This window comes from Lactuca sativa, chromosome 1 (genome assembly GCF_002870075.4).
Source record: "Lactuca sativa cultivar Salinas chromosome 1, Lsat_Salinas_v11, whole genome shotgun sequence".
Lineage (NCBI taxonomy): Eukaryota > Viridiplantae > Streptophyta > Magnoliopsida > Asterales > Asteraceae > Lactuca > Lactuca sativa.
Window position 1 is genome coordinate 19,652,651 of NC_056623.2, and position 60,948 is coordinate 19,713,598.

General features: G+C 32.9%; 5 protein-coding genes and 1 long non-coding RNA gene across 21 annotated transcripts in view; 3 read left to right on the forward strand and 3 right to left on the reverse strand.

Moving 5' to 3' along the window:
* The window catches only part of LOC111915733 (uncharacterized), a 4,666-nt gene extending 4,557 nt beyond the window's left edge, over positions 1-109 (reverse strand). Inside the window, exon 1 of the mRNA XM_023911373.3 lies at positions 1-109. This exon is cut by the window's left edge and continues 432 nt beyond it. The gene's annotated coding sequence lies outside the window, so the exon portion shown is untranslated.
* A 3,277-nt stretch (positions 110-3,386) lies between these two features.
* LOC111915734 (uncharacterized) lies at positions 3,387-4,699 on the reverse strand. 2 transcript variants are annotated; one of them, XM_023911375.3, is made up of 3 exons: positions 4,538-4,699; positions 3,903-4,073; positions 3,387-3,584 (listed from the first exon to the last, which is right to left on the reverse strand). In XM_023911375.3, exons 1-3 carry the CDS (start codon positions 4,637-4,639, stop codon positions 3,567-3,569), a joined length of 291 nt encoding a protein of 96 aa, XP_023767143.1. In that variant the 5' UTR covers positions 4,640-4,699; the 3' UTR covers positions 3,387-3,566. The 2 variants fall into 2 exon arrangements, with proteins under 2 accessions (XP_023767143.1, XP_023767142.1); XM_023911374.3 differs by having other exon boundaries at positions 3,387-3,594.
* Positions 4,700-4,867: 168 nt separating this feature from the next.
* Positions 4,868-8,203, reverse strand: LOC122195824 (uncharacterized). Of its 4 annotated transcripts, XR_006186681.2 has the most exons (4): positions 7,668-8,023; positions 7,354-7,483; positions 6,429-6,470; positions 4,868-6,332 (listed from the first exon to the last, which is right to left on the reverse strand). It is a non-coding gene; the product is annotated as an uncharacterized LOC122195824 (long non-coding RNA). The 4 variants fall into 4 exon arrangements; XR_008230124.1 differs by adding an exon at positions 8,098-8,203 and having other exon boundaries at positions 4,868-7,483; positions 7,668-7,805; XR_006186677.2 differs by having other exon boundaries at positions 4,868-6,470.
* A 16,457-nt stretch (positions 8,204-24,660) lies between these two features.
* LOC111915735 (histone H3.3) lies at positions 24,661-25,887 on the forward strand. The gene is made up of 5 exons (XM_023911377.3): positions 24,661-24,807; positions 24,905-25,000; positions 25,127-25,203; positions 25,378-25,468; positions 25,551-25,887. The coding sequence occupies exons 2-5, from the start codon at positions 24,929-24,931 to the stop codon at positions 25,719-25,721; spliced, it is 411 nt and encodes a 136-aa protein (XP_023767145.1). The 5' UTR covers positions 24,661-24,807; positions 24,905-24,928; the 3' UTR covers positions 25,722-25,887.
* Positions 25,888-30,433: 4,546 nt separating this feature from the next.
* LOC111915736 (protein MALE DISCOVERER 2) lies at positions 30,434-39,696 on the forward strand. 12 transcript variants are annotated; one of them, XM_023911384.3, is made up of 20 exons: positions 30,436-31,002; positions 31,077-31,148; positions 31,228-31,326; positions 32,280-32,345; positions 32,455-32,592; positions 32,788-32,881; positions 33,777-33,913; positions 34,099-34,243; positions 35,000-35,132; positions 35,262-35,333; positions 36,011-36,154; positions 36,381-36,524; positions 37,057-37,152; positions 37,242-37,291; positions 37,470-37,952; positions 38,054-38,244; positions 38,372-38,504; positions 38,617-38,771; positions 38,840-39,016; positions 39,109-39,696. In XM_023911384.3, exons 8-20 carry the CDS (start codon positions 34,153-34,155, stop codon positions 39,352-39,354), a joined length of 2,115 nt encoding a protein of 704 aa, XP_023767152.1. In that variant the 5' UTR covers positions 30,436-31,002; positions 31,077-31,148; positions 31,228-31,326; positions 32,280-32,345; positions 32,455-32,592; positions 32,788-32,881; positions 33,777-33,913; positions 34,099-34,152; the 3' UTR covers positions 39,355-39,696. The 12 variants fall into 12 exon arrangements, with proteins under 12 accessions (XP_023767154.1, XP_023767152.1, XP_023767153.1 ...); XM_023911385.3 differs by having other exon boundaries at positions 33,777-33,843; XM_023911386.2 differs by having other exon boundaries at positions 30,434-31,002; positions 33,777-34,243; positions 39,112-39,696.
* A 3,496-nt stretch (positions 39,697-43,192) lies between these two features.
* LOC111915737 (aldehyde oxidase GLOX1) lies at positions 43,193-45,317 on the forward strand. Its single transcript, XM_023911388.3, has one exon. It carries the CDS (start codon positions 43,384-43,386, stop codon positions 45,016-45,018), a length of 1,635 nt encoding a protein of 544 aa, XP_023767156.2. The 5' UTR covers positions 43,193-43,383; the 3' UTR covers positions 45,019-45,317.
* Positions 45,318-60,948: the final 15,631 nt, after the last annotated feature.

Genomic DNA, 60,948 nt, shown 5'->3' on the forward strand with positions numbered 1-60,948 from the left:
AACTTTCAATCCCAATTCCACAGATTTGTTACTGTTTCCAATGTCATTTCATTTTCTTTAACTTTTTTTCTCTTTCTTTTAGAGTCGTTGTCAGCAAGATTTCCCCCCCTTGTTTTAAATTAGGGTTTAAGGGTTCCGCAGGTTCTATCTTGTGCGCATTCGGGTCCTGGTGGCCCACTGCTTTCCCTCTTTTGAGATAGGTTGTTTCTTTTTGTATACATTTGATGATTTCAAATCAAGTTACATTACACTTTATTTTGGATATTTTTTCCTTCATTTGTAGATTTGTATACATTTGATGATTTCAAATCAAGTCACATTAAACTTTATTTTGGATCTTTTTTCTTCATTTGTAGGCATTACGAATCAATTTTTATCAAATTTTAGTTGTACGAATTCTTTTTTGTTTTTACATTATTTTTTATTTATTTTAAGAATGTATTAATGACTAATCTATGCAGTGGCAAGTTTACTGGGTATAGACATTTTTTGTGGTTGAATTCAAAAATATAGACATAAAAAATTGGATTTCCAGGTATAGACATGGATTTCGTGGTGGTAGCTCCGAGGGGTTCCGCAAAATCCACTGTAGTTCCGCGGAATGGCAAAATCATAAATAAATCAAGGTATTAAAAAAAAATAAAAAATAAAAAATAAAAAATAAAAAAAAACTCAATATCCATTCCGCGGAGGTAGCTCCGAGGAATAGATCTTCATATAGAAAAAAAAAATCACCTCCAATGATTCTTTTATGTAAAGATCTCCAATTAAAAAACCATTTTTTCCACCTCACTTTCAATCCAAACATTGTCAAAAAAAAATTCATATTATCATAATCTTTTATTTAAAATAATTAGTTGGGGAATTAATATAAACCCCGAATAATCGATGTGGAAAAAAAATCTGAAGATTCATTCCTCGGAGCTACCTCCGCGGAATAAGTTCATTCCTCGGAGGTAGCTCAGCGAAATGAATCTTGAGTTTTTTTTTGTAATACCCTAATTTATTTACAATTTTGCCATTCCACAGAGCCCCTCGAAGCTACCTCCGCGGAATCCAGGTCTATATTCGGAAATCCAATTTTTTTGTCTACATTTTGGAATTCAACCACAAAAAATGCTTATATCCTATATTTTCCCGAGTTTAAAACATAAAACCATATGATTCACTATTTAAATGAAACAAATAAAAAAATCAAAGACAGACTTTGAAAATCTATGCATATTTGTTTTTGCCAAAAATATTAAGATGGTTCACTTAAAATATTTAATGTAGTTCACAATTTATATTTATATATAATCCTTTATAAAAAAAAATAGATGGGTCAGTAGCCTTGCCACTAAATCTATGTATTATGTTATTTATACATTCTAATAAGGTGTACCTTGTTATAGTTTGTATGACTAATCTATGTATGATGTTATTTCTATTTGGATGTCATTACTTCTATTTTGTTTTTCTTGTATTTTTGTTAACTTTCTACTAGTCGTTTAACGATGGTAGGAGTGAGGTCGGCAACCTCGGCGGACATCGGTTGCACTGATGAGAGAGAAATTTGCAAATAACATTTTTCCTTCTTTTTTACCATTAACTCAAATTTCTTTTTTCAAAAAATACCATCTTTTTCAAAAAAAAAAATGTAACCATTTTTTTTTCAAATCTTCAACTATAAATATCATCATCCTTATTCATTTTTCACCTCATCCAGATCTTCTAAATTAAAATCTTCTAACTTTCTTATTTTTCACCTTCTTCAAAACTTTATTGTTAATGGCTCGTGTCGTTCGTTTTTTGTCCCCTGAAGAAGAGATGGTGTTGGTCCATTCATGGGTTGATGTTACAAAATACCGATCAACATTAACCTCCCTACGACAACCTTTTGGAGGAGAATCTCTGAAAAATACAATCGCGAAGCCCTGGTCCCTCAAGGTAAAGAAGAAATCTACTTCAAAATGGAGACACACAAGCGCACTTACAACTCATTTTAACAGTGTGTTTCGTACGGTAATGCATGAAGCTGGATATAATGAAGATGAAAATAATTTGCTAGAGAATACTCTTGAGGTTTACCGTATTGAAACTAACAAAGATTTTAAGCTTGTTGAGTTTTGTCAAATTATGAAGCAGTCCCCAAAATTTGCTCAAATTTAAACTCGTTGTCTTTTAATTTAAGTTTTTCTTTTAGTGTGTTATGTTTTTTAAGTTTAAGTGTGTATTAGTTTAATTTCAAGTGTGTTATGTTTTTTAAGTTTAAGTGTATTATTTTAATTTCAAGTGTGTTTTATTTTTTAAGTGCAAGTGTTTGATTTTCTTTGAAGTTAATGAAATTTTAGTTTTGAAAAAAAGTAGTATGTATGAAATGTTTATTTTTTTAATTAATTAATTTTAAAAAATACAATGGCAAATATGGCAACACATGCCATATAAATGTCAAAATTTTGAAAGAGTGTTGCAAATCTGTTGCAAATCTAATGTAGCTCCTACGTAGACCATGGTAAATATAGCATCACTCTTTCCAACCTAATATAATTGTTGTCATGCTAAAAAAATGTATAACTAATAACCTAGCCAACTTGGAGGCTTATTTGCATATCATTTTTGTTTTTTTTTTACCTTGATTTAGGAATTTGATTCTAATCAACTAATTAAACAACATTAATGATTGCTCGTTTGGTTTTCATCGAGAGTACATCATTTGTGGCAAATAATTAACAATTTTTTATAATTATTGGTTGTTGAATAATGTTTTCTGTGCGTGTGCTTGTTGCCTATTTGGTGTGTAGAGCAAATGCATTATATTCATAACATCATAAAAATATACACATTCTGAAATGGTAACTCAACGATATCATAGGTACCATTATATCCTCCGATTTCTTTTCGTTTTTCTCGTAAATAAGTTTAATTTTTCTTAAAAGATGTATTGATAATAAATAAATAAATAAATAAAAAAAAAAAAAAAAAAAGTAATAGTCATATTTGGAACATTAGAAACTTATATTGAATATATGTAATTTGTATACATGGTAAATTATATTGTATGGATGTCATCTAAATTTAACTTTAGAATCCTCTAAAGTTAGATTTAGATGATCTATAAGAAATTGAATCATAATGGTGGGAAATATGGTCGTCATTATAGATGGTATAAATGGTAAATCATAATGGAAGGACCAAACATTACATTAGTTCTTGACTTTTTAATCAACTGATGCTAGTTGGTATGTTTGTGTTGGGTCTTTTGCGTCTGTAATAAAGGGTCCAACTAGGGGTACTTTTGTCATTACCTAGTTGAGTCAGTGCCAAGGGGTTTATATAGTTTGTTGGAGCAGTTAGCTAATTCTTTTGTAAAGTGACTTTCACTCTCAATTCTCAAATGGTAGAAATTGAAACACAAAAGTCTGCTCAAATCAGTTCTAAGAATGAACAAATCTACAGAAACTGAAATCATGATTCTGAAAATTAACAAAAAAAAAATGGTTCCTTACAAGAAAAAAGGACAATAAAGCTTTAGTCTTTGCTCTTTTTCTCTTCTATACTTGACCTACTGAGTACAAATACACCAGCTACAATGAGAAGGGCACCTGCAAACCACTGTATCAGACATGGAACTAATGAGATTGGCAATGAAATATAACACCAATAGAATATTACAAGAAATATATTCTCAATTCTCAATTTGGAAAGAAATATGCAAATATGCAAAAAGCTAATTTGACACATAGTGGAAGTAAATAAAAATCTTGCTATTTATCAACTATTATCTACAATACCCTTACTAAAAAAGGCTTGTGGAACCAAATCAATACAAACAGATTGTCTATAATGATAATAACCTGTAAGGAAAGTTTACAATCTTAAATAGCTAAAATTCACCTAATGTGGTTAGATAATAGATGTACCTTGAGTGATAGTGGTTCCTGAAAGAGGAAGAATCCAGCTAAACCAGAAGAAAGAAAGTTGGTTGCAAAGTTGGTGACAGTTGCTTGAAGAGATGAGAGAGCTTTCAAGCTATTCACATAGCATCCCCACATCACAACATTGAAAAATATAACCATGGCATACCTAAAAAGCTGTTGAAGAAGAAAACTTTTCTATTAACTGTGCAAGAAGTATCAAAGTAGCAGATAATCATAATTAGATTCTTTAATCAGAGTGGATGCTTTAATGGATTCATCAATGACGATGGAAACAAAATTGCAAGTAATCGAGATTTACAAGACACGAGCAAATCGACAAACTACTGCTCTGTTCTTCAAAGTATAGTTATGAATTAACTAGGATTCAAATAGCAAACCTTTATTTCTGAATGTCTCTATGGAAAATAGCGAAATGAACAATCGGATGAATTAAACATGAATACAAATCAGAACACCGTCAACAATGAAATAATCTGTGTAAGAATTGATTAACTCGAATTCTGATTGATCGACGGTGACGAGTTAAGAGATTTTAGGGTTCGGATCAAGTATGTGATGAGGTTTTTAGGAGAGTAAAACAGAAAGCGAGATACAAATGAGAAGGGGGATATAGCTACCTGTGGGCCAATGAACTTGGCAGAAATGGCAGCAAAAGCGGCATTAAGTCCAGCTGAAACCGCCCATCCATAGCCTTTGTTCTTGCTAAGATTCATTGCCATTGAAACTTGTTAACTGACATAACAAAACATCCAGAGGGTTCAAAGTCTCACATAGGTTAAAGGCATGGATAATGACTTTAAAAATGAATAATATATATATATATATATATATATATATATATATATATATATATATATATATATATATATATATATATATATATATATATATATATATATATATATATATATATATATAAAATTAAATTGTCTCCTACTTTTTATGTCTACAACTGTTCCTATCCAATTAAATTATGACAAGTGTTGTCATTCCATATTTTTTTAACTATCTCATTAAGACTATATTAGGAACTAGGTTATAACCCGTGGGAACCACGGTTACAAAAATAAATAAATTTTTATAGTAAAAAATCATAAATATTAATAAAATATTTTCAATAAATTATTAACTAAGATATTTATGTTTTTTTAATGTAAAATTATAATCATTGATTCAAATAAATATGTAAAATTATTTTTCAAGATATATGAGATAGTTTTTATTTGTGAATTAATGAAAAATAATAACAATATTATTTAATGATATGTTAAATTGATTATAAAAATAAAACAACCACAATAAGTGAAGTAAATAATAATATTATTCAAAAAAAATTGTAAAAGCAACCATTCAATTCATTTATAGCAATGTACTTCTAAAGTACATTGTTATTTTAAGGTTATCTTATGAAATATAACTTTTTTTACAAAAAAAAATACCAACTTATATTTTGTTTTGTAGCAAGAAATAGGAGGAACAATTCACATCAATTATAGCAATGTACTTTCAAAGCACAATGTTATTATAGGGTTATAGCAAGGCAATATAACATTTATTAAATATTTAGTTTATTTGTTAAGAAATTAAAGTAAGTTTGGTATTAAACAAAATATTTAAAAAATATCCAACAGTTAATGAACAAACAAATTACAATCTATGAACCTAAAATTCAAAACAAATATACACCAATTAGAACAACTCTACATCAAGAGCACCCCACAGTGCTGCTTACTTCAGGTCATACATAGTCGGCTTCAAGGAGGTAGGGTTGCATGATACCTCTTGGAAGGTTACAAAAACATTATTTTAAAGTAGGATGCTATAAGTGGAAGTAGGATGCTATTAGTTGTAAAAATAGAACTTGATTAGGAAGAAAAAAAAACTTAATAAATTAAGTGAAAACTCAACCATTATGGATCTTACTTACATTTGTAATTACTTCCTTGAATTACTTCCTTAGTATGTGAACCCACTTGCATAAAGATCGAAAATTTATTTAATAATGTCTTGTATACCAAGTTAAAAAATAATTAGTGGACCATTTTTCTCAAAAGTAGAAAAAGAATCCAATCCTCCTGAATTGCTAAGATTTTAAAACTTTAATGAAAAGAAACATGACAAGGCTCCACGACACCACCTTTAAAAATACACTTTTTGTATCTTAGTCGATCAAAGCCCATTCATTGTTACTAATGTAGTACCCACTGTAAGTTGACAAAAGATCAAAAAATAAGTTCAACAAAAGGAAAAAATGGTGAAAACTTGATTAATATATCAATCATTCATAAATATTTTAAAGTTCAACGATCGAGAATACGATATTTTGAGATGAGATTTTTAGTCTTTGGAGAAAAGCATAGTAACTGAATCATACCTATAACATCAAAAAAAATTCAGCTCTGGAACAGATTACTACAAAATCAAACTTTTTTATATTAAATTTTCCATAAATTTTAATAATACAATTGAGTTTTACTCCATAAACAGAGTTGTCTCAGAAATACATACCAACTGTCAACTGTGAACTTTTGCTGGTATAAAAAGATCAACCTGGCAGCAAATAAATACACAGTGAGCCACCAAAGGAATAAACATAAAACAAGTTTTTGCATCTTTGTTCAACTAAATATCTGCATAATAAAAGTACGTATTAAACCAAAAAAATAGACATTACTTTCCTTTTAGTTGATAAATCTTGAAATTATTATTTTTAATCCAAAACTAAAAGCAACACAATGAGACTGAAAATCACCATATCCAAATTTTGAGAACAACCTGTCAGATTTTATACATATATGGAAAAATAGGATGAGGAGGCGATGGAACATATTTGTTATAATAAAAAATAGATCATAAATCTATTTCAAAAAATCAAAATACCCAAAACATTTTAACTTCACAAGTTATTAAGTAACCACTTTTCCATCTCCATCGCATTAACCTCCTCCTGTGGTGATTACAAGTTCAGATGAGCATTTCAATTAAAAGGTATCCGCGCTAATAAAGTAAGTAATGTTATTAAACAACCAATTTACCACCAAACATAACTAAATTCCCCTATTATTAGCATCTCACTATTTCATTGGCCTTAAAAACTAAAACAATCTAACTATATACAACCAACAAAAAACGAAATCTAGAGAAAACCTTAAAATTCCAATAACCACAAACAAAGAACTCAATTTAGACCATATCCTAAAAAGTCGAATACCCTTATGAAGAAGCAAAAACCATTGTATATGAATTATGAAACTTATAGTTGTCCCGAAAAATCTTTTAAATATTTGTTCATCCCAGCCAAAATCTGAATACACATGAAGAGTTAAATCTTTTAAATATTTGTTCATCCCAACCAAAATCTGAATAAACATGAAGAATTAAAAGGATTACAGAAAAACGATAACAAAAGATGAAGATTTGGGTTATGGGTTACCGATTCATTCTCAAAATACAATGGTTCCTATCAAATGATGTTTTCTCATATGAACATCAAAAACTCTTTTTTTTCTTGGCCATCGACATCTGTCATGAAAAAAACACGATTCTCTACAAACCTGATATAACTAAAAAAAATTGAAAAAAGAACAAAAAAATTAGAACATTAACATGAATCAATCGGGTGAGAGAAAAATGAAACAATTAGAGTCATTAAAAACAAAAATCTTCATGGGGTTTTGAAAAAATGGTCAAAAATTAAGGATAATTGTAACTTTTTAGGGTCAAGAGGGAGAAACCGAAGGTTATTACCTGAAATCCAAGGAAGGGGGTCGCTTGATAATATTAGGCTTAGTCTTTTTCACTGCAACATCAAATAAAGGATCAACGAAGGAAGACAGTGTAAGCGACCTTATAAGGTGCGTTGAAGTAAAAATCACAGTTGATCATCTGCACGGTAGAGATGACCGGTAAATCATTGAACCACAAGGTAGAATTAAAGGTTTCCGTTTGATAAAGGATTAATGTATTTTAAATTTGAAGCGATTTCCAAAACAAAGAAGTCGAAATTGAAGGAGACAGACGCGTGATTTAGGGAATACACTGATGAGTAGATATGGTTTGAGAGGAGATGAAATTGATTGAAAATTACGTAGATACCATTTTGAGAGGGAATGAAATTGATTTTAAATTACAGAAGAATAATTTCTCATTGAATACATTAAATTGACAAAGTAGTTACCTATAATAATTGGGTGCAATTGATTGTAATCCCAAAAACTTAGGAATTCGTTTACCAGGGATAAATTGATAATAGCTGGAGGTCCTACAGCGGGAATAAGGATTTGTTGATTAATAGGAGTTGTAGTTTTAACTTCATGGAATGGGCGGGAAAAGCAAGGGTAAACACAACAAGGTAAGGACACGTGGAAAGTAAGAGGTGCAAAAGAGGGACATGTCGCGTCCAAAGTACTCTTTTATTAAGAATAGATATATCAAATAAAATTAAATTGAATGATGAGAAATAATAATTTTAGTGAGTAGAAATAATTATAGATACAAAAGGTAGGAGGTAATTTAATTTCTCTATTTTTTAATATATATTTGATTATTAAGATTTTTTTAGTCCACATTTAACTCTATAAATTCAGTCCTTATTACCAATTACTCCAGGATAGCCGGAAAAAAATGACTTAATAAGGTAATATATTTCTAAATTGGCTTAATGTCATAAAAATCATCAAGTTTTCAGGGTTTTATTGGTTTTGTCCAAAGTTGAAATTTATGTCCGTTTTTACCCAAACATTTTCGAAAAAATGTTCGGTTTTACCCTTTTACCGGTGATAACAGGTATTTCAGGTTACCATTATATATTTATATTAAATTCGCAAAAAACCCTTAAGTTTACCATTTTTTTGCGTTTTTATCCTTAAGTTTATAATTTTTTTTTTTACACTTTTACCCTAAGTACATTTTTTTTCATAATATACATATTCATGCAGAAAAACCATTTATCCAAGAAAAAAAAAATCTCACACACACACATTCATAAAAATGCAATATATTTTTACATACGATTTAAAAAAAAAAGATCCATACATGTATTCATAAAAAACGTATGAATATAAAGATTGTAAGTAAAATATATTACTTTTTAACGGAAGTAATCTAAATAAAAGTTATAGTAGACTAAAATACGAACGCATGAATATATAAATCATCAAAATCTTATATCGTATGAAGAAGTTATGACATTCAGAATACATGACCTAAGCAACAAAGTAGTCGAGATCGCGATGAACATAAAGATCAAAAGCCCCAATCACCTCATTAATGATTGTATCACGTAAGATGTCGTGAGAAAAACCTAAAAATATCATTCATAAGTATTGAATGAGTACAAAAAACAAAAATTACTTATTTTGCAACAAAAAAAATATTAAGGACTAAATGTGTACAAAAATATTAATGACTAAATGTGTACAAAGTGAGAAATATATTATCCTATTAAGTCATGTCTCAAATGAATATAGTTGATCAGGCTATATTGACCCTAGACATGATTACATAACTGGTCAGGTTTAATTGTGATGTCCAACATCCAATTACTTTTGTTTTGTTCTACTTATGACATTGGTTCGGGTACTTAGTATACTTGTATACTTTTCATAAAAATACTTACATTTTTGAAAGTATACTTTTAGTTTAGAGCACTTAGGCCCCTTAATGTTTATAGTTGTATATCATGTATGGTTCGGTATACTTAGTTCACTATAAACAAGAGCTCTAATACCAATCTGTCACACCCCAAAACCATAACAGCGGAAACGTTCTGGGGCGGAGGACGTCATGCGTAGTATCACAAAAATTGTATCATAGCAAACATAGTAAACACAACCAAACATTGAATACGTATATGAATAAGGTTTACATTGTCTTAGTACATGGTTTTATTCATATCCAAAGTAAAATAGAAAGACGTGACTCTAATGCTTCGACTTCTCCAATCTCCTGAAAGTATCTGTCTACTAATCCCTTGAGAATACAAGCAGTTTTGAAAGAATATCAGCATAAAGCTGGTGAGTTCATAAGCATTTAGTTTTGGTGGAAAATGTTTTTGGATCCTTTTGAAAAGTGTTCCTCAATAAAATCATATATTTTCTTATGAAGAGCGTGTTTGAAAACTCTTTCCTTCCATGACTTCCCGATTCATACAAGGTGTGTACAATCCAAGGAGTCATGGAATGAATATGAATACCTGTTAGTTACATGTAAAAACAAATACGTTAATGAAAAGTCGAGTTATCCCGGGAAAATCCTATATTTTCCCTAAAAACAGGTTATCCGTCCTAGAGGTAGAGATGCAAGTTTAGAAATCCCTGATTACTATCAGTGTATTATGAAAATAGTTTTATTACTCAAAATAAAACAATGAAGAGTAGAGTCCGTAAACCAAAATTAGTTTATACTTATTTGCGAGTCGTATAACCATACTTGATATAACCGAGAGACCTTTATAACGTTCTTCAGGCGTTGAGCTAAATGACATTTGTTCACTCCAGACATGCCTGCCTAAATGTAGCTAGCAGTTCAGGTGTGAGATTGTCATTCACGAATAAATCTATTCACAATTCTCACGCTCTCCCTCCAGGAGACTCTGGTTATACTAAAAGGATTTATCCTTGTACACCTAAGGGTGCAGTATTAAAGTAGAGCCTCACAATTCTGTATAATCTAGTTCACTAGCGGGAAAACAGTATTTAACCTTGAATAAATGTACTTTATACTCCTGACTAAAGCCTCGTACAACCAAAGTTTGACTTAGGGATGGGTTGGTTTAAGATATAGGGTTGCAAAAAGGCCAAACACTCCCTCAAGAGGAGTTTGCGGCCACACACATGAGTGTGTGGCCGCATAACCATTATCTATATATAGATGAGGCTCATTTTCAATTCATTTCCCCTCGCCTCAACCGCACACACCTCTCTCTCTCTACTTGAATCAACCACAAACACTTCTAAGGCTTCAAATCCATCCTTTTAGCTTGCTATTCTTGAAAGACTTCATGATTTGAGCCTTGATTCACCTTAAAGTCGACCACACACTCTTTTGTGTGGCCTTACACTCCCTTCATACAATCATATGTGATTATAACATTTGTCCCAAGTGTTTCCTAGTCCTGTAGGGTGTCACTTATCATAATTAGTTGTATTATACACTAATTATGTCCATACATGTATCGTTATATGTTAAACTAGGCGAATGCCCGCGCGTTGCGCAGAAGTATCTATATAGCTGAAAGTTTTACAAATATATGTTTTGAATTATATGATAATATATACATCTATTAAAAATGCATAATCTCAATCTTTTGAATTACCTCTATCTGCGGATTACTAATGAATAAAATTAAATATAATATATGGTTTAATATTATTTATAGTTGTTATTATTTTTAATTCATTTTTAAAATTTATTTGCTTAACGTTTTAATTTCCATTAGTGTAATCATTTAAAACATAAAAAAAATGATTTTAAAGGTAACAATATAATCATTTATATAGAGTTATTTTTACTTATTATTATTGTAAGTTATTTTAACCTACTTATTTCAAAATTTTTAACGATTATAAAAATATATTTAGAAAATATTTTAGTAAATTGATATTACAATTTAGTTTTTGCATTTAGCACTACAATTTATCATTTTTCACTATTCACAAAATATTCGTTGGGTTTTTTAAGTGGAACTGAAATTTATATTGAAGTTGACCCTGTAATGTTATATTTAAATTAATAATTTAAGTATTTTGCCCATACAGTTCAAAAGTTGTAGCTTTAAACTGATAATGGTTTACATACAACAACATATTAAATCTAATAAATTAAGTATAATATGTTAAAAGTTGAAGACATAACTTTATAAGTAAAAGTAAAAATATTATTTTAATATTGAAATTTAGTTTTTTTTTTTTCATTAAACTTTAGGTTTGATACTTATTTAATATTATTAACCAATCTATAATCATTTTTAGAAAGACACTACAATTTATTACTTTTAATTATTTAAAAAATATTATTTGGGATGTTTAAGTTCAACTAAATTTTATATTTAAGTTGATCCTGTAAGGTTATATTTAAATTAACAATTTAAGTATTTTATACAAATTGATCAAAAGTTGTAGCTTTAAAGTGATAATGGTTTATATACAACATATTAGACCTGATAAATTAAGTATAATATGTTAAAAGTTAAAAACAAACTTTATAATTAGAAGAAAATATATTTTTTTTTAATATTGAAATTTAGTTTATACATGATTACACTTTAGGTTTGATATTTATTTAACCTTATTAACCAACTTATAATAATTATTAGAAAGAAATTGAAAAGTAATGGGAGTTTCAAATGAATGTGGTGAAAGGAAAAAATATATGGGACTTTTCAAATGAATGTGGTTCAAGAAAAAATGCAAGCTTTATAAATATATAATGATATATATATATATATATATATATATATATATATATATATATATATATATATATAAAACATAAACTAAATCTGTCATAGTTTATACATATTCATTCATGAAATCTGATTTGGTAGAAACTGCCTAGAGGGTTATCCCAAACTATACCCATTATAGTTTCTTAGAGTTGATATAGAAAATGCTTCGTAAAAACATTTATGAAAGCGATGAAATTAGATTTCCAAATTAAGAGTTTCCCTTATGCTCAACATATTACAAAAAGGGATAAAATATTCGAATATGTTATTAAACATGGAAATCATTAATTGTATTAATAAGTTTAAAACATAATAAAATATTTTTAGTTTGGCTTGTTTCCCCCCTGAAAACATTAAAAACACGGAAAATATAGGGGTATGAACTCACCGTTTGACGTGTAATTCGAATGTAAGATCGTTAGGGATGTTGAGTGTCAAGTGCAACCTCGAGCACAAACGGACCCTATCATTATCATTATATATCATTATATATTTATAAAGCTTGCATTTTTTCTTGAACCACATTCATTTGAAAAGTCTCATATATTTTTTCCTTTCACCACATTAATTTGAAACTCTCATTATTTTTCAATTTCTTTCTAATAATTATTATAAGTTGGTTAATAAGGTTAAATAAATATCAAACCTAAAGTGTAATCATGTATAAACTAAATTTCAATATTAAAAAAAATATATTTTTTTCTAATTATAAAGTTTGTTTTTAACTTTTAACATATTATACTTAATTTATCAGGTCTAATATGTTGTATATAAACCATTGTCACTTTAAAGCTACAACTTTTGATCAATTTGTATAAAATACTTAAATTGTTAATTTAAATATAACCTTACAGGATCAACTTAAATATAAAATTTAGTTGAACTTAAACATCCCAAATAATATTTTTTAAATAATTAAAAGTAATAAATTGTAGTGTCTTTCTAAAAATGATTATAGATTGGTTAATAATATTAAATAAGTATCAAACCTAAAGTTTAATGAAAAAAAAAACTAAATTTCAATATTAAAATAATATTTTTACTTTTACTTATAAAGTTATGTCTTCAACTTTTAACATATTATACTTAATTTATTATATTTAATATGTTGTTGTATGTAAACCATTATCAGTTTAAAGCTACAACTTTTGAACTGTATGGGCAAAATACTTAAATTATTAATTTAAATATAACATTACAGGGTCAACTTCAATATAAATTTCAGTTCCACTTAAAAAACCCAACGAATATTTTGTGAATAGTGAAAAATGATAAATTGTAGTGCTAAATGCAAAAACTAAATTGTAATATCAATTCACTAAAATATTTTCTAAAGATATTTTTATAATCGTTAAAATTTTTGAAATAAGTAGGTTAAAATAACTTACAATAACAATAAGTAAAAATAACTCTATATAAATGATTATATTGTTACCTTTAAAATCATTTTTTTTTATGTTTTAAATGATTACACTAATGGAAATTAAAACGTTAAGCAAATAAATTTTAAAAATGAATTAAAAATAATAACAACTATAAATAATATTAAACCATATATTATATTTAATTTTATTCATTAGTAATCCGCAGATAGAGGTAATTCAAAAGATTGAGATTATGCATTTTTAATAGATGTATATATTATCATATAATTCAAAACATATATTTGTAAAACTTTCAGCTATATAGATACTTCTGCGCAACGCGCGGGCATTCGCCTAGTTTAACATATAACGATACATGTATGGACATAATTAGTGTATAATACAACTAATTATGATAAGTGACACCCTACAGGACTAGGAAACACTTGGGACAAATGTTATAATCACATATGATTGTATGAAGGGAGTGTAAGGCCACACAAAAGAGTGTGTGGTCGACTTTAAGGTGAATCAAGGCTCAAATCATGAAGTCTTTCAAGAATAGCAAGCTAAAAGGATGGATTTGAAGCCTTAGAAGTGTTTGTGGTTGATTCAAGTAGAGAGAGAGGTGTGTGCGGTTGAGGCGAGGGGAAATGAATTGAAAATGAGCCTTATCTATATATAGATAATGGTTATGCGGCCACACACTCGGGTGTGCGGCCACACACTCATGTGTGTGGCCGCAAACTCCTCTTGAGGGAGTGTTTGGCCTTTTTGCAACCCTATATCTTAAACCAACCCATCCCTAAGTCAAACTTTGGTTGTACGAGGCTTTAGATCATCCAAACATACTCGAACAATGCTAAAAGATAGCTGAAACGAGTTTAGCATTGATAGTACTGAATATGTCAACAAGGTATAAGTTATGGGGTGTCACATCTTGATTCTACCATCTCCCTCTCTCTCTCTCTCTCTCTCTCTCTTCTTCAATGTTTGTTACTAGGGGTGACAATTTACGACACAACACAACAACAAAAAATACACCACATGACACAAAATTATGACGAACTAAAATTTGAATATGTGTTCATTTCAAGTGTAAAAAAACACCGAGTCCCTCAGAACTCAGTAAATCGCGAAAACCCGGTTCTACTCGTCGAGTTGCTAGGCAACTCGTTGAGTCAATGCAGCGTTCAAAAGATCAGGAAAACTCTTCCTACTCGTTGCAGTGTCTCATCAACTTGTCGAGTCCACTCTGAATCTAAAGACGGGTAAAACCCTCTAAACTCTCCGAGTCGTCTCATCAACTCCCGAGTATGTCGTGCGTCCAAACCATCGGGTAAACCCTAACCGACTCGTCGAGTCCTTTTAGATTCTTTTCTCATTCAAACGATTTTGGACAGAGATAAGGTCTCATACTATGGATCTAGCCTCCTAAGGTCGATTCATCATGCAAATCTGCAATCTTTACGTCCATGCATGGCATATAGAGCTCAAGATGCCAAAACAAGCTCCATAAAGGTCTTTGTGCTTGAAGACTTGCCCAAAGCTTGATAAAGCTCGAATCTTTGGGCTCATAGGGACTCATATAGCTCATATCTGTAGTCTCAACTTCCATGACCAGCTCAATAAATCCAAACCAAAAGATAGATGGGATAAAGCCCTAAAACTCTTTAAAAAGAGATTTAACAAAAGGGATGATCAAGGAGATAGCTTCTTAAATCCAATTGAAAGATAGCACCGAAAGAACACTGGATCCACAACTTCTTCTCGTTCCAAACCTTCTTGCTCTTCAACCTTATTCTAAAAATGCACTTGGAAACAAGATCTTTATCCTTTCTCTCTCTCACAACGACTACGGCTCGTCTAGGGTTTCTCTCAGTGTGTCTAAATGGTCAGGGAGGCGGAAATGAGGGCTTGAGAGCCTTTTAAATATGAAAGCCCTAAATTTAGGGTTTTATCAATACAAATTCAACTCGTCGAGTCCAACCTTTCGACTCGACGAGTAGGCTTCATAACCCGCGTTGCCCACTCAACCCCTACACGACAAGTCGGGACCAACCAACTCGTCGAGTACGTCCTCCAAAGTGCATTATAACTCTTAATTTCTCATCCAGTATTCGGGATGTTATATTTTTTACCTATAAAGAACTTCAACACCCAAATTCACCACACCACATCACACTTCTTCCATCTCTTTATATTTTATCTCTCAAAAATTCAAAAAGTGTCTTCTTCTAACAACTCAACCGACCACAAGAAAACACCTAACCTCTTTTTTTGATCAACCAATTATTTGGCTCATGTTTACCAATATGATGGTATGCTATTGGATTATTAACAAAAATATCACAGTAATACCCACAACCAGAAGCCCAATCTGACATCGATTTTAATCCCTTCTATTGTGTCTCAAACAAAACCTGAATTCATTTGAGAAACTTAAGTCGAATCTGATTGATCTCGAATTCATTTTAGAAACCAGATCAAAAAAGCACATACTAAAATAAAAAAGAATGTTGCATGTAAACCATGAGAACTCATAAAAGTGATGGCATTGGCACATGTAAGAGTCGATGTTTCCGAGGATCCGAAAGCTGGCAAAGACCAAAAACGTGACCTTTTTTTTGAGGCAAGTGATAAAAAGGCTCCACAATGGAATGAATGTGAGGACCTGAATTTTTCTCATCTAGTTAATTATGGATTATCAAAGTTATCTAAACAAATGCGGAATTCTAAAATTTCAAAACACTTTACATCCCATATAATATTTAGGTTTACAATAACATTACAAACATAATTTAAAGTAACAAGGAATATACAAGAGATAAACTACTATTAATCTAAGTCGTTGTGCTCCTACTTCCCCTCGTGCAATGGCTAACATATGAACCTGCAAAACATTCAAAATATCTACAACATTATACCACAGGTCCAGCGAGTTATATTATATATGTTTTCATGTTAACCTATAATATTTATTTCTTTACATAATCTAACATTGTTTTCTCTTCTTTCTCATACTTTGTATAACTAACCTCTTGTTTATTATAGCTTACATAAACATCCTTTCTCTTTCATACCCTTCTATTCTAATATTGCCTTCTCATCTCATACTATTTCTTGGCCTCTTACCATGCTCATCTCATAATTTGTGCAAACTCTATGCTCACATTTTTATCATCACATATTGCATCATTCTCATGCCTTGTTTTTCTCTATATTTACCTTTTTTAATATTGTAACCACACGTACTTTTCCTAAACATTTAATATTTAATTTGTAACATCTTGTTTCAAGTCGTTTCATAATTCGGGGTCGTGGACCGATGTAACATCCCAAAAAGTACAATAGATTTTAACTTAAAAAAAAAACGACCCAATTCATCAATAGAGTGTTTACAAAACCATTGTTTCAAAAGTATTATTCAAAATAAAAGTATCCCAATATTTAATGTCATAAAAAAGCAGGGAGATGTGCACGATCATACATTCGCTTTCCCATGATCCTCTAAAGTACTTGAAACAATAAACTGAAACGTAAGCCAAAGCTTTGTGAGTCCCCCCCCCCCCCCCTCCAAAGTACCATCACATAAACAACATACAAACACAAGCCTTCGACCTGAATAGACCGCCTCGCAGGGACTACAACCTATCTAGACCTCCTCTAACGGCCTACAACCTATCCGGATCGCCCAAGTGTCTTGCCCTTCAGCATAAAGCAGGACCGCCTCAACCCAACCACAATATGTTGACATGTGTAACAGACAAACATAAACACATATCCAACAAATACATGTAATCATACAGATCGATCTACTAATCTATCATATAACTAGCATAACATCATACTATATACCAGAGTACATAACTTAGTAGGTCGATACTGGTGCTTTCGACCCACGGGTACAGTGAGGAAAACTCACCTCTCAATCCGAAATATGGTTGAATAAATTTCTGCTTTGAATATCAGCTCTACTCGTCACCTATTGATCAAGGTGACAAATCTCAAATATAACTAAAAACACCCAAAATACCCTTTGGTCAAACTTTGTCAAATTTTGGTCAAAGTTCCAAAAAGTCAATAGTCAAATTTGGTCAACAATGTTAAGTATGCCCCACGTACTCAACTTGTACGCTAAGCGTACACGGCTTGACCAAAAGAAATGGGTTGGTTGACCACTAACGCCCAACGCTCATGAGGGCTTCATTCCTTTCTTATCAAGAGCTTAATCCTTAAGCTCTTTTGTCCGTAATCCAAATCCAACCCTAAAATAATGTCCTTAACCATAAAGTTTCCAACTTTATGGTCTTGCATGGCCATAAAGTGCCCAAACACAAAAACTCTAACCACTTAACCTACTAAGACCTTGTAACTCATGCATGGAAGAAAACTAGTAACCAATATCATATTTTTATGGTTCCTAATAACTCCATAATGTATAAAGTTTCCAACTTTATCTGTTGGAATGGTCCAAACCACCAAGATTTAGTATTTAAGTCTCAAAGGGGCCAAAAATGCGTCTTTTCCAACTTAATCCATTAAGTCTAAGTCTCCAACCTTTAGATTTGAATCAATATGAAGTTTAGATGGATAAAATTTTCAACTTTACCCATAACAAGGTCACAAACTTTAAGGATCTAAACTTTATGCACTAAAATGACCAAAAGCTCATAACACCCAGAACTAACTAGATCTAGTATATGCATAATCAAGATTTAAGCTCTATACCTATGAAAGAAGCATCAAAGTGAACAAAGTCTGGTTCTACAAGCTATAAGCAATCCAACTATTATCCTACGAGTTCTTCTTCTTCCAAATGCACCAAAAAACCACCAAAGGCGCTCAAAAGCTCAATAATCTTCCATGTGAGGCTACGGTTTCAAGGAAACAACTTAAGAGGTAGAGGTTGAAGGTAAGGAGGTTTGAAAATGAGTTAAGGCCTTTAAATAGAGTCCAAGACCCCAAAATAGGGTTTGGGTATGATTTGCGAACGCCTAACGTTCCCCGAAGGAACCTTCGCGATCACCCAACCACGAACGCCCAACGAACATTCCTTGTACGCCTAACATTCTCGGCTAGCCCTTTTACCATTCTAACTTCCGAAGGCCATAACTTATGCGTCCGAAACCTGTTTTCGGCGATCCTTATATCCACGAAAAGGTGTTGATGAGTTGTACAACCCTATCTATTTACTTTTAACTTAAAACATATCGAAGTAAAATCCTTAAATTCAATAAAAAGGTCTGAACCATTACTTTACCAATATACCCTTGTGCACCAAAGCATGAACCGAACTCTTGGATCACAAATTCTACATTAACCAGTTCCAAATGGGCCTAAATCTCTCTCTCTCTCTCTCCATAAGGCCTGAAGCGTTATAACAACTGATATTCGGGTCATGACCCTGAATTAAGAAACGAACCCAAACAAGGTGTTACAACTCTCCCCCACTTAAATTATATTTCGTCCCCGAAATTATTCCTTATTACTTCATCTGCCATCCTAATCGACCCTGCTCGCACTTCTTAAAAGTTGTTTAAGATTGAAGATTCATCCCATACGAAAGACTGTCCTCCGATATTGTCATCCAAACCCCATCAATTTAAAACACCAGGGGTTTCGTATTATCGAAGTCCCGATACTGGAAGGCTCTCTCTACACAAACCCCATGGGTTGCAACAATTGTGGTAGTTGCAACAATGCGGCCTTAGAAAGTGTTGCATAACAATCGTTGAAAAGCTCAATTATGGCGGTATCGATAGACCCAAACAACTCCGATATCGATCCTCGGACGACAGTAACAACCTCATTAGAAATCAAATCTATAATATGATCTTCAGTCAACACTAACCGCATGCTCCATGTAACATCCCTAAATTTCAACAAAATTTAATCTTTTCAAGACAACCTATTTACTAATAAAAGTGTTTACAAAACCATTGTTTCTAAAACATGTTTTAAAATCAGAGTCCACCAAGATCCAATCAGGTGTCAAACCAAGTATGTGTACGGTCACGCCATCACCTTGCCACCATCCTCCGAGATACCTGAAACCATAAACTGAAACTATAAGCACAACGCTTAGTGAGTTCCCCCAAATTACTACCACACAAATATATAACATATACAACAAGCATGGTCGAATACTCATGCATGACCTAATCAGTCTCTAGCTGGAATACTCAGGCATGATGATATTATTTGAAATTAAGATTTTGTTTTTTGAAAATATTACTGTCTTCAATGGTCAAAAAGATAAGAAAGATGGTAGAAATATAAAATTAACGAGTTAAGTAACATGTGAGCGTTCAATTGAACAATATCTCCTCATGCTTGAGATCTCCATCAATGATAACATGATCGACCCACTGGTTTTGTAGTCTCTCACGTCCACTCGAAGAGATACATGCTACTTTTATTTAAATCAAGTTAGGTCCTGTTTGTTTACATCTTAATTGCAAAATTAAGAGACAATGTCTTAAAATTTCAGATTCATAGCGTTTGCGTATTATTTTTTACCTCTTAAAAATAAAAATGTCTCTTATTTTTTCAGATATTAAACAACGTCTGAAAAATAAAAAAAGAGACGCGCGTTTCTATTTGCCCTAAACAGGATCGACCGCCTCCTCTTCTTTTATTCCTTTCGCGTCTGCTTTCTTCGCATCTTCTTCTCTTCAGTTTCCGACAACGCCAACAACGACGCCTTCCTCCGCCGCCGCAAGGTCTTCCGTCTCCAACTTGTTCTTCCACAGACCGCAATAGGTTTGTTTCTCTTCTTCTTTTAAAATCGAATTCATTGGTCTTCTTAAGTTTCTCCCTTCTTTCCCCTCGATCTTGAAAATCACAAATCGCAATTGTTATGCTATCAATTTCTAATTTGTTTAATGAAAATCAATATTTGATGTTATGCTTGATTTTGATGTTATATGCTCAATTATGATGTTATATGCTCAATTTTGATATTATATGATCGAATCTGAATGTGTTCAATGGATATGATGAAATGTTGATGTTGAATTTTGGATGTTATATTTGATTTTTTATACTCAAATTTTTATGTTTAATGTTTTTATGCTTGAGTATTATGCTGAAATGTTGTTGCTGACATAATATTTGTGTTTGATGTTATAGTGAAATCATATATGTTCTTGTTGTTATCATGAAATATTCATTAGTTTTGCTGAATTGTGCATTCGTTTTGTTGAAGTAGTTGTTGAAAATGTGCCTTTATATCGCTTAAATTGTTGTTAAAAATATGTATTTGCAATGATTAACTTGTTGAAACATGCATTTTTTTGTTGAATTTATCAAATAAATGGGAGAAAAGAATGATAAGATTAGTTGGAAGGTTGAAGGTGTAGAGAAAACATTTATAGAAGCTTGTTTACGTGAAGTTACGGTCAATGGACATGAAGGGAGTAGTTTGAAAGCACTATATTGGAGGAATGTAGCTGAAACATTAAAAGTTGAACATAACTTTATTGTCGACCAAAACAAATGAAGAACTGCTATGACTACCTAAAGTCAAAGTTTGGTGTTTTTTTGAAGTTAAAAAACAAAACCGACAATGTGTACAATTCAACAACCAACACCTTCAATCTTTCCAAAGAAGAATAAGAACTAGAATCGAAGGTATTTTGTTTAGTTATAAAAAACATATTATCATGTTTAAATAATAAAATATTTTTTCCAAACAGTCAAACAAACATGTCGATTCTTTGAGACGCACGCCACTACTGAACCCCGACCTTTGCACACAGTTGTCCGAAGGCACGACTGCGACAAACATTCATAGTTGCGGCCCAACTTCTACCCTTCCCCGTCCTACTCATGATTCAAGCCACTATAGTTTGCATGAATTTGACGACATCGATTGCACTCAACAAGAAACTGTAGGTCTCAGCGAGGAGTCCTCCGCTCAATCAAAAAACAAAAGACTATAGATACAACAAAGAGTCGAAATAAAAGTAAAGATAAGGGCAAAGATGCATCGAGTTCAAGATTGCTTGAAATCGGGGAAGATATTGCAACAATTGCTAAGATATTTGTGGAAAAGCATGCTTCTTCAAATTTGGGTGCGTGTATGGAAAAGTTTGAGAAGTTAGGATGGGGAATATTTGATCCAAGATACACTACCGTTGTTGCTCTTTTTAGTGAAGGTGCGTATAAGAGGCACGTGTGGTTAACCAATGATCAAACTATTTGTGAGATTTGGGTCAAGACTGTTGGAGCACATTATGGAATGTTTTGCGAAGTAGATGTTTTGAATGATTTTATGTTTTTTTTTTTTTGGATAAGTAGATGCTTTGATTGACTTCATGTTTTGAATGGTTTGATGTTTTTTTGGATAACTAGATGTTTTGACTTGATGTTTCATATTACTTGATATTTGGCTTGAACTAGATTTTTATATGACATGGATGAGTTGATGTCTTGGATGAATTTTTATGTTATATGTTGTTAATATAATTGTTATTTATTTTCAAAATAACAGATTGCATATGGATTCGGATGAAGAAATTGCATTTTTCATTTTACCATGTTGTTATTGGTTGAATCTAGCATCCAATAAATTTGGCATGGCAATTGATAACGATTCGGAAATGAGCGGTCATCAACATACACAAATATTGTTACATGAAACTTCTACATAATGCCATGAGTTGAAGCGTCTTTCACGTGAAACGTATGTACTTTTATGCAATCATTTTAGACGAAACAATTGGTTGCAAAGTAGTAGACATATAAGCGTTGAAGAAAAGATGGTATGTTCTTGACAACTATAACACATAATAAACGGTTCAGGATTATCAAATGAAGGTTTCAACACTCCACAAAAATTATACATAAATGCTTTCATGAGGTGCTAAATACAATGATGATTTTTGCAAAAGAAATTATAGTGCCAAAGAATTCTAATGCAACCGTGAATTCCTCAGAGAGACATCGTATGCTAAAACAAATATTTCATGAAGCAATAGGTGCGTTTGATGGAACTCTTGTACATGCTGTCGTGCCTGCTGATCAACAAACTCGCTACAGGGGAAGAAGAAAAGGTGAATGCTTTCAAAATGTTTTAGGAAATTGTGATTTTAATGATATTCACATTCGTATGGCCCGGTTGGGAGGGTATAATACATGATTCACGATTTTTGAAAGAAGTTGCATTTAACCCGACTTCAGACTTTCCGTTTCCTCCTCCAGGTTTGTAGTTCTTTTTTAAATTTACTCTAAAATACGATTATATATATATATATATATATATATATATATATATATATATATATATATATATATATATAACACTCGTGGATTTATGACTCCTTACCGCAACACGAGTTATTGGTTATCCGATTATCGACGGCGACGTGCGTTAACTAAGGAGGAAAAATTCAATCATCCACATGCGCAACTCAGAAATGCTATTGAACGTTCTTACGGTGTTTTGAAGGCTAGATTCCCAATCCTAAAACGAATGACTCATTTTCCTTTTTCAGTTCAAATAGATATAGTCGTTACTTGTTTTGTAGTACATAATTTCATAAGGAAATGCGATATTCATGATGAGTTACTTATGACGTTTGAGGAGAACCATGGTCAAACACAAGGGGGAGAGAATGATGGCCAAAACGTACACGACATGGAATGGGGTTCACAAGGCAATGAATACATGAATAATTTGCGTGACCAAATTGCGAATCAATTGGGGTCAAATTAAAATTGTAGGATTTTATTTGGATTTTAGTATGATTTTGTGGATTTAAAAATATTTATGTTTGATTTGTATTTGTGTTTAATTTTGATTGATGCTAAATTTGGATTTTATATGGTGTTTATATTTTTTTAAATACACATTTAAGAAATCTATTATGTTATTTTCTAAACAAACACTTGAATTCAATAAAAAATAAAACAGAAGGGTAAAATGATCATTTTAATAATTCAACACAGCAATTCAGATGTTCCAACCAAACCACATGTTAAACATTTCACTTTTAAAATTCCAGACCCTCTTAGAAATTCAGATCTTAAAAATTCACATTTTGCCAAAACAACCCCTTACTAATGTTTTAAACCCGGGGCGACCCGACCGGTTCAACCTGTTGGACCGTGACTCGGGGTAGAAGGCGGGTCAGTTGAGAACGTTTTTTTGTAAAAATACGGACTGGATCGAATCGGACAGGTTTCCCTTAAACCGCGGCCGAACCGGTTAAAACCAAATCGACCTGTTTTGATAGGGCTTGGATCGATGATGCTTTCTTCTCATATCGACTGTGAAGGTGACGGTTTTGGTTAGTTTACTGGTTATTTATTGTTAACTGATCACTGTTTCAAGGTTTCTAATTGTAGATTATGTAATTATGATCCAATTAACATATGTTTATTGATTATAACATTGTTTTTCAATGCGATTAAATATGATATCAAAGGAAGAAGAACCATTACAAGCACAATCTATAACATGTTTTGATATTTTTTCAATGGTTAAGCTTTAAAGACATCAAATTATTGGTTTTATATGACTATGCATTATGCAGGAAAGTAAAAATATATGAAAATAAAAAAAAAACCGTACACCAAGTTGACCAATGAACCAATCATCACACCGGATCAGCTAAAAACTCGGGTTTAAAACATTGCCCTTACTATTCAACAATTAGCTGTTAAAAAAAAGTTACTATTCAACTAGACATTAAAAAAATACAGTTAATTATAAAGTTTTAGAAAATATGTAAAAAAAAAAAAAAAAGGAGCCAGAGGCTATGAACGACAGAGTTGGGTTAAGTCGAGAAAAGAGTTGGCCGAGTTCAACTCGGGGATCCACTACACACAAAAGAAACACAAATAAACCGAGTCAAACAAACACAATAACACGATCCGAGTCAATTTTTTGTAACCAATCAAAATCGTCCATCATAATATGGACCAACCGGAGATAAGTAGACGGATCCCCGATTTCTCTCACTAAATCCACGTTTTACCGTGTATATATATACCCACGTATCCATAACTAACCGAGCTTTTTTCTCAAATCCAAAACCCTATTCCCAAATCAAGCAGCTCTCCTATTTCGGTAAAATCTTTCTTCCTGCCCATCAAACACCACAATTAACTGTTTCAGATTGTTGTTTTCTCGCTCTAAATCTTGATTTCTTTTTGTCGATTTTCAGTTTGTTCTTGTAATTTGAATCGCAATGGCTCGTACAAAGCAGACTGCTCGTAAGTCCACCGGAGGAAAGGCTCCCAGGAAGCAACTTGCTACCAAGGTATGCGGCGTTTAATTCTTTGTCTAAATTGGCGAGGAATTTGTCGATTTCCGTTTCGATTTCGTATTAGTTCGGTATTTTTATTCACTTGCTAGTGGATTATTAATCTCTGTGACATTCGCACAGGCTGCCAGGAAATCAGCTCCGACAACCGGAGGAGTGAAGAAGCCCCATCGTTACCGTCCCGGAACTGTTGCTCTGCGGTGAGCCTTATACTTTTTCTCAAACTATTGTTCGGAAATCAACTAATTCTTCATTATCTTTTCAATAGGATTAACATAATTTCACACTATAGTTCGATTAAGTATTTTATATTAGTCCTCCTCTACGATCGATCATGCCTAAGTTTTGCTTACGATCTCTATTTGAACTTGCAGTGAGATTCGTAAGTACCAGAAAAGTACTGAGCTGCTGATCCGCAAATTGCCATTCCAGAGGCTTGTTCGTGAAATCGCCCAAGATTTCAAGGTGTGTTTACTGCGTTCATGCATCTCAATTTCAGCCACTATTTGTCTACAATATCTAACTATCAATGGTTGTTTTGTTACAGACTGACTTGAGGTTCCAGAGCCACGCTGTGTTGGCCCTTCAGGAGGCAGCAGAGGCTTACCTGGTTGGTCTCTTTGAGGATACCAACTTGTGTGCCATTCACGCTAAAAGGGTTACAATCATGCCCAAGGACATCCAGTTGGCTAGGCGTATCCGTGGTGAGCGTGCTTAGATTCTGTTGTTAGCGTGCTTAATTGTTCTTCGTCTTTTATTTTTAGTTGTTTTTGTTGCAACTGGACAAGTTGAATTTGAAGTTTCTATCTTGGATTGTAAATTCTCTACAACTGATTAAAGTTGATGTCAATGGTATAATATGTTCGTATTTGATTTTGTGTGAATTGTGTTCTTGTTGGTGAACACTATATGTTTCTGGTTGTTTTTTTTTTCATGCGTTCATTCATATTAGTCATGATTAGACCTGGCAATGGCGCGGGTTTGGAGCGAGCGAATCGACCTTGATCCAAACCCTTTTAACAAATTTCAAAATCCGATCCAAACCCGCTCCGTAACCCGCAGGGTTTTAAATAATTAAACGCATATCCTTATCCACCGAATCAGCAGATATCCAAAACCGTCCCGTAACCTGTAAGTTTTTTGAATAATCAAACACATTTTACTTAAATCATAAATCACATTTATTAAATAAAACTAAGTTTTGATTTAGAAAACACATTATGTACTTGAGGACTTTCTATTGGAATTAAAATCATTATTTTAGTTACTTTCAATTGGTTTTTGATCGTCGATGGCATTGATAGAGAATAGCAATTACAAACTTTTTTTCGGTTGATAAGCGACTTTATTGATTTATAAATGAAATTGGTGATTACATGATGAAATATAAACGAAATAAAATCATGACTCTTGGAAGAAGACTGAAGGTCTAGAAGTTGAGTCTTCGAGTCATATGTAAAAACAATTTAGCCTTTGGTCTCTTCTCTTTGGATTTCTGATTGGAATTTAATGTAAACTTTAGGCAATATAAAATATAAATTTATATTTCCAAAATTTATATGGGGCGGGTTATAAACGGAGCGGATCGGTGATGATCCATACCATACCCTTTTAATAAAAGTGTTAGCGGGTACGGGTCATTAACGGGTAAACGGATCAAAAACCATGCTCCAAACCCACATAATTGTTAAGGGTTTGGATCGGATCAGGGTCAAAACCCGCTCCATTGACAGGCCTAGTCATGATATGATATAGTTTGTGATTGGTTTTAGAGTAATGGCTCTCCATAGATTGCTGTGAGCTTGTACTTCTTCAACGGTGTCTGCCAAGCATATTTTTAATTTAAACGAATGTCCAACATAGACATCTCTGCTCCAAAACAGTGTTGTATGGTTATTGTTCTTGAATTACTTGTTTCAAAAACGTATAACTTTATATGTATATAAATGGATTCATTTGACCCAAAATGCATTTAATTAAGTGTTAGACCAATAAACCCTAGAGTCGATTTTGTTACAAAGGAAGGTGAATGAATCTTGTTAAAGATTTTCAACGATAGCTTGATGGATATGGAACCGAGGTAGGGTTTGTAAGGGGAAAGATCCGAGGAATGTGAATGTCTTTTCTCCATCCTAATGGGATTGCAATCTAGCGGTTGAGAAAAGGCCGAATGTGAATCCTAATATAATTATGAGTTTTGATAAAGTCGAGATAGATAAAAGCTAATGTGAAGGATATTGCTACGTCTGGTGAAGTTATAAGGAAACAAGAATTACAAAAAAATAAGGAATTGTTAGGGAACCTCGTTCTATTTTTTTTTTGTTTATTGAGGGAGAAGGTGTTTTCCTTCTTAAGAATAATAGAGAAAAATAGGTGAAAGACAAGTAATCTTCAAACCCCAATTGGTGCGTATGATTTGAATACAGAGAAAAGGGCAGATAAGAAACAAGTATGTTATTAATGATGTGAATGTTACTAATTTGATGGCAAAGGAACACATGAAGGTGGTAGTTTGAAAGGAAGAGAAAAGTGCGGTGAAGATTGTGGCAGTGGCTAACAATCCCATGGTTAAGGTGATAAATATTATTGACCATAAATCTTGAATACTTGGTTTGCTTGTATTGTAAAAGTCAATACGGAGGCCGACACATATAATTGTATGCTTATTAATTCTGATTTTGAGAAGACTGATATAAGCATGGTGGCGACCACTCATCTGTGGAAGGCATGGAAGATTAATAAGGGAGTATTAAAGTAATGCACAAGTCCTATAAGAACATTGCGGTGAAGTGTATCCTGACAAGAACAATTTCAAGATGGGTGATCCATTCAGATCTTGTGCGACTGCCTAAAACAAACAATATTATTGTATGTGTCTATGCTACAACGAGATTAGAGAGAAAGGAATTATATGTTTATGATTTGCTTCTTAGATGATTTCATTATGACTTTAGTTGATGATTCTAATGATGATCTACCATTGGAATGGAATGACATGAATTTATAAGACAAGTAATTTACAAAAATGTTTTAATCTAATCAAATGAAAGTAATGGATGTTGAAATACAAGTGTTTGTAAATTTTAAAAAGGAATAAATAGTGATGAGTTGATAATCACCATGGATGTAAGTCTAATGGTAGGATTGGAGTTATGCAATAAGAAATGAAATTATGAAATGATAATTTGAAATTGAATATATTAGATGTTTATATCATGTGTACAACGATCATTGTTTATCATTAAGCTATTATTCTTATTCAGATGCCTATTATTCACAAACATATTCAAGTTTAGACAAATTATGCAATTTAGAATAAAACAATTCGTTAACTGAAATGTTGTATTCATCTAATCTCCTAAACTCTGTCGAATTGTCACAAATAACGAATCATAAACTAAAGTTGAAAGTAGGTGCTCTGGTAATGTTGTGCAATTTTTATTGGTGTCTAATGACATATAGTTGAACACACATTCATGTAATCATCCTAACAACACATGTGATTTAAGTAGAAATCATTTATGGAAATAATGTTGGGTCTTGAATGTTAATGACAATGATTCTTTTAACTCCATTTGAAAAACGAATGCCATTTAAATTTATTTGCAAAAAATTTGCAACGGTGTGTTTGCCAATGACAATCAACAAAAGCCAAGGTCAATTACTTTCAAGAGCATTGTTATTATTTTAAAGACTATGTTGATCTACAAACAACTTTATGTCGTCTAGTCTAGAGTAACGCACAAAGTGGGAATAAATGTGGTAATCATTGGTGAATAAGACAACTTATCAAACACAACGTGCAAATGCTGTCTAGAATGAACCACTTCAAAATTTATATATACTGCACTGGTTATCATATTAGTATGCTTAGTAATTTATTGATTTTAGTTATAATTTTATGAATGTTTATGTGGTAGAACTATTCAGAAGATCAATATTATCGAGACCGTGTTCACACATGCCTATTACCTAATAAGATATAAGTTTAAAAACTCTTTAGTGAATGCGATTAATGGGATGAAAGTTGAGAGGTTATGGACAATCTTTATTATAATGTTCAGAGCTTTGTAATGATCATATTACATACTATATTGCATACTATTCATATTAATATGCTTAATAATGTTTTGATTTTAATTATATTGGTATGTGCGTGTATGTTGTATAATTGTTGTGAATGTAAATATCATTGAAATCTTGTTCACACAAGCCTATCACCATGGGGGGCTTAGGGGGGGGGGGGGGGAAGTGGGCAGCTGCACATGATCTAATTTTTTTTTCATTATATATTTTTATTTAAAAATACAAAGTTATAATAAAGATAAAAGCCCTTTTTTTTCTTGTTCGTCCTGGGCCTTTAATAATATTTTATTTTTCAGCACCGGCCCTGCCTATCAGCTAGTAAGATATAAGTTTAAAAATTATTGAGTGATGTTTCAAAATGAATATGATACAAAGATGATAGTCTATATTGAAACATTTATTTTGATGAGCTTTATTATAAGTTTTATAAAGATAAATATTTAAATGTACAACACTAGTTTTAATATCACAATTACATTTTTTGGTCATTAATTAAAGTTTTTTAATAAAAATAATTATTTTTTCCGTGTTTTACAAAAATGTCCATCTTGTTCTAAATGAATCATTACAGACTTATTATTGATATTTTAGACGGATCAAAAATATTTAATGTGAATCTTTTTCTAGTTTGCATAATGTTTTTTTCTTAAACTTTATTCATCCATCCCCAAAATATCTATTTTGAAGTATATAATATCATCATTTTTGAATCAAATGATATAAACCTTTCTAGGGATGAGCATTTGACCGGGGAACCGGTCGGAACCGGAACCGGATAGAACCGATTGGGCCGGGATCGTGACGATATTCTTGTGGATTTTTGAAACCGTGAATTGGTAGGAACTAGAGCCGGTAGAACCGACAAAAACTGAAATCGTAACCGGAATATTTCTCAAAATATGTTGCTATTTCTTGAGGATGGTTCCAACATTGAAGACCCGACAAGAACCGGACCCGTAGAACCGACGATCCGTTTCGGTTCCTATTTTCTACCAAGTTCGGTTTCTAGGCCGGTTCCGATGCTCATCCCTAAACATTTCTATCGTATATATTCTCCATTTGCCACGTTTATTTATTTTTTGTCAAATTTTAGTAAAAAAACTATTTTATCGAAATTCCAAAATTATTTATCGGATTTCATATTTGTCTTTGAAATTCGTGAATTTTCTTTTTTTTCGAAATATTAACTTTATATAAGAAAATCCGGATCGAAATGCATTTTTCAGCGAGAAAAAATATTTATAAGTTGTTTGAAATGACCTATTAAGGAAATGTTATCATTTTTTCAAAAAAGTTTTTTTTTTTTTAATTAATAACTGTTTAATGTTAATTCAAATTATAATTACTTAAGTTAATATCGCTATTACTTATAATAATGTCATGCCACTATTAGAAACATGGGTTTCAAAGACGGAAGTAGCGACGGAAAATAGTAATTAGCGACGGATATATGATCTATGAGGCAAGTTTTGACGGATTTTAAAAGCATATCGATTACCTAAATTGTAGACATTTTGATCAACAGATCTGCTACCGAATCAGCAACAACAGAACATATCCCATGCTAAGCCCTCGCTATTAGCGAGGGAACACGACGGAATTTCTCGTGGCTCGATCTGTCGTTGCTAATACTTCCCCTCCCAATTAATTAATTCCCCCCAAAATATTTCACGAAAACATAAACCCTCTCCCTCCCAGATCGACGCTCTTACTTCTCCCTCCCAAATCGGAGACCTTCTTCATCTCATTCTCTTAACCAAATTTCAACCGGACTCCTCCACCACCAACTTCGTCGATTCCGGCCACCTCCACCACCAACGTCGCCGATTCTGGTCCCTCCACCCGGCACCCACAACGTCGTCGATTTTAAATATCTTCTCCGATTCTTGGTATTTATTGTGGAAATTCTCTAGGTAATTCTTTGTGTTGATATGGTGTTAAAAAGGTTAGAAGAATGTATGGGTTCTGATTTTGTTCCCCTTGTTAGGTTGATTGTTTCAATTGCTTGGGGTAATTTCTGATTCCTATATGCATATTTTTGTTTTCACACATACATATGGTGAGTGACCAAATTGTCATTCAACAGGTCTTTTGGCTACTGCAGCCATTGACCTTTTGCTTCTACCTTCTGCTTGCAGTTATTGTAGGGGCAATGATCCTGGAATGTGGTTCCAAGTCTTGTCTGGAAGGATGGAAAGTGGAGTGAATGGTGGTCCAGTTTCCACGCTTCTTCTGAGGTTTATCTCAAATTGTTATAGCACTTGGATTCAAAAAACAAAACATTTTTGTTTCTTAGTTGTAATGGTGAACTCAATATTTACCTTCAAAGGCTGAAGGTACATTACATCTAATTAACTGTAATTATGCTAAACACTGTTTGTTAATTAAAATTTGCTTAAGAAATGAAGGTTTTCAGATATTTGAAGGCTCTTTTTCATTATATACTCTATATATCGTCTTCTAGATGTAGCTTATATAAGAAAAGTGACAGCTTAACCAGTCAATCATACCCAGGAAATAAAATTACCTAAAAGAATACTGCAAAAAGCTTCTGTCATGGCGTTAGATACTGCAGTAGCTTAACCTCCTTAACCGATTTGCCCTTACATGTTGCTAAATTTGAAACCAAACTTGCATGAACGAAAATCTTCCAGAATTTTGCTTTCAAGTTTCTTCTTTCTTGAATCCTCTCTAAAAAAACATGCACCAGGAAAAAAAAGATAAAAATGCTAGGTTTTTCTGCAACTAAACCCTTATATACTTCTCCCTTAAATCCTTTGACTTTACCTTAATTTGATTTTGAACTACACCCCTTACAAATAAAGTTTTACTAATTAAGATCCCAACATTTACTTTCTTTTAAGAGCTCTTAATAGCTTTACATCCCAACAATTTAATAATTTACTTACAGTATTCAACTTCATGAAAATAGCTCTTGAAGTACTTTAACTAAATAAAAGTTTCAAAATAAATTTATGCACTGTCTGCGAAGCATTTGATTTACGTGTATATAATAATATACGCTCCTGATCATTGACACATTTTGCAATCCTTAGAAGTTGTCATGTTGACCATACATTACTTACATCATCCACTCGAACATTATCTTTCTTTCTTTAGTATTCTAATCGAAATATATGTTGAGAGTATAAAAATGGTATCCTTTTGACACCTCAATTGTTGTTGACAGGACCAGTATGAAGTGTCGTGTTCTTATCAGGAAGTTGGAGAAAGCTCGTGTGTACATAGATTTCTAGTACTTTCTGTTCCCTACTCTTTATCATTTTTTTTTTCTTTTGCATTTTGGGCATAATGTTATTAGCATTAAAAAAAATAAAAGTTGGATCCCAACTCCATGGTTTCAGGTACTAGACGCATTGATTAGTCCTTTTTGCCAAACAAAAATATTAACAGATACATTATCGGATGGCAGTTGGCTTTTAAGGCAATTGCTTCTTTATAGTGAGACAGAGTTAAACACCTGTCATCTTCAATCCCTCAAGGTCAGTTGAATATATCGTCTCATGAATCATGTAAATAGTTACCAAATAAATTTGTATGTTGGTTTAATTTAGATGGAAAAGTGGGTTATGCCTGAAGAAAAGGAAACATGAAACAAGTTTTGTAAAAGTAGATTCTAAGATGGTAGCTTTGCCTTTTCTTTACTAATTGGCAAAGTTGTTTGTTGTTTGTTGCAGCTATTGGAAGGGTTAAAAAGTTAACTTATCATCTCAAAGATACCTTCTTTTTCACATACAAGTCATAGAAGCCACAACAAGGTGACGTTCAAAGGTAAACACATAGCTTCCAGGTTAAAATTAAAATCATCTGTTTACCCATTATTCTTTGTCTACTACAAGAAGAGTCTGTTATTTCTGTTTATTGGGTGCTAACTATAAGTTGTGGCAAAGGGCAAAGATGTCATAGGAGATTAAGAAAGATGTGAGTAGGACCATCCATAGTTCCTGTTGAAATCAGAATGACAAAACCACTTTTATAACAAAAATACAAGAAAATCTTAGTAAAAGAACAGGAAAACAAAACAAGAGAGAGAATGTCGTTTGGTGTTTGTGGGGGTGGCGATCCTGCCTGTTGAAGGGGTAGAGAGAGAGAGTTTCTTTAATTTTTAGAGAGAGGAACAACAGGGAGAGAGAGAAAGAGAGAGCAAGATTCTTTCCCTCCTCTTTCAGAAAAGATGGTTGAAGAGAGGTTCTTTTGAGATCATCCTGAAAGGGGCATTCAAGAATCTTAGATATCTTTTTACTTTTCCTTTTTCTAATTCCAATTTATGTTTTGTAATTACTGTCCATTTGATTCATAATTTTCTTGCAAGGTCCAGTTTATTCATCATCACTGTCTTCATCTTTAAATTCCTTCATTAAATTTTTACCCACCTTCTCTTGAAAAGAATTGTTTAGATTCTTTCATCACACAGGAAAAAAAACATCAACAAAAAGAAATAGATATATTTTTTTTTTGATAAAATTGATTCCCTTTTGTTCTTTATATTGTCTCACTATCTTTTGGTTATATTCCATCCTTGATCAATACCCTTTCGCTTTTTATTGCTTGCTGTTGAGGGTATTCTTAACCATTGCCATTTTATTCTTTTCTGGTTCTTTTTTGTGTGAAATACAAAAATTCTTGTTGGGTTTTTGACATCTCTCTAAAATCTTTCATTTTTCAGGTTCCACTTGAATACCTTCAAGATTGCAAGTTTTTGCACATTCTTGTCTAGTAATGCCACAAAGGAGGTATTATGGCTAAAAAGATTAGAAACCCATAAAATGAGGGACCCCGATTTGATCATTAAGTTGAAGAGGGGTATGTGTTGTTGTTGTATTTGTAAAATAGGGTTTTCTTAGGGGTATAGATTACCATTTTTTAATTGTTTCTACATTCTTTTATCATCAAAACCCCGAAAAAGAAAGATTGTTGTTGGTTTTGGTTGAGTGATCAGTTATATTAAAGGAGGCTTTGTCACCATTAAAGCTGGGAATTTTTTTTAGCAATTTGTAGAGTCCTGGCTGTTGGCAGAAACCACCGCTGCCTCCACCACCGCAATGGGGTGTAGATGGACAACATATAAACTCTGTTTAGCTTGTTTCATGCTTCTGATTCTTCTTCACAGCTGTTCTTCACTGAATCCAGAGGGTAAGTTTGTAATATTCCACAAAAAAGTAGCTTGACTTGTTAATAGTCCCCACATGCTTGCCCTAGCAGTAAGGAGATGAGAATCCATAATGAGGTCTTTGGGGGCGTTTGGTTTACCGGATCCCATGGGATTTGGCCAGAATTAGAATCAGAATTCAATTCCATTCCAATCCTTCATGTTGTTGCAATTGTGTAAAGACTTGAATTCTATTGGAATTCACAAAGTCCTTGATCAATTGATTCGGACATTCCATTCTAAAACCCAATGATTACAATTCCCAAAATTTCCTCCTTGTTATGCCCTTTTAACCATATAATTTCAGAAGTAAATACTAAATATCAGTTTTTCTTCTTCTTGATCAATGGATTCCGACATTCCATCCTAAAACCCATGGAATATAATTCCCAGCATTTCCTCCTTGTTAAAATCACTCAAATAACCTTTTAACCATATAATTTCACTAGTAAATTGCTCTCCCCTCTCCATCTGCTTTTCCTCTTCTAGCTCATGAATTCCATTCCATTTGCTGCCAACCAAATGCATGATAGACTTTAATTCCCTCATATTCCAAACGTCCCCTTAGATTCAAGCATGAACATCACCTTCCTTACTCTTGGGACATTGGGATTCACCTCCCCTATGTTGGTTGTGGGACCTTTTTAATATGTGTACATATATATATATATATATATATATATATATATATATATATTTGGTTTTTAAATATTTCTAGGTTGTTTGTAATTGGAATATAGGTGTGGCCTTGTTGGATTTTCGGGCAGGAGTGTCTTATGATCCATATGGCGCATTCACAAGTTGGAATCCCAGTGACCTTGACCCATGCTCATGGTCTAATGTTCTTTGTGTTGATGGTAATGTTCAAGTCTTGTAAGTCCATTGCTCTCTGCTTTTCACTATGCAAACAAATGTATAGGACTAAATTTTATCCCTACAATGTTGCTTATATATCTAGAACGAATATGAACTGTGATGTGTTTTGTCTTTTTTTTGTTGAAGGGATCTCAACGGGCTATCTTTGGAAGGTGTATTGGCACCTGAGATTGGGAACCTTACTCATTTGAGACATCTGTAAGTGTTATTCTGTTTTCTTTGCTAGTTTGGTAGGTTTGTTGTTTTTTCTTCAGTTATGTCCTATTATAAATCTATTGTATGTTTGAGTGATTATGTAGTTTTTGGTTATAACCCCACTTGGTATAATCATCTTTGGCTTCTTGTATCCATGGTTTAGTGGTACGATAGATGTAAATAAGGATGTGGTTCATCAATGTTTAGCAGATGTTCCTTTTTGAAATAATGGGGACAAGACAGACTTAATCCATTAAGTTACATGTAGTTGTTTCTTTTTGAGTTAATGCAGAAAGAACAACTCGATAGCGAAAGTGAAGGAGTTGATACTTTTTCCATTAATTCATAGCTTTTTACAAAGATCTGAAATACTCTTTTGCAAAAAGAAATAAATTGATGCCATTGGTTTGTCTAACATTTATAATGGGTAAATAAGTAACATTACTTGGACACCGAGGTCAAATTTGTAAAAAGTTAGAACCCTTTCTCAATTAAGCCGTTCTTTTTGCATTAAGCTAAAAAGAAAGACTTACAGCTTAATTAGCACCTTAGAATCACTAGAGAGCACACAAATGTGAGAGAATTGAATTTATCAAGAGTCAATAATAATATTAATAAGTTTTAAGATTATTTTTTGTTAATATTCTCCCTCTGGTGCTCATGCATTTGTGTTTTACTAGTGTCCTCTCACAGAATCAGTTCTCAGGAGCTATTCCCAAAGAGCTTGGTGAGCTCACAATGCTGGAGATACTAGACTTGAGGGATAATAACTTCAGTGGATTTATTCCCTCAGAGCTAGGAAGAATGCATTCATTAAAACGGTTGTAAGTAAAATAACTAACTCCCTCACATCTTATCATTTGACTTTTAACTGTCAAACTTCTACACACCAAATCTATCTCATGCACTTTTATTGCCATTTATGTGGGCCAGAGCTTTTTGCAGAAACATGAAATTCTTTATTTATAAAACTAGAATTATTAGTGTTTGTTATCCCCTTTGATCATATTAGTTAATTTTGGTTTTAATGTTGGAAGTTTTGTGGTCTAGGTTGCTGTGTAACAACAATCTTGAAGGATCCATTCCCATGGAGCTCAGGACTCTCAACTTTCTGTATGAAATGCAATATGATGAAAATCTTTTATCCCTTGTTGCAGATGGGATCGGATGTCTAAATAGGAAATTTGGACATTGGTAAGAGGTTCCACATTCTTTTGGGCATACTCATTAATCATATTATCATCACCATGTACATGGCTTAAATGCAACAAGCAGCAGCAGCCTACTTTTAAAATATTTTAATGGTTTGTTTATTATAGCATATCTGATTTTCATAGTTTTCCAATTAGAGCATTGTACTTTGAAAGCCATAGCATCAACATTTGCACTTGTATAGATGGTTAGATTTATTAAAGTACAATGCCTCAATAAGAAAAAATGAAAGTAAGTTGTTAAAATGCAAAAATAAACTAAAGTTCGCTGCTTTTTGAACTCAATATTAAGTGCACAAACTTTCAAGCAACAATCACTGGATAAAAGTTTCTAAGCATGTTTCTTCAAAGTATTGTGTTACAAACATTTCATTCATGATTTGAATGATTGGTGTTGAAAGTTTGTGTAGTGAGTGATGAGTATGTACCCTATCATTACTTGATTTCCATTTTTTTTAATTATCCTGAAAGGAGGAGAATGTCTACTTATTGTGTTGTATTACTATTGTGAACAGCATCTGGCAGGGAGATTTTAAACTTCTAAAGAAAGCTGATCCTCTTCTAATATGGATTAAAGAAACAGTTAATAGTTACCTCAAATTGTTCCAATTGTAAGGAAAAACTTGCGATTTTTTTGGAACTTAATGTTTTTCTTATTTGTTTTATTAACTAATTTTCTTTTGTTCTTTCTTTGCTCAAGTATCATGCATGGAAAGTGCTCCTCACACAATTGCCTTAACACTGAAAAAAGTAAGACGCCCATACTCTTATTTAAACTACTGTAAACCGACCTAATCAGGAGAATGACCAAACTGCCCCTGCCTTACCACTTTATTACATAATTGCTACTTATTTCTTAACATACAAAACTGTTTTATCCTGTCCTGCATAACAAACAAACATAATCTTGTTTGCATGTGTAAATCAGGAGCTGAATCAGAAGAAGAAGAAGAAGAAACAGAAGATGTGAAACAGGAACATGATGGGAATATCGTACGCCGAAAACTAGCAGAACAATCTCCAAATCTAGCAGCTGCACCTTCTCCAATTGACGGATTTGGTCCCCCAAAAATTATAAATCTCCCAAGTAGTAGAAGCAGCGGATCATTTCCTGCTGTACCAAAAGAAAAAAAAGAAGCTACACCTACACCTATTAATATTAATAATAATAATAATCCCCCACCATCATCACATGGCCCCTTTAAAGACTCAACTCCTGAAAATCAAAATCAAAATCAAGAAAGTGAATCCAATTCAAATATGTGGAAGATTTTGGTCATAATATTTTGCCTAATCCTCGTGGTAATCATGTGCATAACTCTTTGGTGCGTGTGTCGAAGTCGGGCAGTGAAGACAATAGCTCCTTGGAGAAGTGGTATCAGTGGCCAGTTGCAGAAAGCTTTTGTTACTGGTTATATTTCTTGAAACAAAAATCACTTAATGCATACCATATATACCCTTACCTTGATTGGAAATACAAATGTACTACTTACTTACTACTTATGTTATCAGGTGTTCCAAAGCTAAACCGGATGGAGCTAGAAACAGCATGCGAGGATTTCAGCAACATTATCGAGACAACAGAAGGTTACACTCTATACAAAGGAACATTATCAAGTGGAGTCGAGATTTGTGTTGCATCAACCAGTATGACGAGTCTCAAAGATTGGTCAAAGCGTGCCGAATTAGGCTTCCGTAAGAAGGTTTGCTTATTTGCAAGTTCGTAATCTATCACTGAACAAACCAATAATACCCAAATTAAATCGATCCACATTTAACTTGTGTAGCTAACATAACAATAACATATGTTTGGTTTTGAAATTTTTATAGATTGATGCGTTGTCACGAGTGAATCACAAAAACTTTGTTAATGTTATTGGTTATTGTGAGGAGGATGAACCTTTTGCTAGGATGATGGTGTTTGAGTATGCTCCTAATGGCTCACTCTCGGAGCATCTACATGGTGAGACAACTGTTGGTTGTTTATTATTATTTTTTTGATTTGATTTTTTAAAATCCTGAAAGAAGATAAAGTTTGTTGGGTGTTATATATATATATATATATATATATACAGTTAAAGAGCTTGAGCATCTTGATTGGCGTTCGAGGATGAGGATTATTATGGGAACGGCTTACTGTCTTGAGTACATGCACGAATTGAATCCTCCCATACCCCACTCAAACCTCAACTCCACAATGATCCGTTTGACCGAAGATTATGCACCCAAAGTAAGTCAACTTCATGTTATATTATACTTCATTTCATTTCATTATTTATTTACTTGTTTAACTCTCAGGTTGCAGAGATGAGTTTCTGGAGAGATTTGATGTCAAAATCAAAATTATCAACAGCAGATTCTGAATCCGAGCATTCTCAACTGCCACCACTGATTGATACGGAGACAAATGTCTACTGTTTTGGCCTCTTAATGCGCGAAATCATTTCTGGCATCAAAGTACCTCTTCTACCTTCGGTAACACCCTTTCCACCAACATTTTTTTTTTCTTTTTTTATTTACAAAATAGGTCGGTTACAAGCGCATTTTATGTTCCATTTATCTCTCAGCAGCAGGAATATCTGGATGACAACACGGTTGATCCAACGTTAAAATCATTTAAGCAAGAAGAAGTTGACATCATTTATCAAGTTATTGAAGAATGCATCCAACAAGATCCTCGAAACAGACCAACAATGAAACAAGTGGTTCAGAAGCTAAAGGGAGGCCTCGGGATTTCACCCGAGCAAGCAGTGCCCAGACTTTCGCCTCTTTGGTGGGCTGAACTCGAGATCTTATCTGGAGAACCAGTGTAACGAAACAACAATATAAGTTAGATTGAAAAGAAAATGACCATTTTACCCTCAGTTTTTGAGGAGTGAAGTTAGATGGGGGAAACGCTTATCATCGATGCCGTTGCTCGATTTCATTCGATTCATTTTTCGGGGACTTGTTTGTCGTGAAATAAGATATGTATATGTCCTGTGTTAAGTGTCAAGTGTTTTCGTGGTGTGATATATGTTGAATATGTAAATTTGGGGAGAAGAAAACATAGAGAATAGCCAAATATCTTGTTTTAGGGAACGTTTGTGAAACACCTTTATAGTAGACCCAAGGAACTAATCAGTTAGTCATCCAATCAAATTCAATTTCCTTCAGTTCCTCTGAAATCCATGTTTAAAGGAGTTTATCATTAATAAGGGAAACAACGATATCAACATTTTATTAAAAACCAACGTGTCTTTTGATGAAAAAAACGAATGGCTAATATCACATGGATAGCTATGGGTGGTTAAAAAGTCGTTGACTCCGTGTATAAATCAAGATCGTTAGATGAATTTGATCCAGGGTTGTGATTGTTTCTTGTATTTCTCACAAATATTTAATTTATCATTGGATCCTAAGCCTATATGTAATCCACATAAAATTAAAAAAAATATAACTTTGGTGACAAACATAACAGGTAATCTTAGCCCGTGGGTGAAAATTTTCGTCATAAAGATTGAGTAACAGTTGCAAAATGGTTGGATTCATACTGGACTTCTTTAACAGTTCCGATCCATCAACTTAGACAAAATGCCATTTGGTTCTTGTCTAATATCCATATATCCTTTATTGTTTAATCAATTTGGTAATAAATTGTCTCAGTGTATGACAGAAGGCCCAAAGGGCACGTTTACTACATGAAATTAAAATCAGAAGAAAGAATTTAATTTATTTCTCTTGTTTGTTTAATTCTAGGAATAAGAAAATAGAGAAAAAACTAATTCCATTTCCACATAAATAATTCGCTACATTTTCTAGGGACATTGGGAGAAGAAAAGGAAAAACAAAAGCCTTGAGAAATAACAAAAAAAAAAAAAAACACAGAATAGGAGGGAATGAGCTTCATCCATACTTTGAACCCTATGGGGTGCCCTCCATGGATTATTTCTGCCCATTACCTTTGTATTGCTCTCTAGCTTCATCGCAAAAGTCGAATGCTATGACATAATCCGCAGTAATCTACGACTTCATCTCCGTTTGCGTTTTAGTTCCAATCCTACATTAATCCTCCACAACTTTATCTTCTTCTACAAAAACTCACTTGGTGTTGTAATTTATAAGGGCTTAAGTGTCAAAAAGCCAAATTTTCATAGCCATATAGTTTAGAATCCATTATTAGGTTCTCATAATCCTAGTTTACAATCCCCAACAACTTTAGACTCAAAGAAAGAAGGTTCAAGGGAAGAGAAGAAAAAAGGGAAGGCTTTGGTGCTTTTTGGGGGATCTTGAAGGGTAAAAGAGACAGAGAGAAATTTCGTCAAAAGGACCGGTAGAGGCATAAGTGGAAACTTGGGAATTAGGGTTCTCATAATTGGACCTACTCAAGAGAAAGAACGGACCAACTGATAATGATAGGGCGGAATGAAAGTTTCTCATGTAGCGATAATACGATCACTAAATGATCGGAGCCCAAAATAGAGTTGTCAGTCAAAATCAAGTACTTAGGGAAGGAAAACTTATGTCGTCACCTACTCTCCAGGTTGTCATCAGTCACATCATAAGAACCCTAAAAATAACCTTATAAATAGAATCCCCTGAATCTTTAGTAAAGGTAGATAAAAACCATCTCAAAGTTATAATCTTTACTTCTCACCTAGAGTTGGTGTAACACCCGATTCAAGGTATTTCTCTTTTTGATCCTTATTATGAAAAATGTTTGCAAAGTTGGTCCTCCTTGGCAATTAAAAGAAACACATAAGTGTTGGCTACTACGTTGGGCATACTCGCTCAGACTACAAACCCTAATTTTTAAGGTTTGACCCCTATTTAAGTATCATTATGGACTCAAGACCTTTCCCCTCATCAACCTTCTTCCCTCTAAAGATAATCCTAGCTTGTTCTTGAGTGTTCTTGAGATTTGGTGGTTAACTTTTAGTGTTTCTGTTCACTTGGAAGAAGAAGGAGCTTGGTGTTCAAGCCTTGGTTGGAGTAGAGCTCTTAGATCTAGAGTCTTCGTCAGTTTTGCTAGCATTTGGAGGTATAAAGCTTCTATCTTGATGACTCTATGTGTTAGATCTAATCAAGGGCTTGTTTTGGGTATATTTTGGTCCTTTGAGTCATCCTTGTGAATATGAGCTACTCCAGGAGCTTAGAATGTTAGATCTTAGCATTTATGATGTTGTTAGTACATAAAAATGTCATCTTGATGGGTGTTGATGAATCATGCTAGAGTTGGTGTTCATAATATTGACCTTGATGGATAAAAACGGGTTTTAGGTCCCATTAAGTTGTGTAAAGGAGTAAAGTTGCCAACTTTATTGATTTAGACCTTATTTAGACATATATATATATATATATATATATATATATATATATATATATATATATGATGTTTGGACATTAAGGTCTCAAGGGATTAAGACCTTTGGTTAAGGATTTAGGCTCTGACTAGTATGCCGGGCGTACTCGGTATGAGGCCCGATGGAAGTCTTTTGAGTACGTGGGGTGTACTACCTGCTATGGGCCTAGAATTCTTTTTGGACCATTTTGAGGGTTTGAGCTTTGATTGAATGGGTTTAGCTTTGAGGGGTAAAATAGTATTTCATCTTAAGAGTAGGGATTATGGACTTGGGCTCTCGGTTATGGTTTATGACCTAATTATTAATTAGGGTATTATTTGATCATATTTAGTGCGGAGATTTCCCGGATCAGCAGTCCAATCATTTATCTGATTTTCAGCAGATTGGGGTGAGTCTTCTCATAGTACTTGCGGGTCGAAGGGACCAATGCCGACATTTTGGATTATGTTATAGTATGCTAACTGTCTTTGTGATTCTTGCATGTATTGCATGTATACCAAGCAGAGCTCGATGCCAAGCGGAGCCTGATGAGTGTGTTGGGCGGGGCCCATCACATGCTACTGACATATCTGTTTCAGGTGGGGCCTGATGCCGGACGCGTGTTGGATTAGATGTCTAAGTCAATAATTGAATTAGTATAATGTTGAATTATTAGCAAAACTCATTTAAGTTGTCCTCAAACCTAGTAATTGAATATGATGACTTTTAGAGAGAAATACTGATTTATTGATTTATTATATCATTAATAAATAACGATAAATGAATTTATTAATATGTTATGGAAATAATATATTAATTAGAAAATATAATATTTATTTAATAATTAATTGGATTAGTTTTGGGATTAAAGTGTAATTATTCAATAGTTGAACAAGAAAGAGTCCAAGTTTTGAAAATAATGAATTTGGTTATAAGTAAAAAAATTAAAATTAAAAATTTATTTTTTTATTTTTCGTATAGCAAAAACAACCTTACCTTTAACTTAAAATCGTAATTTTAAATTAATATCATTAAATCTTAATTAATCAAGAATAAGTTATATTATAAATTTATTCTATTTCATAATGTGATTCTTTTAATGATTCCTATTACATAATAAAATGTAAGAAAAAACTAAAAAAAATTAAAATTAAAATTATAAAACAAATATCCTTCGTTTAAAAAATCAACTCAATTTATTCAGATAAAGCAAATAATATCTATCATTTTAATAGGATAAACTATAAAGTATAAAAAGTTCCCATTTTTTCCTGTTCAAATTAACAAACATCATAAATACAAAATAATTATTTAACATGTTAAAAGTAAATAGGACGATGATATATGATCGTTCATAGTTTTTCGAGAGTTGTTACAAAGTCAATCGAGGTGTGAGTGATTGACCCCTTCGTTCCACCGCAGATTTCTACAGCCGCCCAACTAATTTTCCTTTCTATAAAATACACCACCACCACCATCACCGCCAATATACCATTGACGACCTCTCCATAACCACCACTAATGAATTCCACTCTAATCATCTTCCTCCTCTACCTCCTCCTCATCGCCACCCCACCATGTTCACTTATCGCCTCCGCCGCCAGCAACTGGACCCTCCTCCACTCAAACATTGGCATCACCGCCATGCACATGCAACTCCTCCCTAACGACCGTGTAGTCATTTACGACCGCACCGACTTCGGAGCCTCCAACCTCTCTCTCGCCAATGGTGAATGCCGGATAGACTCACACGACTACGTTTTGAAGAGAGACTGCACTGCCCACTCTATTGAGTACGACGTCGCATCCAATTCCTTTCGTCCACTAATGGTTCAAACCGACATCTGGTGTTCTTCAGGTGCTTTAATGCCTGACGGCAGCCTCCTCCAGACCGGCGGATTCAACGACGGAGATCATGTTGTTAGAGTTTTTAAATCCTGCGATACATGTGATTGGGTAGAAATCACGTCGGCGTTGGTTAAACGGAGATGGTATGCAACTAATCACATTCTCCCCGGCGGACGCCAGATTGTCATTGGTGGTCGCCGGCAATATAACTATGAGTTTTACCCGAAATTGTCGAAGTCAGAGAAGGCTTACAGTTTGCCATTTTTAGTTCAGACGAATGATCCGAAACTTGAAAACAATCTATACCCATTTGTGTTTCTCACTCCTGATGGAAAGTTGTTCATTTTTGCCAACAATCGAGCAATTCTATTTGATTATGCGAGAAACAAAGTTCTCAAGGCTTACCCTGAAATACCCGGTGGTGACCCGAGAAATTACCCAAGCACCGGGTCTGCAGTACTACTTCCAATGCGGATTGTACAAGGTAAAGTAGCTGTCGTTGAGGTTTTGGTTTGTGGTGGGGCACCCAAAGGAGCATTTGTGAATGCGGAAAATGGGAGATTTGATAAAGCTTTGAAAACTTGTGGACGGATTCAAGTATCCGACCCGAATCCACAATGGGTCATGGAGACTATGCCTTTAGCTCGTGTAATGGGTGACATGCTTTTGCTACCAAATAGTGATGTTTTGATCATTAATGGAGGATCCGCAGGTACCGCTGGATGGGAATACGGGCGCGACCCGGTTCTTTACCCGGTGATATACAAACCTGATAACCCGTTTGAGGACCGGTTCGAGGCTCAGGTTCCGACCACAATACCACGAATGTACCATTCAACCGCTCTCTTAATTCGCGATGGGAGGGTGCTTGTTGGGGGAAGCAATCCTCACATATATTATAATTTCACAGATGTACTTTATCCAACCGAGCTTCGGTTGGAGGCATTTTTGCCACCATATCTGGATCCACGCTGTGTCAGGTCACGACCCAAGATAACACCTGATTCCCAAACCGAGTTTGGATATGGGAACCGAGTGGTTATCAGGTTTAGGGTCGTGGACGAGCTGGATCCGGATTCAGTCATGGTGACAATGGTGGCACCGGCTTTTAACACACATTCGTTTTCCATGAATCAAAGGTTGTTGATCCTTGAAGGTGGGAACACTACAAAGGCTATTGGGAAAACAAAGTACCAAGTGATTGTGACGGCGCCACCTTCTAGCAACATTGCTCCGGGGAGGCATTATCTTTTGTTTGTGGTTCATCGGCAAGTTCCAAGTGAAGGCGTTTGGGTTAAAATTGGTTGACCGGAGAAAGATTGGTCAAACATGATGAAAGGTTACCCGTGAACCTTTGAAATTTGATCTTGATCTACAAATCTTGTGACACCCGTGAATTGTTATCAATCAAGTGCACATGGATAGAGGACCAATCAAGCCGAGAGTCGTAAACCATTTGATGAGAGGGTGCTTTTAGGGGCAATAAGCCAATAAGTTAAAAACAGAATGTAGTTAAAAACAATGCAAGTTTATTTATTAAAAAGATTAGAATTTACGTTTTATTTGAGATGCATTTTGAATGAACGAGGTATATCTAATTATCTATACTAATTTTATTTGGAAAAATCTTAATCATTATCATTTTAAAATATAAATTAGTTCTGGAGAATCCTTATTTTACAAAATTTAAATTACATGTTTTCTGTCATGATAGTTTAATTGAAAATAACCTTTTTTATCAGGTAAATTAAAATAAAATCGAGAACTTTAGCTAAAAATGGATTAAATATATGTACTTCATCAATTTATTAAAGATTAAATTATATAATGTTGAATTGTAAAATATTATAAACTAGAAATTGCATCCTACTCGTTTTGTGGGAACGGAAGGGTGTTCATCCATTGTCGATAGAGGTTTGGTCCATTTGATTTTTAGGTTTATCATGTTATTGCTCTGAGTTTACATGATTAACTCCAAATTATATTATTGTATGAAAATATAATATACATGATTAAAGTCGTACGTACGAAACACACATAAAAATAAGCACGAAAACGTATACAAAATTTACATCGAAATGTTAAGAAACTCGAATTTAAATCGTACATAAAAATAAGTAAGTAATATCTTTTTTTAAAGTTAATGAACAGAAATTCAAATAATAAAAACATATTATATGTGAGCCGATTTATACATAGGAAACGTAAATAAAAATAATCACAAAAAAGTAAAAAAAATGCATTAAATCATAGACAAACTCGAATTTATATATACTATGTGGGATAAAAACAAAAGTTTAGACAATGGAAGTGGTCAAAGTGATATTTTTTAAAGGTTTAAAGTCGAAGAGAGTCAAAGTGACATTTTTAAAAGTAGAGAAGTGAAAACTATCACTTTACAAAGTAGATGGTGAAAATTATCGGTAAAAACATCCACCGAGATTGTCTTTTAGTTAAATTAACCCTGTTTTTCGGAGAACGTAATCTGTAAATTTTCTTTTAGACTGAGACAATTACATGAATTGTTTTTGTAATTTATTTTCTATATATGGACCAAACCTGTCAACATATAAACGTCTTGTGGCTAAAATCCTAATCCTAAAGAGTTTACTATTTCTAAGACACTTGCTTTTTTTAATATATATTAAATAATCCCTGTTTTTCGGAGGACGTAATCTATAAATTTTCTATTAGACATAAATTAATTTGTAACTTTTTTTCAACATTTGAACAATTTCTATAAAAAAAATTACATAGAGACTTAATCTATAAATTATAGAGATAATTTTTGTAATTTATCTTCTACACATGAACCAAAACTATCGACCTACAAAAGTCTTATAGATAAAATCGTAAACCTAAAAAATTTACTATTTTTATGACACTTGGCTTTTTATTATATTTTATAATAATATAAGTGCAAAGAAGAGAGGAATCTATGAAATTAAAATGGAAAAGAAAGTATATAGATATTGTTTGGAGTTGCTTAATTAATGTATTTATCATGGTTTGATATTAGTAACAATAATTATTTTCAAATATTTTGAAGAAATAAAAGGTCTTTATTATGGTTTGAGACCATTAATAGATATTATTTGATAAATTAATTTTTCTTAGTTATTTTAGGGGTGTTAATCCGGTCGATCTGATCGGGTTTTAGAGTAGTAGGGTTTTTTTTTTGACAGTTTCATCTGAAACCTGACCCTATTAAGTTACAAATTAGTCGGGTTCAGATTAATTGTATTTCGGGTTAATTGAGCTAGTCGAGTTAAATATAAAAAATGCATAAATTATATGAAGTTGCTACTGGACACGATATACATAGAGCGTGTTCGGCACACAACTTTTGTAAGCTTTTAACTTTTAAGAAAATACTAGTTAAAAAGAAAAAGCCTTGTTTGACGATAGGAATGTTTAACTTTTAGCATAAATAAAACGCTCCAAAATCAAAAGCTACCCGTTAACCACTACCAGCTAGTTTTGCTGAACACGTCCATCAATTTTAAGGAAAGAGTATGTAATTTTTGCCATATACAAATGGCAGCAACTTATTTGGGTTAATAATAATAGTGCTTTCTAACATACTAGTAGTTTACATACAAAACAATAATAAAATCACTCCATGGTATTATAACGGAAGATTGGCAGACTGCATCAGATATGCCAAAAAAAAAAAAGATAGCATACTTGGTGTTCTAAACAAAATATCTAGAAAACAATTAAACGGAAGAAAATAAAATACATCCCTACAAAAGCTAATAAATATCTAAAATTTTATAATGGACTATTTTTGTTAGACCAACTCCAATCTTATAAGTAAAAATTACATCATTTTTTTGTAAAACTAGCACCAAAACTCATTTTAACTCCAACCACACACTAAAAAATTACACTAAAACATATTTTAATATGATAAAATATAAAAAATAACTATAAAAACTAAAAAGCAAGTAAATTAATACCATTTAAAAGGAAAAACTATTTTGGTGTTATGAATAGTAGCCTCTATGTAGGGGTGAACAAAAACCGCAACGCAACTAAAATTAACCGCAAAAATCGGATAAACCGCAACCACAATAAAAACCGATTGTGAGGTTCTTCGTTTTTCAAAACCCACAAATTTGCGGTGCGGTGCGGTTATTAGTTTTCACAAACCGCAAACAAAACCGCACCGCACCACATATATTATATACAATGTTTTTATTAATTATTAATATATTAAATATTAAAAATAAGATAAGTTTCATGGATAAAAGAATGATAAAATTTTAGAAGACAAAAATGTTGTTTTTTTCGTATGTTTAATTTTGGAAAATGGTGAAATTTGACAATTTTAAGATATTTATTGTTAATTACTACTGATATAAAGTTTATAAGATATTAGTTGTTTGTAATTTAAGTTAATTGTTTTATACCTTATGGTTTTTTATTATTACAAGTAATATGTTTAAACTCTTAAAACTGTTTGAACTTTAAAGTACGGTTAAAAACTACACAAAATAATCGCACCAAATCCATGCGTTTAATAACCGCAACAAGCGGTTTTGAAAATAGATTAACCGCATTTGCGGTTAGTGGTGAAGTTTTGGCCAATAACCGCACCGCGCTCACCCCTACCTCTATATATAGAGATCAAATTTCTTCCCACAAAAATAGAGGCCACTTTTAGTGGTTGATTGGAGCATTTTTGACCCTATAACACAAAAATAGAGGTCCATTGGAGATGGTATAAATAGGATGTTTTGAAAAAATGAAGTACTGTACTATTGTAATAAGAAGTCAACATCACAGTTGACTTTGTGAATTAGTAATGGTTGTAACGGATTCTATTAGAAGTTAGATGTAGCAGTTAGATTTCTCTTCTGTATATATATGTATATTCAATGAATTATGAAGATAAGATTGGATAATTCTTTTCACAACTTTTTCTCTCTAAATTATGAAGATACATGGATAATTTTTTCTCTCTAAAATACCGGAATTCGAGCATAATCTGATCTCTATTGCTAAACTCACTAGTCAGTTAAAGATTTGGGTTCTCTTTACTGATGAGTTTTGTGCAATGCAGGCCCTTTTTTCGAAGAGTAACATCATTATTAGCAAAAGGGTGCAAAATCTTTACATAAGAAAGTACAAGTGCTTGAAGACATCTGCATCAGTAAACCATTTTTCTAGTGTTAACCTTTTAGACTCATGTAATAAAGCCAATGTTACTAATCTTTGGCATAAAAGGTTAGGTCATTTACCATTTTACAAAATGAAATTGTTGTCTTTGACTTCTACAGATTGTACTAGTGATTTGTTTGATACGTGCAATATATGTTTTCAAGCAAGACAACACAAAATGGCTTTCTCTTTGAGTGACACTAGATCTCAGCAACCATTTGATTTAATTCATATGGATACATGGGGACCATACAAAGTTGAAAGACCCCAACTTTCATATTTATGAAAGACCCAAACGTTCATATTATTCCAACATTATTCTTAAGTTACTTCCTCGAAACATGCTACATGCATATTTATAAAACAATATTTTATATTGATAAAGTGATTACAAAGGATTGGATACAAATCGACTAAGTTTTATTACATTTCATATCTACCTAGGAATCTATTATTCATATACATACTTGAACATTAGAATATAGAGAAATAGTATTAACTATTCTAAATCTTTCAGCAGTATAAAACTAAATTGGATACTCATCACCTGCAATTGTTAAACATTGAGAGGGATAAGCGATAACGCTTAGTGAATTCAATAAATAGATACAATATAATCTTATTCCTTATATATACCAATATGACAGAAGCAAAAGGGAACAAGAACAACAATAGCATATGCGTATCATATGTCACGATTTCAATATCAACTCAAGATTTGATTCAAAGATTTACGATCAATGAGACATAACAATTTCAATACTTGATATACATCAATAAATCTTTTGGCCCAAACGGCACAGAAGATATACAACTTCGGATTAACATTTTGGTAGATTTTAGGCTTAAAGCCCTGTCTAACCATTTGCCAATACCATAGAATAGAGTTCATTCTCTTACGGAGTCATGCTCTACATGGTCAGAGGCTACATACCAGTCCTATCTAACCTTCTGCCAATGCCATAGAATAGAAGTCATTCTCTTACGAGACATGTTCTACATGGCCAGAGGCTACATACCAGTACCACCGTGAATCTAAGTCCTTTCACTGATCACAAGGTCAAAGGTATATCTTTGCTATTAAAAATAGCAATAAAAATAACACGGGAAAATAACCCGGAATAATAACACTGAAAAACACATAGCACGTATAACACATAACATACAATTGTTCCTATATATTGAACTCACCGTGAAATAACCGGGGGCTAAAATATTAATTTGGGCAGTACTTCGGCTCTAAATATGACTTTCGTCGTTGAAAACCAGGAGTTTTCTTGAAAACCGGGCTCTGCGAAGGTAGAGCTTCGAAACCGAAAAGATAAATTTTTCGGGCTTCTCGGGAACTTCGGGGCATGTTTCGGGTGTTAGAAATACTACCGGGGCTTCGGGGGAAGTCAAAATACTAAAAATATTGAAAAATGGTGAAAAAGTGCCAAAATTCTCAAAATCCCCGGGAGGTCTCGCAGCCTTATATAGCAGCGAGCCTCGGATCCGAAGCAGGGAGAAGGAAACACGCGTCGCAGCAGTGAGGCTCGGAGGCGAGGAAAGGCAGGTGGCTCGGTTCGCAGGGGCAGCTGGCGCGCTTCGGACAAGCCACGGAGACGGGACGCGCTGGGCGCCTATTGGACCGAAGGTTGTACACGCGTCGGAAGACTATTGGGCCGCGCATCGGACTCGTCATCTGATCGGACATGGGGCGGGTGACACTGAGATTGGATCTTATCCATGCGAGATTCTCGGAAAATGTGCCCAAAACTTGTAAAATCCATAACTTTCGCATACAGGCTCCGTTTTTTACGTTCTTTATATGCACGCGTAGCTAAAATTATGCTCTACAACTTTCGTTTAGACTTCGTCAGCTAATTTTGACTTTAATTTTAATATTATTATTTTTAACAGACCGGGACAGGAAAATCCGTTAAAAATTCATAACTTCTTCATCCGACATCCGTTTTCGTCAGACTTTTTACCGTTGCACTATAAACGACGAGACCTTCAATTCTCGTTTAGGTTGTGTCGGCTAAAAATCACTCGATCTAAAATTCGAGTTTTTAGCTGTCTATTGCTACGCTGAAACTTCGAAAAATCATAACTTCCTCATACGAAGTCAGATTTTGGCGTTCTTTTTATCAAACTTCTCGGTTTAACGAATACTACAACTTTCATTTAGATTACTAAGGCTAAAAAGTAGTTTATCAAAAACTCACTTTTTACGTCATTCGGCACCGTGCCGGTTTTGTCGTGAATCTTCGATTGGTCATAACTTCTTTGTTATAACTCGGATTTTGACGAGGTTTTCGCCTAAATGTTTCTAATGAGATTTTCTACAACTTTCAATAATAAAATTTTACTTATTCCAAATTTTATATTTTCGCTATATTTCACTATTTGACTATTAATTGGAATCTCATAAGACTTTTAATATTTTATGAGTGATTCTAAACATAGTTTTACTTCATTTCTAGTAAAAACTATCTGTTAGAACTCAACACTCAATTTTATTCACTTTTAATAATAACAATACACAATTTCAGAATGTGTATGTTACAAATACCTCCTCCTTTTGAGGATTTCGTCCCCGAAATCATAACGATTAAAACAATTAGGGATACTTCACTCTTATTTCATTCTTACTTTTCCCAAGTATAATTTGAGCCTCGACGGTGTTTCTATATGAAAATCACCAACTCTACATCTTTATTATGTAGATTAGTCGTTCTTTCATTTACGATCTCTTCTACTTAACTTGGGATCACACATCAAAAGTCTTGTGCCTACACTCCCCAACAAAATGGGATTGTAGAACGAAAGCATAAACATTTGCTTGAAGTTTCACCTGCATTATTCTTTCAATCTGGACGAGGGAAAAGTTATTGGGGTGAATGTGTTTTGACTGCTACACACATTATCAATCGTATTCCTTCTAAAGTTCTGGATAATAAATCTCCATATGAAGTTTTGTTCAAGAGAAAACCATGTCTTGACAGTCTTAAATCGTTTGGTTATCTGTGTTTTGCATCCACTTTATCTGTAAACAGAGATAAGTTTATGCCCAGATCAAAAGCTTGCATATTTATGGGTTATCCTTTTGGACAAAAAGGATACAAAATTCTTGATCTTCAAACCAGGATTATCACTGTTTCACGGGATGTCAAATTTGTTGAACATACATTTCCACTTCATCATCTCAAGAATCAAGACAATCATGAATCTTATCTTCCAAAATCCTTTGATGATGGTGATATTCAATCAACACAAACAATTGCAGAATCAACAAATGATGTTCATCCTAATTCGCCTTCATTATCTCAAGAAGAAGTTCTACCAGTCAGACGATCAAGCAGAAATACAACTCAACCTGCTCGATTTCAAGATTATATTTGTTACAATGTCACAAACCAACATGATTCCTTTGATGAATGTGCTCATACAATCACAAATCTTTTCATCAATACTCCTGGTTCTTCTAATCATGCTTCTAATCAGATCACTTTCATGGCTAATCAAATTAGTTATAAAGTGGTTGAACCTATATTTTATCACCAAGCCAAAGACAATCCTCTCTGGAAAGAAGCAATGAAAAAGGAATTTGATGCTCTTAATGCTAATCAAACATGGGAAATTGTAAAGCTTCCCAAAGGAAAACGACCAATTGCTTGCAAGTGGGTCTATAAAGTGAAGTACAAAACAGATGGTTCTATTGAGCGATACAAGGCTCGTCTTGTTGCCAAGGGTTTTACACAAAAAGAAGGAATAGACTATCATGAGACTTTTTCACAAGTAGTCAAATTCCATACTGTGAGAAGTCTTGTTGCCTTAGCTGTCAAAAAGAAATGGAAAATTTATCAAGTTGACGTGAATAACGCCTTCTTACACGGTGATTTACATGAAGATGTCTATATGAAGTTACCACCTGGAATGGACAAGATGCATCCTTCATATGTTTGCAAGTTGAAAAAGTCCTTATACAGATTAAAACAAGCCTCTCGTTAGTGGTATGATAAACTTTCATCAGCTCTCATTACTAAAGGTTTTTCCAGATCTCAAAATGATCATTCATTATTCATCAAAAAGGTCAATTCTTCAATGATCATAGTGGCAATCTATGTGGATGATGTCCTTGTTACAGGGGATAACAATGAAGAAATAGTCATTCTTAAGGATTTTTTAGACAATCAATTTAAGATTAAAGATCTTGGCACAATCAATTTTTTCTTGGGATTGGAGTTTATTGAGGTAAAAGATGGATTTTTTAGACAATCAATTTAAGATTAAAGATCTTGGCACAATCCATTTTTTCTTGGGATTGGAGTTTATTGAGGTAAAAGATGGCATGGTAATTCATCAACACAAGTTCATAAAAGAGTTATTAGAACCTTATTTGTCTCAAGATGACAAAATAACTCTTTCACCGTTACCAAGCAAATTAAAGTCTCTTTATCTTGATTCTTCAACTTTACCTGATCCAACCATTTACAGACAACTTGTAGGAAAATTGAATTTTCTTTTGCATACTCGGCCAGATATAGCATTCACTACTCAGTTTCTAAGTCAATTCAACAGTAAGCCTTGTCAAGTTCATCTAGATGCAGCTATTCATGTTCTTAAATACTTGAAAGGGACGATGTATCAAGGCATTTTTCTTAACAACACAAATAACTTCAAGATTGAAGCATTTTGTGATTCAGATTGGGCTGCTTGCCCATCTACAAGGAGATCTGTTAGTGGCTATTTTATCACAATGGGAGGTAGTCCTATCTCATGGAAGTCGAAAAAGCAAGCAACTATTTCATTGTCATCAGCAGAAGCTGAATACAGATCGATGCGTAGAGTATGTTCTGAACTTGCATGGTTGAGTAGGCTGCTTGCAGAGTTCAATGTCTCAGAAATCACTCCTATACCATTGAAGTGTGACAACATGGCTGCTATACATATTGCTAAAAATCCCGTTTTTCACGAACGCACCAAACATATTGACATTGATTGTCATTTTGTTCGTGAGAAACTTCAAGATGGCCTCATTTCATTATCTCATATTCCAACTACTGTACAGTCTGCTGATATCCTTACAAAGTCAATGTCTGGAAATGATCATATAAATGCTGCATCCAAGCTTGGTCTCTTTACATATCCTCCAGCTTGAGGGGGGGGGGTATTGTAATAAGAAGTCAACATCACAGTTGACTTTGTGAATTAGTAATGGTTGTAACAGATTCTGTTAGAAGTTAGATGTAGCAGTTAGATTTCTCTTATGTATATATATGTATATTCAATGAATTATGAAGATAAGATGGATAATTCTTTTCACAACTTTTTCTCTCTAAATTCTCAATCTGTTCTACATGTACAACAGTACCATGCCTATTCACCTTTGGGAGGAGAGCTAAACCATTTTTTTCACTTAATACCTGATGAATCGATTTATCTATAGATATACCACTAAGAATAATTATTCTCAATATATCCTTAGTACAGGTAATTTAAATCCTTATTCGGGTTAGTTGGGTTGACCCGAACCCGAAATATATTATATCAACCAACCCGAAACGCATCCTTAAATATATTTCGGATTTGTCGGGTTAACCCGAATTTCTCAATTTTAACTTTCAAACCCTATTAAACCCGACTCTATTTGTCTTATTCGGGTTTGGGTCGTATCAAGTTTTTTTTTTGTAACAATATGACGTTTAATCTGTTATTTGTGAGGTATAGTGTTCACACCTCACACAACTATTTGATTCTATATTAGTTTTCATTGTCACATAGATGATTTCACCATTCTAACGTGAAGATGCATCAAACAAAAGAGAAAAACGAATAGCCAGTCGTGGTATCAACCACGTACCTCCATGCCATAAGGGGTGGTGTGCTGGCCACCCTTGCCTCCACCTCATCGTCACACCTTCGTTGTTCTATATATACTTCACAACCTTAAATTAATATGTTCTCTGCTACTCATCTCCAAACCTCTCACTATTTATTTATTTGTTTATTTTCTTTTAAATTTTTGTCAGTTTTCTTCAATAATTTTTCAAACCACGTGTCATTGCTTATGTGATACTTTAGAATGAGTTCAAATATTTTAGCAATGTCGCTTATTGATTTATTTTCTCTATTCTCAAACGCCCACACTTGTTCCCACCTTCCCTTACTTCCAAATATATTATGACAAAATATGAACTATGACATATTATCAGAGACGTAAAAACAAAAGTTATATGTATGATCTTTTGGGCTAATACCCTAAAATTTTTTATAGTTATCATTACATCTTTTCGTTCTTTAAAAAAAGGTCTATATTTTAAAGGAATTCCATTGCAACCATTTTTACTTATTTTTTTCATGTTTTATTTTTTATTTTTTATTTTGTTCTAAACAAACACACATATTTATAAAAACATCCATTGCGACTATTATCATTACTTTTAGTTTTTATTTTTTAGATCTTTTTTATCAAATAAAAATATCTGAATATATCAATTTTTTTTCACTATACAACCCAGCATTTGAAGCAAATATGTAATGCAAGATTACATTACAAATTCTCTGTATGTGAACTTTGACTTAATAAGTATGGCTTTGAGCCATATGGTGAGAGAAAATGGTGTCGAAATGGATCCATTAAAGGTTGAATAATTAAATGTGTTGAAAAAAGAAAATAACGTGCAAGAGTAATTATATTTTCATCTTATTTATGTTTAGACAATTTTTTTGTACATATTTGTCCATTTAAACTTGTTAAATGCGTTCACATATTACAATTGTCACCTGATATCACCTGCTATAGCATGTGACAATGATAATATGTGAACATATTTAACAAGTTAAATGGTGATATATGCATAAAAAAATTGTCTAAATGTGAACATTTTTTTTTTTACAAATTTCTTAATATTTTTTATAATTTCTTATAACATTTTTAAGATATTTTTTCTTAAAAGTTTTTCTAATACAATGTTTTAAACTTTGCTTATAATTTTTTTAATTAGTTTTATATTTTCATACAATTTTAAAACAAGTGTTTTAAACCAAATATTTTATAAATGTTTCAAATTTTTTTACAAGTTTTTAACTTTTTTTTTATATATTTTCATACAATTTTTTAATAACTTTCATATAGTTATTTCTAAAACTTTCTTTTACAATATTTTTAAAATGTTTCACAGACTTTGTATGACAATTTAATATTCTTTGTATAACATTTTAAAATACTTTCGTTAATTACTATTTTAAAACGTTGTATTAAAAAAATTAAAGGTTTATAAACATCTAATTAAAAAGTTATAATAATTTTAGAACATTTAAATTATATTAGATGTTTTTTTTATTTGTTAAGTAATATATATATATATATATATATATATATATATATATATATATATATATATATATATATTATATTTTTAAAAAACTCTCCATACTTATTGTTACATATTTAATTTTATCGTAGATACTATTTACTTTAAAAATATTATATATGCTTAAAAATAAAAGAAAAAAAATTATAAGAGGATATATAAAATATTTCACAAAACAAAACATATTTATTAATTAAAAAGTAAGTTTAGAATTGATCCATATTTAAATAATGTTTAGGAAATTATGGATATTTTAAAATAATATTTGCAAAAAATAATACAAACAAATATAAAAAATAAAATCGATATTAAAAGTGGAAATGACTTATCAGTGTAATTAACTTTTCGTTTTGTTCACATTTAGACAACTTTTATTTTTTGTACACATTTAACCATTTAACTTCACATATTACAATTATCACATGCTATAGCCGATAACAATGATAATATGTGAATACATATAAGAAGTTAAATCGTTAAATGTATACAAAAATAAAAAAGTTGTCTAAATGTGAACAAAGCGATAAAGATGATTACCCTAGTAAGTCATTTTCTCGTTGAAAAATAAGAGAATTTTTTCTTCTTCAAGAAACCAAGGAGTTGTTATGTAAAATATTATGGGAGATTGAGTAATCTAACCTTTATAAAAGATTTTTTTGACAAATATTACCACAATTTTTTTTGGTAAAGTAACAACATTCTCCGGAACACATTATTTCGGAGAGGTCTCCGGAATTCCGGAGTACGATTCCGGACCATGGTTCCGGAATAGATTTGCCTTTTTTTGCATGTAAGTTTTGCTTTCAAAAAAAATATATAAGTTTTGTTTTCATAAAATGTAAAATTTTTGGTTATATAAAATATAAAATGCAATTAAAATGAACAAACAACTAATAAATACCTAAACTGAATAAATGATGTCTTTGTAGGTCATATTATAAATAGGATGTTCAAATTATATTTCCGCTAGTCGTTTTCTATAACGCATAGCCCATGGATCAATGGTTTTACCCTATATAGAAATCGATTTTCCAGTGATCAACGCTTCCAGGAACCAACACAAAAACACCTCACCATCCCTTCTGCTGTAAATCTATTATGGTACGTCTGGGGCCTTTTCGAGGGTCATCTTGAAGCTCTCAAGTGGGATTGAATCAGTTGGTTTGGTACCCCAGTAGTTGACCACCACTAGCAGTTTGTGGATGCGTGCTCTCAGACCTATAAACCAATCCTCATTGTTTGAAAAGTAGCCGTCCTTCTATTGACTATCGTATATAGTCATTTGGAATGTCTTCAAATCCAAAGCACCCAAAACCAATGATCAAAGCATATCAAATAATATGTATGGGTAATTTTGTAACACTATAAATTTTCTAATAAAATTTTTTCATTTTTAAATCCACGCAAAAACACAGTTTAACATTTCTCAAACCTAAATTTATAAGTTGTTCCAAACACAAAACAATAAACTGTTTGACAATATCCCAAAATCCTTAAAAACACAATCTCTAGCTGGTGTATGCAATCATGCTGACGCCTTCCTGCGATCCTGAGATGTACCTGAAATATATTTCACACAACACTGTAAGCACAAAGCTTAGTGAGTTCTCCAAAATACCACACACAAATAATTAGCCTCTTACAGTTGTAACTCGATAAGGACCCTCCAGTCATGTGTCTCAGTGAAGACCCTCCGGTCTCACAGCTCGGGTTGGACCCTCCATTCCTATATCTCAGTGAGGACCCTCCAGTCTCACAACTCGTTTGGACCCTCTGGTCCTAACTCAATAAGGCACATAATAATATACTACATAAATCACAAAGACATAATGCATAATATATCACATAACTTAGTATAATTACATAAGACTCTTCGGTCAATAACTTAGGAAAGACCCTCCGGTCACATAATATTACCACTCAGGTAAGTATAGTGAGAAGATTCACCTTGTAAGTAAAACAAGTATGCCTCGTACTCAACGGTTGGTCTAGACTCCGCCTACATATATCATAATAATTTCCAATTAACAATTTATAAAACAAATCCAAGAATGTTAAGCTAACTCCTTTACTAACTCTCGAAAAGGGTGAAAGACCATTTTGCCCCTCCATGGTTTCCTAAGTCCATAACTGGACCAAATCCTAAAAGTCAAAGGAAGTCAACCCTCAAGTCAACAGTCCATGTTGACCCAACTCGTCGAGTGCATCTATGCGACTCGCCGAGTTCCTCCAGTTCTCAAAAAAATCAATAAAATCCAACTCAACTCACCGAGTTGTCTCACGAACTCGCCAAGTTTGTACAACGTCTAGGATAACGGGGAAAACCCTCACTAACTAGTTGAGTTCCTTCAGCCCAATCACTTATTCAGACGCTTTTAAGCGAGGCTAAGATCCCAAACTCTAGATCTAGCCTTCTAAGGCTGAAATACCATGTAAAGCTGCAAGCTTTACATCCATGTGTCACACCCCCGAACCAAGTAAACGACGGAAACGTCCGGGGGTGGATGACGTCGTGTACAATATCATAACAATTGCATAATAGAGATTAAAGCATTACAAACATTGTATTGGTAGTTTAATAATTTACATTGTATTTGAATCATTGTTTGACTCCAAAAACATACAACAAAAATATAAGACATAACAAATACTAAGCTCCATCTTCACAAAAACCTGTATGAGTACCTGTCTACTGATTTCCTGAGAATACAAGTGATTTTGAAAAAGAGAGTGTTAACAATTAAGTTGGTGAGTTTATAAGTATTTTGTATGAGAAATATATATCTTTGTTCCTTGAAAATGATAGTGTGTTCTTCTAGAAAATCCAATATTTTCTCTAAGATGTAATGTAGTCTTAAATGTTCCAAGACCAAAATGTATAAGTATTGTTATACATTGTATTAGTATAGCATAATTTTATATTTTTATAAAACCATTTGAATACATATTCCTAGAAAGGTAAATTGCGTTGTGCTGGACAATAACGTATTGTAGTTGTATCCGTGTAAAACTCTTTGAATGTATGTTTCCAGAATTGTAAACTGTACTATACTAGAAAGTAATGTAATGTAGTTTTAAATAAATAAAACCATTTGAAGACATGTATGTATTCGTAAACCAAACGTATTGTTAATACCCCTTGTGAGTTATTATAACCATACTTAGCGACTGTTGGCCTGTTACGACATTCTTTAGGTGTCGGAATGATATGACATTTGTCACCCAGAGTTGTCGGTCCAACTAGCTAACAATTTAGGTGTGGGATTGTCAGTACCGTATAGAGCTATACACAATTGTCACACTCTCCCTCCATGAGACTTTGGTTATAATACATGAATTTTGTGGGTACTTAGGTGTACTTGAAGACTTGACTCACAAAACCATATTGACTGTTTACATGTAGTAATATGAAAACTCCTTTTCTTATAACTGTATGTATCATCCTTTTATAGTATTTACATAGTAAGAAAATAATCATTTTCTTAAATAATTATTTCAGTGTCCCCAATAGGGTAAAATAGTGTGAATATTCCATAAACTATACCTATTATAGTTTATACAAATGTTTCATTGAAATAGTGAACCCTTTGTCTGTTATTATCATATTTGTCGTGATAATCAAATGAAATGAAATAATTATATATGTTCGTTTATATAATTATACTCTTTTTTCTCAACATGCTACAAAAGGGTTAAAGTTTTATTGTAATCAAAAGGAGTAAATTACTGAAATCGTCCCTATGGTTTGGTCAAAGTTGTACGTTTGGTCCCTAACTTTTTTTTTTGCACTCGGATCGTACCTGTGGTTTGATTTTGTTGCTTTTTTCGTCCCTTACATACATAAAGTTAGGGACCAAACGTGCAATTTTGACCAAACCATAGGGACGAAAAACGTAACAAAATCGAACCATAGGGACGATCCGAGTGCAAAAAAAAGTTAGGGACCAAACGTGGAACTTTGACCAAACCATAGGGACGATTTCAGTAATTTACTCAATCAAAAGTGTATCCATATTTATTCCTCCCCCCCCCCCCCTAAAAACATATAAAAATCGTGAAAATTGTATGGGTATGAAGTCACTTCGAGTGTGTTCTTGGCTGGATAAAAAAGTGTTAGGGATGCTCGTCAAGCTTGAATACATGATAATAGCCGTAATCCTAATAGTATTTAACACGTAATAATACGTATACATTAGTCGAAATAATATGAAAGTGTTTGTAAAAACACTAAATTTTACAGGAACTTACAATGATTCTTAAGAACTTAATCTTGAAGGAATAGTTTCGTGGGAATGGTTTGGATGTGTTCTTGAGAAATTGATGAAGATTTGATGATTGTTCATATGAGTTTTGAGAGAATTGTAACTGATTGAGAAAATGAAATAAGAGAAGTGGGAGTGTTTTCAGCATATATATATATATATATATATATATATATATATATATATATATATATATATATATATATATATAATGGGTTTTGGACATAAGAACTTTCCCTATGTGCACATACAACCCTATAGCTTGGATCTAGGTTTCACTAATTGAACATGCAACATATCCAAGACTTTCATGGCTAGACTTAATGTAAACAAACCATTAAAACATATGAAAACAGATCTAGAATGATACCTTGAGTTACTTGCTTGAAAACCTTCTTCTTCTTGGAGCTTAGAGTCACAAATGTCACTCCTCTAATGGCTTACAAACA

Bases quoted from the DNA above. Each gene is read 5' to 3' on its own strand.
- LOC111915735 (XM_023911377.3), top strand. From the start codon at position 24,929: ATGGCTCGTACAAAGCAGACTGCTCGTAAGTCCACCGGAGGAAAGGCT. The intron at 25,204-25,377 runs GTGAGCCTTATA...TTGAACTTGCAG, and splicing joins CCCGGAACTGTTGCTCTGCG to TGAGATTCGTAAGTACCAGA. The intron at 25,469-25,550 runs GTGTGTTTACTG...GTTTTGTTACAG, and splicing joins AAATCGCCCAAGATTTCAAG to ACTGACTTGAGGTTCCAGAG.
- LOC111915736 (XM_023911384.3), top strand. From the start codon at position 34,153: ATGGGGTGTAGATGGACAACATATAAACTCTGTTTAGCTTGTTTCATG. The intron at 37,292-37,469 runs GTAAGACGCCCA...TGTGTAAATCAG, and splicing joins TTGCCTTAACACTGAAAAAA to GAGCTGAATCAGAAGAAGAA. The intron at 39,017-39,108 runs GTAACACCCTTT...TTTATCTCTCAG, and splicing joins AAGTACCTCTTCTACCTTCG to CAGCAGGAATATCTGGATGA.
- LOC111915737 (XM_023911388.3), top strand. From the start codon at position 43,384: ATGAATTCCACTCTAATCATCTTCCTCCTCTACCTCCTCCTCATCGCC.
- LOC111915734 (XM_023911374.3), bottom strand. From the start codon at position 4,639: ATGGCAATGAATCTTAGCAAGAACAAAGGCTATGGATGGGCGGTTTCA. The intron at 4,074-4,537 runs GTAGCTATATCC...CTTCTTCAACAG, and splicing joins CCAAGTTCATTGGCCCACAG to CTTTTTAGGTATGCCATGGT. The intron at 3,595-3,902 runs GTACATCTATTA...TGTCTGATACAG, and splicing joins AGGAACCACTATCACTCAAG to TGGTTTGCAGGTGCCCTTCT.